The sequence below is a fragment of the Typopeltis vanoorti genome, chromosome 13 (assembly GCF_054136105.1).
Source record: "Typopeltis vanoorti isolate ZY-2024b chromosome 13, IOZ_Tvanoo_1.0, whole genome shotgun sequence".
NCBI lineage: Eukaryota > Metazoa > Arthropoda > Arachnida > Uropygi > Thelyphonidae > Typopeltis > Typopeltis vanoorti.
In genome coordinates this window covers 107,992,208-108,064,296 of record NC_143561.1, presented here as the reverse complement: position 1 = coordinate 108,064,296, position 72,089 = coordinate 107,992,208, and the positions used below count along the sequence as shown (strand labels likewise).

General features: G+C 36.6%; 1 protein-coding gene across 1 annotated transcript; it reads right to left on the bottom strand.

Moving 5' to 3' along the window:
- Window positions 1–37,992: 37,992 nt before the first annotated feature.
- Window positions 37,993–71,843, bottom strand: LOC150100450 (patched domain-containing protein 3-like). Its single transcript, XM_090402960.1, has 3 exons — window positions 70,847–71,843; window positions 41,791–42,123; window positions 37,993–40,209 (listed from the first exon to the last, which is right to left on the bottom strand). Exons 1-3 carry the CDS (start codon window positions 71,841–71,843, stop codon window positions 38,381–38,383), a joined length of 3,159 nt encoding a protein of 1,052 aa, XP_090259086.1. The 3' UTR covers window positions 37,993–38,380.
- Between the last annotated feature and the right edge of the window lie 246 nt (window positions 71,844–72,089).

Below are 72,089 nucleotides of genomic sequence, written 5' to 3'. Positions count from 1 at the left end.
CTGTATACATCAAAAATTATATAAGCCATAACATCTTGACCAACACCCACAAACCAAGAATCTTGAGATAACAGGTATTCAAGTTCATACTAACAATACTGGCAGCATCAAAATCTACGACACATACAACCCACCCAGCATCCCACTGTTGGCATCTGATTTGGATTCCATTTTCAGCTCTACTGACTCCATTATTATGACTGGAGATTTCAATGCCAAACACACAGCTTGGTTCAACGCCACAATCAACAATAAAAGTCGTACACTAAACAATTATTCAGCCCAAAACTCAATAGATATAGCCGGACCTACAGAGCCCACTCATCACAGCCCAGCTGTAAGCTCAGATGTAATTGACATAGTCATCCTCAGCAACATTAGATACCAGTATCAGCTGAAAACACTAAATGAACTATCTTCTGACCAACCACAACCCGATCCTGCTTAAGCTCAGTACGCTCGAACAACTCACTCCACCGCACTCATTTATACCTTGGGACAAACTCTAGAATTTTCCCAGAGCATGTCGGCCCAGCCCCTGTTATTCACATTAAAGAGGAGATAGACTTTGCTGTAAACAACACCTAACCAGTCAAATCCAAAAAGCAATAAATTCAGTTAACCAAACTACAGTCTTTCATTTTTCACCTGATCAGTCGGATCCCTGAGGAAATCATGGATCTAATAAGAGCAAAAAACAAAGCTTGCAAAAGATACCACAACACAAGAGCCCACAAGATAAAACAGTACTGAACAGATTAAATCGCCAAGTCCGTGAATCTCTTCAAAAGCACTGAAACCTATTGGGAAACCAAACTGACTAACCTAAACCCAGAGGATAACTCCATCTGGAAATTCTTGAGATCTCTTCACACTAAAAGGCAACTTATACTCCCAATACAGACCAAGAAAGGAGTGGCCCACACTTACAAAGAAAAAGCAGAAGCTCTAATTGACAACTTGGAAACACAATGTAACCCCTCTTATGAAAATGTAAACATCAACCTTATCTACGAAATTCACCGGTGTGTCAAGCAAGTCTTAAAACAACAAAAGGACAATTCAGAACCTATCGCACCTACTTCTCCAGCAGAAATAACAAATATTATAGCCCATTTGAACAACAAAAAGGCTCCAGGTCCAGATGGCATCACCAACAGAATAATCAAATTACTACCCAGAAAAGCTATAATTCATTTAGTCAACATAATCAATGCTACTCTCAAATTTCAGCACTTTCCCACAACCTGGAAGACTGCCGACATCATCCCTTTCAAAAAGATTGGAAAGAACCCCCAACTCCCAGTAAGCTACAGATTTATCAGCCTTCGACCCTTGGTCTTGGTAAGATCGCTGAAAAAGTTACTCACAAGGCTTCAATCTGAAATGGACAAATAGGAATGATTCCAAATGAGCCATGTGCATTCCGTAAAGACCATAATACTGTAGACTAGTTGAACAAATCACGAAAGGCTACAATTGGAACCTCCATACAGCTGCAGTCTTCATAGATATTGCAAAGGCATTTGACAAGGTGTCAAATTCATCAAGGCCTGCTTTATAAACTCATAGAATTCAACCTACCAATTAAAGTAATAAAAATAATAGATGCATACCTCAAAGACAGATTTATACAAGTCAAAATAAATGAAATCGGATCAACTAGATGCAAAATTCTGGTTGGTGTTCGGCTCTCTCTTGGCCTCCCTTCTATTTTCAATTTACATAGCTGACATTCCCAAAAACTCTATTACAACCATCACTGTATTATATGCAGATGGCACCGCTCTACTAGCAAGATCACTCAATCCCCGACTGGCAATCACTAGACTCCAAAGCAGTATTCATATACTAGAAAAGTGGCTGATGGACTGGAAGATTCAAGTAAACACCTAAAAAAAAGTAGTTATAATGTGTTCCAAAAAGAAGGTCCATAGCAAGAAGGACATACACCTATTAGGAGTTAAGATTCCATGGAAGACCGAAGTTAAATACCTAGGCGTGATACTTGATAAAAACTTAAATTCAACAATCATATAAAGCCCATTGGCTAGAAGACATCTAGAGCAATCGTGCAACTCTACCCCATGACCAACAGCAGAAGCAAGCTGGATATACGTAAAAAAACTACTTATATATGCATATTAACAAACTACTTATATATATGCTATGTGTAATGTATGGGGACTCAATGATCTGTGGTTGGAGGATGTATGAGGACTGTTTGCCAGGAGGAACGATAGAAAGTGTGGCTATGGCAATTAAGGGGGGTGAAAGGGTGGATGAGATGATTGTGATGGTAGGAACATAACTTGAGAGGTAATGTAAATTGGGCAGTGAGAGAGAGATGAGATTCTTGCTTGAGGTTGTACGAAAGAAGACACAGAGAGGAATGATAGTGTGTGTGTTGCCTAGGTATGATAGTGACAAGCTGAGCAGAAGAGCAGTAATATTGAATAATATCATAGCTAGAATTTGTCAGAAGAGAGGATTGGAATATGTTGATGATTGTAGGGTGTTTGAGGATAGAGAGGAATTGTATGCGAGAGACTGCTTGCATTTGAATGAGGCAGTACGTAGGCATCTGGACAGATTGCTGTTCTGAACGAGTTGATGCAGGGACACTAGAATGCCCAAGGTGGATGGTAGCAGGGGTGGCTTCTTGTGAGAATCGGCACATGGGAGAAGGGGGATGACTTCAGGTAACGCTGAGCCCAATGGAGTCTAGAGGGGATAATGCTGGGTATAGAAACGGTGGCATTTTTATGCTTTTATACTAATACCAGGAGTATCTGTAATAAAGGAGAGGAATTGGTGGTTCTGATAGCTTCAGCCTGGCCAAAGATTATTGGGATCACTGAGACGTGGTTGACAGAAGAGGATATAATAACAGGAATAGAAGTAGCAGGATACAGCATTTTTTGGCAGGATAGGAAGGGATAGCATGGTGGTGGAGTACTGCTTTTGATAAGTGACGACTCATGTCCTCTAAGAGTGGAAGCTTTGGAAGACACTGGCACTAATGATGTTGAAAACATATGGTGTGAGGTAGAGAAGAGCAAGACAGGATATTTAGTGGGGTGTTGCTACAAACCAAAGAGCACAAAGGGTGGGACCAGGATATGTTTAGACAGTTGAGCTTGTCAAGTGCAAGAAGAATAATTGTTATGAGAGATTTTAACTACAGCAGTATAAATTGGGGAGAGGAAGATGCATGTAGCAATAAGGGAATGGAATTTCTAGAATTCCTGAGGGACAAATGTTTTAGGCAACATGTAATAGAGGAAACAAGAGTTTTGGATTTGGTCATAGCATCAAAAGAGTTGATAATAACCGAGATGACATCTCTCCCCCGTTGGGGAGAGACATGTGGTTTTGACTTGGAAGATGAGTACACATGCATGAGTTTAAAAAAGACAGGGACATATGTGGAATTATAAGGCAGGTGATTATAATAGTCTTGGACATCAACTTGGGGAAGTTTCGTGGAGGGAAGAATTGGAAGGCCGGGATATCATTAGTGCTTCGGAAATTGCAAAGGAATATTTGTTAGCAGCAATAGTAAGCTGTATTCCACAAGTGAAGAAGAGGACACATTTGGTGTAAAGTGGATGACAAACAATATTAACCCTCTCATGCATGAATTTTTATATTTATTTACAAAAAATTATAATGATGATACAGTGCCACTTAATCTCACGTATTAACATGAATTCATTCATTTTGCTAAATTTGTGCATTGTATATGTTAAAAACGATATTCTCATCTGAGGACATCATTTTTATGTGTCCTCACATGAGGCCCTTATGCATGAGAGGGTTAAACAGGAACTGCATGTGAAAAAGAGGCTATGGAAGGGATATAAGGAGACAGGTGAAGAGCAGATGCATGAAGAATATTTCTCCTGGGACACAGGCCAGGAGAGTAACTAGTATGGTAAGGAAGGTGAAATTGGAATATGAGAAGAGATTGGCCCTAAGATCCAAAGAAAATCCTATGGAATTTTTTAGCTATGTGGCCAGTAGGAGGAGAAATGATTGTGGAAGAATGACATTGTGGGATAAAAATGGGAACAGAGTGACTGATGCAGAGGAAATAGTGGAATTGTTCAATGAACACTTTATTGGTGTATTTCATCCTGGAGGAGTAAATTTTAATACTAGAAGTATAGGGCAGGTTTGAGGTTTAGAGGTGCAGGAGGAGAGCGTGTTCCAAATATTGAGTACTCTGGGCGTTAGCCGAGTGGCTGTGCACTTCACAACCATATGCCTGGGGAAGGAGTGTCCTAGGTTCGATTCCCATTGACAATGTGAGGAGCTTAAGGATCTTCCTCAGCTATAGCCAAGTTAGCTGGTCTTGGACGTGGCCAGCAGGGTTTTTTCCACCAGTTTATCTGGAGTTTTTCATCCCGCAAGCAGGCAAACCAGTCCAGTGAACACACGGATTACAGTCAGGAATACTGACCCAGCCATAGGTCTGATTCGTCAGCTATGCCGGTTCCGGAGCCCAGATAAAATTTGGGGAGACTGAGATGGTGCCATACCTCCCTGTAAAGGGGACTCACAGCCGTGTATCATCATGCGATTATTATTATTATTCTGGATGTCAGTAAAGCTGTGAGACTGGATGGTATTTCATGAGTTTTGAGAGAATGTGCTAAAGAACTGACAGCTCCTTTGACCTGGCTTTTCAATGAACGTCTGGCTAAGGTGCCCAGGGAATGGAAGGAAGGTAAGATAGTGCCATTGCATAATGGCAGTAGCAGACTGGAAATGTGTAATTATAGGCTAGCTTGTCTGGTTTTTTTTTTTTTTCCTTAACATCAATAGTTAAGTTCTTGTAGAAATTAGTTTGGGATCATATACAGCATTGGGCACATGAGGGTAATGTTATCTATGAGAGTCAACATGGATTTGTGAAGGGGCGCTCTTGTTTTAGTAATAGGCTAGCCTTTTATAATAAAGTTACAAGAGCAGTAGATGAGGGAAAGGCATGTGCTGCCATTTTCTTGGATTCAGCAAAGACATTTGACAGGGTGCCACATGATAAGCTGATATTTAAGTTGCAGCACATGGGTTTGGATGTTAGGTTGATCAACTGGATTCAGGATTGGCTGTCAGATATAGATATCAGAGAGTTGTGTATGGTGGGGCAGTTTCAAGGAAGCAGAGCTACAAGTGGGGGTCCTACAGAGCTCGGTACTGGGACCTATATTGTTTAACCTTTATATCAATGACATTGTCAGTGGATTGCAGGCAGGGCTGGATTAAGACCCATAGAGGCCCTAAGCACTTAAAAGATTTTGGTGCCCCATATATATATAATTCAAAATATAAACAATAATAAACCATAAAATAAATTTTTATTTTTCAAAATGAAACAAAACTTATAGTAAGATGGACTTAGATTTGAAAAGTTTTCTCCTACTTTTTTTAATTGCAAAGTCTTTGATCAGATCCTCAAAATTAATCTTACGTAACACATCTGCTTCTATACTTGGTAGAGCTAAGGCATTCAACCTGCCTTGTTGCATAGTTGTTCTGATGGGATTTTTAATATACTGCAACTGAGAAAATGAACTCTCAGCTGAGCAATTTGTGACCATTAATGTTAAAAATATACGAAAGGCACACTCAATATTGTCTTCTACAATTATTTTATAAAGTTCAGCATGACTGAATCTTTTTACATTTTTTGTTGCACTGAACTTATGGTGCACATATAAGTGAAAGTGCTGAAGCTCAGCTGAGAAATTAGTGTTCAAGTCCTCTGGGTAAGCATCAATCAGCTTTTGACAACACTGAGAATACTTTTCAATTTCAGTAGATATTGAAGTCACTGAAGTAGCATTATGTGACACATCACTTAGAAAAGAAAATCTCTCTGATATTTCGTTGTATATCTCTCCTCTTCTTCTCATCTCAGTTTCAAGTTTGTCAACAATTGTGTAAAAGGTGGTGATATGAAATTTATCTCTGGCATTCAGATATACTTCTGGAGAATCTCCGTCATTGGGCACCTTCTTTCTGATATATTTGTGAGTTTGAGCTGCCTTGTAATCAACATCTGGAAGTGCTACAAAGCACTTCCTTTGTAGCTGCTTCATATCTTTCAAATTCATTTCGTGAAGTGCACAATTGGTCAGCTAATGATCCATACAGATCTGCACATGTTTTTAAGTTGGCATCCTCATTCTGTAGAACTTGGCTTACTCTATGAAAATTTTGCAAAATCTCATCCCAAAAATTCAACATAAAAACGAATTCTAGCTCTTACATCTTATTTGCAATATTATCTGCTTCTCTTCTAGTGTCTCCCTTTTGTGACTGGTCTTCAGCTATACAGTCTAATGCTTCTAAAATTTGAAGGAAAAATTCCAAAATTGCTGCTGTTGCCATAGCATGTGCCTTCCATCTGGTATCAGAGAGGGATTTTAAGACATTTTCATTTTCAATACAACCTTTAAGAATTGTCCACTGAATGGTTGAGGCTGAAAAAAAGGTATAGAACAACTGCACTGTAGAGAAGAAATTAACTGCCTCTTGACAGCAGTCAATAGCATTTTGGCCTACCGAATTTAGTGAATGAGCTGCACAGGGCACATATATATAGCAAACTTGTTTGTTTCTAAAATTTTTTGCTGCATCCCCTTATAACGCCCAGACATGATAGAGGCATAAGACTGACCCCTACATTTTGAAAAGTTTAGCTGACAAACTTTACGTAAATACTGCAACACCTGATTTGCCATTTCCTCACTGGTATGGCTTTTCATTTCCAGAAAGGTTAAAAAGCGTTCAATAGGCTGTCCATCTTTTAAGTACCTAAGTACAACACTTAACTGGTCGATATGTGACAGATCTGGTGCTGAATCAACTGACAAACTAAAATAACCAGAAAATTTTACTTCATTACTATTATAATAATGGAATTAACTCGCGTCAGTTATTCTTTATTCGTAGAATTTTCACCTGAGTATCACAGGCATCATCAGTACAGGTACAAGGCTAATTAAACAATAACTGTTATATTCACCAAGTGCCACCTAAGTAGCTAAGGTTAAATTTCCTAAATTTATTTAATTATTATTATTTATTTATTTATTTTTATTTTAATTATTTAAATTTAATTATTTAGTAATTTAATTATTAAATAATAATTATTTAATTATTCAATTATCATTAAAAAAATTTTTCCCCTCCCTTCTTTCCCCTTTTTTTTTAATATATATATATATATATATATAGTGTGTGTGTGTGTGTGTGTACAATTATATGTTAGGAAAGATTTGCTGCTTTATACAGTACTATCTCCCACAAGGGGGAAAGACATAAACCATCGGATCTGTTTAGGTTAGGGGAGTGAAGTAATGTTTCACATGTTTCTTTGTATAGCCGTACTGAATTTTTGTGAATGACTTTTGTCTTGTTCCACTTAACTCTGTCTGGTGTTGATGGCATGTTCTACAATTCCAGACTGTTCGGGTCCAAGGTACTGGATGTATGACTGGTGTTCTTCTAATCGAACCTGAGCAGATTTTCCTGTTTGTCCAAAATATGATAATCCACACGAGCAGGGAATCTGGTAGACACCTGGATAGCTGAGATGTGGGAGCTTGTCCTTTGGAGACATTAAGAAAGTGGAGATTTTTCTGATGGGTTGAAAAGCCACACAGATATTTAGTGGTTTTAGCACCTTAGCTATGCGTTCACTAACCCCTTGTACATAGGGGATAGGTATGCGTGTAGGTTCTTCTGTACTTGAAGACGATGCTGCTGGAGCACGACTGCTTAAAGTTCTTTTTATGAAGGACTTCTTATAGCCATTGGATATGAAGGAGGAATTAATATACTATAATTCTTTTTGTAAAAGCTCTTCTGAAGAACAAAAGGAGTGGGCACTATGAACTAGTGTTTTTATAGTACCTGCCATTTGGCTGGGATGGTGATATGATTCAGCATGGATGTATACTGGCCTGTATGAGTCTCTTTCTTATAGACTGTGAATTGTAGGTAACTATCTGGTTGGCGAAGAATCAAGAGGTCTAGAAATGCTAATTGCTTATTTATTTCTACTTCTAGGGTGAATTGGATCCTTGGATGAATTTAGGAAATTTAACCTTAGCTACTTAGGTGGTGCTTGGTGAATATAACAGTTATTGTTTAATTAGCCTTGTACCTGTACTGATGATGCCTGCGATACTCAGGTGAAAATTCTACGAATAAAGAATAATTGATGCGAGTTAATTCCGTTATTATAATAGTTAGTAATATGTCTACTCACGGTATTTCCTTACTGAAACTTATTTTACTTCATCAACAGTAAGCACGTGGACCTTTTGAGCTATCAGTTGAATGAGTTCCTCACAGGTAGCTTTGGACAGATAAGAAGAATTTCCTTTGCCACAATTTCCATATTTCGCAATGTGACCTGCTAAAAATGGATCAAACTGACTTATGAGCTCAAGCAGCCCTAAAAAGTTCCCATTTTGCAATTATCCAAATCTTTCTTCTGTTTCTTCGAAAAGCCAAGCTACATTCAGTAACGTACAAATAACAGCTATGACATGCCTCAGGACATGTTCCCAGTAATCGCGCTCTTCCTGAATTTGTTTTTCCAACTGTTGTCCCAACCCTACACCTTGTCTGCGAGTTAAGTATGTTAGCATAGAGTCTTGGCTAGTAGTGCTTTTTTCATGTTGATCAATTACAACAGTATTTCGCCAGTCACTGAACACTTCTCTTGTAACAAAATGCAAGAAACTTTTAGGAGCAAACAGTTTACAAACAAAACAATAAACTGATCCCGTTGATGGTGAATACAATAACCACTCTCTTGTATTCCTCACCATTGACTTTTGTCCCAACAAAAAGTTTCTGCGAACAGTATCTTACTGGTTTGCCACTACTGAAATGTTGGTAAGATTTGTCAAATGGCCCATTGTGGTGTTGACAGTCACTGGGTCCACAAGCAGTCCAATAAGCCATGTCATCAGCAGAGAAATCAAGCCACCTGGATCTTTTGCTATATTTACTTCATCTTTTGCAGACTGAATCATTTCACCACCATCACCATGGCCCACTAAACTTTCATTTTCAGCAATTATTTCAACCTCAAAATGTTTTGTAAAGTAACTTGCATCAACATTTGCAGTAGAGATATCAAGAGAATTTTGACACAGTGAGGTCAGTAGTGAGACATGTGCTAGATGAATCTGCTTGTGACACCTTGATGATTCCAACATCATCATTTTGATTTTGAAGTGATCAAAGTGGTAATTGTGTCCACTTCTGATGATGGAGATTGGCTCTGATCAGGAATTGGTATATAATGTTGTGGAACTTGTGTGAAAAAATCAGTCAGCTTTACAGTCTTGGAATCTAATTCCAAAGTTTCCTCTTGTTTCTTTTTTTGATAGTTTTCACTTTTGTGCACCATTTAACTGAACACGTTTCATCTTGGTTCTTGGGATCTGTTATTACCTCATTTGACGCAGTGGTAGTGCCAGAAAGCGCCGTGAGCAATAATACGGTGTAAATGAAGCGTCATGCATGTGGTTAGAGTTTTATTAGGCCTTCTACATGTCACTACTTATTGAAACAAAGCAGATAACAGTAAGAAAAGATAAAAACAATGAAAAACTAATTAAAAATTAATTTAAATTAAATTCGTGTAACTAAAACAGAAATTCTGTGGTGCCTCTCTTTCCATGATGCCCTAAGCACGTGCTTATTTTACTTAATGGTTAATCCAGCCCTGATTGCAAGGGGATATTCAGTTGTTTGTGGATGATATGAAGCTGGGAAGGGTTATTAGTAATAGTGCAGATGTGGTAGCCTTGCAAGAGGAGTTGAATAAGCTAGACAGATGGGCAAATGAATGGGGGTTTTGGTTTCATACAGAAAAATGTAAGGTCTTGAGGTTTGGGACACATCGATGGGACGCTGCATACTCTATTGGAGGAGCTATACTGAACGAAGTAGGGGAGACAAGAGATCTCGGGTTGATGATTGATAGAAACCTAAAATTCAGGGTACATGTTGCAAAGGTGGTGAAGGTAACACAGAGGATTGCTGCAATAATGAGAAGGATGCTGACCTGCAGAGATTCTTCTTCTTCTGCAGAGATAAGAGTTATTATTCCATTGTATAAGACCCTGATCAGACCAGACTTAGACTATTGTTCTCAGATTTGGTCTCCAGGATTTGAAAGGGATAAATTATCTGTGGAAAGGGTACAAAGGCAGATAACAAAGATGGTTTCAGGACTGTACAATGTTAGTTATGAGAATCGGCTAAGGGAATGTGGACTGCAGAGTTTGTTGGATAGAAGACGGAGAGGTGAAAAATAGATTGAGACTTTTAAACTGTTGAGAGGTGGTTACAGGGCTGACACTGGGAAGTTCTTTTGCTTGGTTGAGCAGCGGTAAGGAGTAATGACAAGGGGCCATCCCTGGAAGTTACGAAAGGAAACTGTGAGCAAGAGGGTGAGGAGTGGTTTCTTTGCATGGAAGGTGTTTGAACCATGGAATGCATTGCCTGATGGAGTGGTGAGAGCGAGAATGGGCAATGAGTTTAAGGAGTGGTTTGATAGACTTTGTGTTTCCTAGGTGGGACCTCCCATGATGAGTCTTGATAGGCTTTGTGTTTCCTAGGAAGGACCTCCCGTGATGAGTCTTTTGACTCCTTGGAGGCCTTAATAATAATATAAGATAGTAATATGCCTAGTCATCACTGATGCATCTCCTGCTTGGAGCAACCTCGAATACAAATATTCAAAATCTGCAGAGGATACAGAACAAATGCCTGAGGATGATTCTGGATGCCCCATGGTTTATAAGAAACTCCCAGATTCACAGAGATGTCAACATTCCTTATATTTCCTTCTTTCTCCACGATCTAGCAGAAAAGTTCTTCATCAACCAAGTAGTCATCTAACCCTGCTGATCAAACAAGCTTCGGACTACAATGAAGCAGAATACTACAAATATAAAGACCCAAATCAATCTTATGCGCAGCTGAATGTAGTTAATATCAATGCCTCACAGGGCGAGCCTAGAGGAGTTCAATAACACTTCAATCAAAGAACCGCCCTCATAGACAAAGAGGAATATGAAAAGCATTAGTGCTTCACCCATCAAACCAGCAATGTTCTGAGTTCTGCGTGATTAATATTTTGTTAATATATATGAAGAAATATGTGCAATATTTCGTTCTGATTTTAATATTTTAAACTGTATTTTTTTTTTAACACAATGTTATCTATGAATTAAATTGACAGTTCCATTATATCAAACTGGAGAATATTATGGATCCATCTATATTTTATAGCCAAATGGAGAAAGAATGTGAAGTTTCAAAAATTTACTATGGAACTTATGAGAACAAAACTGGAATAGGAGTTGCCTTGGCTTGCACTATTTTAAACAGCACAAACTATGTCCACACATGTGACAGTTATTATATTTAGGGAAAGCAAAATTTTATTTTCCCTTTTTATCAAAGAAGATTCAAGAAAGTCTTCATTTTGGCAATGCTAAATAAACAGAAATCGCAGATATTAAAGATACGATGCTTGGAAAGAAGTCGACGTATACTCCCATGGGCAAGGGCATCCTGCCATGTCATGAGTCACGTGTTTGTAGCAGGTATAAATTGGAGGAATATGATGCTCCCAAGTCAGTGCCAATGCGTCCGGGGTTGGACTGGCTTCGAGAAGGAAACTGACAGAGTTTGAAAGAGGCATTATGATAGGATGCCATGACGCAGGCCTATGTATTCGGCAAATTGTTGACAAATTGGGCCATCCTAGGTGAACAGTCAGTGATACCATACTAAGATGGAATTGTGCAGGGAGTCAACTGCAAGTGCTACCCATAGCGGACGACCCACCATACTGAACAAATTTTGTTATTTATTTCGTATGTTGATACAACAATATGATGATATGATGACACATTCCATGGGAAAGTTCATGAAACCTCAAGTGGTTACTCTTGATATCTTTAAGCAGACAGAAGACTGACCATACTTGGTCTTTTTTCAGAATACAGTAGTTGGGTTGCCAGTTTCCTCTCTGGACACACGTTATATGTTATGAAGAATGAATCTTTATCCTAAATTTGCAACTGATGCTGGTATTCCACAAGGCTGTTTTTTTTTTTTTTTTTTAACACCTGCTTTCTTTTCTCTTTTATATATCATTGACCTTCTCCATTTGAATACACGGTTTTGATGATAGGAGTGCACTTCCCTCCTCTTTCTCATTTGAGAACCTTTCTTTTCTCTTCTCTTCTACGAGAGGTTGAGCATCTCATGGATGGTGATTTGCCATTATCTTCTGTCTTGCGCAAGATCTTTCATTATTTCCAGGTTTAGAGAATTTTTCTATAATGCCTGTAACCATGTTAGAGATATAGATCTTTTTTATAGATTAATGATCTTCACTTTGAATAGTGATGTGCTGGATGGATTTGTCCATTCGACACCTGGTAGGGTAGTGACTGGATACATTGACTATGTGACCAAACCATTCCTTATCGTTTGATGTTATCCATAATTGTATGGGATCTATAAAGTTCTTGTTTAATTTTTTCATTTGTTTTGAAATCTTTCCAGTGTGTTTTATTAATTTTTCAGAGACATTTCATTTCAACTGCTAGCAATTTTCTTTAAGCATCTTGTCTCAGCACAATGAAGTGTAGTAGGAATAATGACTGAATTATGGAGTTTTATTTTCAGGTAGTTGAATAATTTATTACTTTTTCTCTTTTCTGCTCATTCTTGTTCATCCTATTGAGATTCTCGAAGTTTCATTTAAATTACATGTGCTCAACAAATCAAAGAAATTGCAACTATTTACTCTTTCGTGAAATTATTGTTTAAAATTAATTATTAAAAAAATTAGTATAGTGTGGAACTGGCATGTGCATCCACAGCTCTAGGTCACCTGAAAAAAGAGTATCCTAAGTTTGATTTTAGTTGTCAACTAGAGAAACATTTTCTAATCCTTTTTTCAACCAGTTCCCAAGTTAGTCAATCTATGGCATTGGTAAGTGGGTTTTTTCTCCTGGAAATTTTGGTTTTTCATCCTGTAAACTGAAGAAATTTGACCATACAACCATCACTATTTCAGACAATAAACATACTGGTAGAATTAGGAACCACGAGATGGTGGCACTTGTCAGACATCCCTCTTCACTGGGTGCCATGTATAATGAATGATAGCCTTGGGCCAGGTATCTCTGATTAGCTACTGGTGGAAATTGAACTGAACCCCCTCCCTCAGTCTTCAAAGTTAGATAGTACTAAAATGGCCTCACCTAATTCCCACATGGGAATAAAAGGTGCTCAGTGCTGTAACAAGGGCTTGGCAAAAGAGGCGCCCGCCACAGCCTCAACTAGGTTTGGGGAGCAAAACGTAACAAATGTTAAAAATAAATAAATAGATATAAAAGTCCACTATTTTATATTGTATTTTTAAATTTCGGCAATATGCTGTTTTAGACACACAAATTCTGCAACTCATTTTGATGGGGTTAATAGTAAGTATTTAACATATTGCATTTAGTAAAATTTAACTTGTTACATTTAAATGTTTGTCATTTTTGGGTTGGGGGGGGTGCAAGTTAGACGCTTGCACAGGCACTTCATACCCTCATCACTGTACTGTACGTCACTGTGCTAGCAGAGTTTACTTATGTTTTTTATTTAAAATTATTGTTACTTCCTCTACTGTATTGTCTTCACTGTTTTGTTTTGTTTTGTTGGCATTAAATCAACATCTTATATTTTTTTACAAGTTACTTCAGATTTTGTTATCTGATACTGTAGATTTAGGTTTTAATATCTACAATTATGATAGTCATATGCATAATTTATGAGTGATGCCTTCACTTATTATTAGTTGTTTCCCTTTGTTGCATCATCATCATTATTATTATTGTTGGATGCGCTCTGCTATGAAGTGCAGAGATTCATCATGTGAGACCCAAACTACCCACTCTTCCTTCAGTTGAACCAGACAAAGCACTCACAACTGACCCATTCCAATTATTCGCAACTCTCCAAATGAAAAATCTAAATCACAATCCTACTAACCATGCTTTTGTGGTTGGTAAGGGTGTAATTAGAGGCTAGATTTTTTGTGAGGATTGATTGAGGATGTGAATTACACATCCTCAATCTATCCTTATAGGGCATATTCCACACACACACCCCTCACCATTTTGTTCACTGGCCTCTGAATCCTTTCCACCACTTACTCATCACCAAGAAGCCATGGAGATCAGACCTGAATAACTACTTCCTTATCGCTGCTTGTTGTGTTCTTCAATAGTTAAGTAATAGCAGTATGCCTTCTAAACATCAACTCTCTTCTACAACCACCCACAAATCCCTAGAATCATATATTTCCTGGAGTACAGTTTCATCAGTGTGGTATACTGTTTGCAATCGATTTATCAAAAATACATAACTTTACGTTTCTCCCCATTAAACTATACCCATCATCTTTTACTAATACTGACAGTCTGTTTAAACCATCCTCTATGCTCTCCATTGCTTAATTAACGATTATTCTATTCTACCTAATGTTGCATCATCAGCAAACAACTGAATATTGCCTTTCAGATTATTTCCTATGTCATTTATGTACAAATTAAACAGTAGTGGTTTTTGCAAAGAATCTTGTAGCACATAACTAGTCACCTGCTTTCTCCTAGATTCTGCTCTGCTATATACCACTTTTTGATATCTGTCCATCAGCTACCCTCTTATCCACATAACCAGTGCCATATCCATTCTCATTTGTTCTAATTTGCAAAAAAAAAGAATTCCATGTGGTATTCTGTCAAATGCCTTGGAAAAATACAGCATAATCACTGTGTAGCCATCTCCTTTATCCAACTCAGCTGTCACTCTGTTATAAAAAAGTTAGTAAATTACTAAGGCATGGCCAGCCCTTCACAAAGCCATATTGCCCCCTCATAGAGTATCATATTCTTATCCACCCATCCTTGAATTCTCTTTTTGATCAGCTTTCCAGTACTTTTACCATACTTCTGAGATGATGATTGGTCTATAATTTGCTACTGCAGTCTTAGAACAAGGGAATTATTTTTCTTTCTTTCCACTTCCCTTGGAACTCTACCAGAGCTGACACTTAAAATTAGAGAATGGTCATAGGCATTGCCACTTTCCTTACATATTCCTGCAAAATGCAAGCTGATATCCATGTAATCCCACAGCTGTATTTACATTGAAATTCTGTAATATTCTAAGAACCTCCAATTCATTCTCCTCTGTTCTCACATTAGTCTGTGAATGCCATAACCTCACTTGGATAATATATCCTTGCAAAGTGGTATGATATAACCCGTCTATTTTATCTACTTCTGTCACCCCATCACCATTAAGGTTATTCTTCCATAGTTATTCTTCCTCTTACTTGTCATGTAATTGAAGAACTCTTTGGGATTTCCCTTGTCCTGCTTGGCTAGTTTTCTCTTATAATCTGATTTTGTCTTCTTCACCAGATTGTTCACCTTTCTTGCCTGATCTCTTTACTGTTCATGAGTTTGCTGGTCTCCTTTCTCCTTATATAACCTTCACAATATTTTCTTTTTCTGCAGCTCATAATTAATGATACTACACATCCATCTAGCTCCTATCTGATTAACCTTAGATATACAATTTGATAATGCTTTCTCTAGATGCCCCTTAACTATCTCCCATGCTCCTAACATCCTTCCCTTGCAGATTTTTATGCAATGGTAAGTTTTCAAGCTTCCTCCTAAGCTTATCATAATCACTTGCCTTGTAGTTCCATATATATCCCTTCTTGAAAAAATATTCATCATGATGGAAGCAATGTGGCCACCTTGTTTATGGATAGCTCTTCTGATCCTATGACCAGGTCCAAATACTCTTGCACCCCAAGTCCCCCTTCATCACATGCTGTCTCAAGTAATTATCTTTCAATAGGTGTATAAATTCCATTTCCTTCTTGCCATATGATCTATATTTCCATGGTTGACAGTCCGACACAATAATACTCAACCTGCACTCGCACTGATTTGCTGATGCATGTCTTCCATATCATCCCTGGAAACCCCTGGCTTAAAGCAGTAGCCAACTATAATATTTTGTCTTATTGGACTTGGTCTTACACCAGAATGCTTCAAATGAACAGTCCCCCTCTTGCTTGTCTTCATTCTTTTTGGCTGTAATTCAGCAGTTCCCCCACCCCCCCATCCTATCACTGACTCCTCATTTGTTGGTCATTCTCACTCACTTGCCTAGTGGGCATGTTCACATATTTGGTGAAGTATGTGAAGGCACACTTCAGCATGCTTTGGATCAAACCTCTCTCCAGACACCTAACATCAAAATCATTTAGGTACAGTCCATCAGCATTATACAAATCCTTCTTTCTGTCAAACTCAGATCATAGTTCCACAAATTCTACATCATTCCTTCTGCACAACCTGCATATTGATTTGTTTGCTATCAGTGCCCTCCTTTTCAATTCCCCTCCATCATAAAATGGTAGGAGACTCACAATCTTCACCTTTTCACTCTTCATTTTTTCCATCATCCAACAACTCCTTTATATCTTCCCTCACTGAATACCTCTCACCTCTGATATCATTAGTGCCAAAAAAGACAATTAGTTCTTTCGGCTTATCTTTTTTTTAGTCTGGATTGCATCACTAATATCATTAATTTTTGCACTAGGGCAGGGGTTCTCAACCTTTTCCAGTGGCATATCACTATATTTAATTCAAGATATTAGATGTACCAGTAAGGCAGAGGCTCATGTACCACCAGTGGTATGCGTACCATAGGTTGAGAATCCCTGCACTAGGGGAAACAAGATTTTGTTACATTCATTAAGTACTTCTCTCTGATCATAGTCTCTCTAACAGAAGTTTCTCTCCTTATCTTGTTTCTCTCATTTATTCACATGATCTTGATTCTTACTTCAGACCACCTGCTTCTTTCTTTTCTCAGCACTGTTAATCTCTTGTTTCTGCAAGCTTCCAATTTTGGCACTTTGTTCCTTGAAGGATAACATGCAAGAATGCTATTTCCTTATTAAAGTCAAATTTGTTCTCCTGAACTTCACCTCCACACATTCAACATTTATTCTAACATCAGCATTTCCAGTCTTCCATCAATACTGTCTATTCTACTAACACTTGCTTCATTCTCACCACCCAGCTGGCACTCACTCTCACAACACTTGCTACAATACAGAATCACTTACCAGTTTCACTCTCTTCCATAAATCCTTTAACTTTCATGATGAATACATTTCACAGATGCACTGAACTATTCACTTTGGCATCATCATTATCATTAGTACCATACTGATAATACTGAATTTAAACTAAAATACAAGTTTTTACTTAATAACTAAATAAGTCGATCAATAACACACTTGTATAAAACAAAAACTACATTGAATTAACCTATTATTATTAACTAAATTTTGAAAAAATAACATCTTTCAGCAGCAACAATATCAATATAACACATAATGTGCCACAAGGTGGTTCAGATGTTGCCTTATAAAGGAAAATAATCTCCTTTATCCCTACTTGTCAGCATATTCTTCAGAGCCTCCATAGCTCAGTCAGTGTAGACGAAGCCCTTTGCCGGAAAGACCTGGGTTCGATTCCCATTCATGAATGACACGAGGAACCTTCATCTGGTTTCTTTCAACTAAAGGTGAGTTAGCTGGTCTCATCCAGAGGTAGAGGATTTTTTTACCCAGAAACTCAAGTTTTCTGTCCCTCAGAACAGGAAAACCAGTCCACGCACACATGCACACAGATTTACAGTCATAAAATACATACTTAATCCCCTCATTAGGAGGGCTCAACCAGTCCTAAGGGATGATGGAGGACCCCCCCATAACAAATAAATAAAGTATATTCTTCAACAGCCATATAATCTGGTGGTGTTTTGGCCACTTTTAAAATATGTATTATTCTAAACTTCAACTCTGTGTCCTCAATCAACACCAAATCCCTAACCTCATCAATTTCCCGTGACTTAGATCCATCAGTATAGTACACAGCTCGTGATCTCTTCATCCAAAAGTACATGACCTTACACTTGGCCATGTTAAATTGACAGCCATTGCCTATGCTCACATTGTCAGTCTATTTATGTCATCCTTTAGGATCTTTACATTATCTTTACTGACTATAGCTCCTCCCAATTTTGCATCATCAGCAAGCAAAATGAATATTTTCCCTTCAATAATTTTCTGTATCATTGATGCACAAAATAAACAGCAGAGGATGAAAGTACTGGAGTCCTAGTACTCTACTAGCCACCTACCATCTCCTTGACTCTGCTCCTCCATACAGCCACCCTCTTATTCATATCACCCAGATTCATAACCATTTGCTCCAATTTATGCAATATTTTTCAATTGAAATCCCATCAAATGCCTTTGCAAAGTTTAGCAGTATCAATGAGAAGCCCATTTCCTTTATCCAACTCAACTGGCAATTTATTATAAAAAGTAAGATTATTAACATAATAACATGATTATGGGGTGCTTAAGGGTCAAAGCTATATAACTGAGAGGAGACCTCCACATAGCCTTTAAAGGCATGCAGAGAACCAACCAGGGCTTCTGACCTAATGTCCAATCCTCATCTTCTCGTTGTGCACCCTGTTTGAGTATATACCTGGATACTGAACGAACAAGGATGGGCTGGAAATTTGGGATTTAGCCAATCAAATTGTATTCTTATTGTTTAAAACCAAAATACAAAATGATGGTGCAATATGACAAAATTTCATGAAGGCTGGAGCATCACCTGGTTAAACAAAGGCCACTGTTGATTCGCCAGGGGAACCCAGGCGAACAGCGAAAAAGTCAACTACTGGAACAAATCCTGAAAACACACCCCAACTCAACATTACCAGACTTAAAGATCGTTACTATCAACATAAGAAGCCTGAATAGCAAAGAAATGGAGCTAGCTGAGGAATTAGATAAGTACCAGATCAACATAATAGGGGTGACTGAAACAAAAAAGACAAGAACTAGTGAGATCTTTCTGAGCAATAAATACAAAATGTTATATTCAGGCAATGACATTCGAGGGAAAAGAAGGAATAGCCATAGTATTCAGCACAAAATACGAGGGGAATCCTTCTTGAATGGCAGGCAGTCTCAAGTAGAGTGATGTGGGCAAATATGAGAATGGGGAACTGCAAAATGAGACTTATTTGTGCCTGTGGTCCCACAGAAGGTTCTACTAAGGTAGGAAGTGGAGGAATTTTTTGATGCTTTAGAAAAAGCAACTGACACAATGAAAAAGGAAAAGTTAGTCCTTGTTGGGGATCTAAATAGCAGAGTAGGAAATGATTGTCAGACACAAAATATTTTGGGAAAATTTGGAGAAAAGAGCAAAGCTAATAATAATGGGCAAATAGCTGTTGGATTTCTGCTCATGACATGGACTGGTTATTACTTAATACCATGTTCCAGACATAAAATGTGCAGAAATTCACATGGAGAGAAGAGGCAAGGAATAAGAAAAGTCTCATTGACTATGTTATTGTTGATGAGTGATGTGTTCTCCCTGGTGCCAGATACCAGAGTGTACAGAGAGGATTTGAAATTGGAAGTGATCACTATTTAGTCTTGAGTGGTAAAATTGAATTTCATATTGAAAAGAATAACATGTAAGAAAGTTTTGAAGCGAATAAAAGTTGAGCAGCTCTCAGAGGTGAACTGTAGACTAAAATACACAAAGATTATTGAAGAAAAAAATGAAAGAGTTTGAGAACAGCAACCAAAACCTTGGCGATTCAGTGGCATGTCTTGAAGAAAACACTGATTAATTCAGGCCAGAGAGGCATGTGGTGAGGTTGTCTGCAAGCATAGAAAAATCAGAACTCCAGAAGTTAGAGACAGTGAAGAAAAAGAAGGAAAGCATGTCAAAAGTTCCTGGCAAATAAGTCAGCTTGTGCTCTTTAGAGAATACAGAGACCAATGTAAGAAAGCTAAACACTGTGTAAAAATTAGCTAAACAAAAGTCATGGGAGGACTTTGGCAAGAACATAGAAAATAAATATCAAGAAAGTGGTAAGATATTCTGGAAGTTGTTGAAGAAGCTTAGAAATGGAGGAAAGAGTGCTGTAAAAGGAGTTAGAGATGATAAAGGTGACATGAAAATGGGAGAAAAAAAGATATCCTTGAAGTATGGAGTAAGTACTTTGAACAATTGCTAAATGAAACAAGCAGTGATAGCATAATGGTAAAAAAAAGACACTCAACAGGCATTCAGTCAGGAATACATAGCTTTTTCTACTTCAAATATGGAATATTTGAAGTAGAAAAAGCCATCAAAGGCTTGAAATGTGGAAACGCAGCAGGAGTAAATGATATTTGACCAGAAATGCTGAAGTATGGTGGTATTAAAAGTCTTGTAAGTGGCTGCACTGCATAGTTCATAAAGCCTAAACAGAGGGACGAATTCCCCAATGATTGGAGTAGAGCTCTCATAGTACTCATATAAAAAAGGGGAAATAAAACTGAATGTGAGAATTACAGAGGTATTTCTCTACTGAGTTGTTACAGGGAAGATTTATGCAAGTATACTTGAGAAACGGTTGAGAAGAATTGTGGAAGAAAAGCTTGGTGAAGAACAAGCTGGAATCAGGCCAAATAGAGGCTGTTAGGATCAGACTTTCACTTTACAAACACATAGTTGAGAAAGCATGGGAATATAACATAGATCTGTATTTAATTTTTGTCAATCTGGAAAAGGCATATGACATGATACCAAGAGATAAGCTATTCAATATGCTACAGTTATATGGTGTCAATTCAGGGCATTATATCAAGCAATACTTAGTCCTTTATTTGAGTTGTAAGTCACAGTTAGAATTGAAGGAAGTACAGGAAGATGGCTTAATTTTAAAGTCTGGTGTGAGACAAGGATGTACATTATCCCCTTTGTTATTCATTATCTATATGGATCACATTATGAAGGAAAGTGGTATTAAACATGTTTACCAAACTTAGAGATGTTAATATCAGCTCTTTGCTTTATGTGGGACGATGTTATACTTCTAAAGAAAATCTGCTACAAGTCTGCAAGATTCCCTGACTAAATTGAATGACTGTTGTAATAGATATGATACGAAGGTCATATCATATCAATGCAAAAAAAAAAAGCCAAAGACAATGAAAATAGGCCGAATCGTTTGAAAATGTCAACTGCGTTGTGAACAGAGAACCTGTGGAACAATTAAAACATTTCAGCTACTTCGGCATGATTTTTAGTGAAGATGGTAAATTAAGTATGGAAACAGAATCAACAAAGCTGGGTATGGGTAGGGAAGTCAACCTGAATTAATTTATATGGAATAAGAGGAGAAATTAGTCAAAACACTAATTAAGCTGTATACAAGACGGTGTTCAAACCAGTTTTAACTTATGGATCTGAGAGCTGGGTCATAAGTAAAACACTTGACCAAAGACTAGAGACCGCAGATATCAGAATCCTGAGAAAGATTAGAGGGGCGTGAATAGATTTTTTTCTTTTCAATCCAGCTTGTTCTTTTTCAAAAGGATTTTTCATATATTCTGGTTATTCAGTTTTGCAGAATGCTCATAAAAATGTTAAGCATGATATAGTACGGTTATTTGGTCTGTAATTCTTGCACTTTTATTCTGCTACCTTTCTTATGAAATAGGAATATTTTTTCCAATTTAGGCAGTTATTTCAAGATCACACCAAGATAAAAATCTTGTTAAATAATACCATTTGTCTTCTTTTGTAGGTTTGACCATTTATATTTAAACAGCTCCGAACAGATAGTAACATGGTGTTTTATTGATATCTTTTGTTAACGGAGCTTAATAAGAAAGATTTTATCAGAAAGTGTATGAAATGGTATTCATTACAGACTTTGAAAGATTTGTTCAAGGAAAGGGTAAGACTATGGGGGGGGGGGGGGTGGGGGGGGGGGGGGGTGGGGGGGGGGGGGGGTGGGGGGGGGGGGGGGTGGGGGGGGGGGGGGGTGGGGGGGGGGGGGGGTGGGGGGGGGGGGGGGTGGGGGGGGGGGGGGGTGGGGGGGGGGGGGGGTGGGGGGGGGGGGGGGTGGGGGGGGGGGGGGGTGGGGGGGGGGGGGGGTGGGGGGGGGGGGGGGTGGGGGGGGGGGGGGGTGGGGGGGGGGGGGGGTGGGGGGGGGGGGGGGTGGGGGGGGGGGGGGGTGGGGGGGGGGGGGGGTGGGGGGGGGGGGGGGTGGGGGGGGGGGGGGGTGGGGGGGGGGGGGGGTGGGGGGGGGGGGGGGTGGGGGGGGGGGGGGGTGGGGGGGGGGGGGGGTGGGGGGGGGGGGGGGTGGGGGGGGGGGGGGGTGGGGGGGGGGGGGGGTGGGGGGGGGGGGGGGTGGGGGGGGGGGGGGGTGGGGGGGGGGGGGGGTGGGGGGGGGGGGGGGTGGGGGAGTAATCTATCATTGCAATGATATTTTTGTGTTATTACGGAGAAGGAAAATCAGCCTATTCTTTTTGTTTATGATTCCACGCTATTTTTCGATCATTATTAAAGAAACTGCCACTTGTCATCTTAGATGAATTCAACTTGGCTGCTTATTCGATTCTAGTCACCGACTAGCGGAACTTTTTCTAGGCCTTTCTTCGGTCGGTTCATGAATTCGTCGTTCTTTGACAAAGGCGAGTTGTTTCTCGCCTGGAAAATCGATTTTAATTGCACATCTCAAAAAAATTGACCGTAAAACTCGCACTGTTTCAGGCGTAATACTATCAATTATACAATCAGAAATCATATTTGAGAACAATCTATCGTTGCAATGATTTCTGTCTTATTACTGGAAGAAGAAAAAAAGAAAGAAGAAATTCAGAATATCCGAAATAAATGCACCTTTTTTTTTTTAAGTCCTATCCCACATTTTACTTCATTCTATTTTTTGAACAAAAAAAAAAAAAAAATTATGACTGGAAAAATCTTTAGTGATATGATTCTTACTGATGCGATTTACAACAAACTTCGTTCTTCAGCTGCTGTATTACCCATAGTCAGTGGCGTATCTAGAGCTTTTGCGGTCCCTGAGTTTGCTGCCCCTCTCAATATACACGAAAAATACTACATAAAGTCAAAACGACCTATACGGAAATAAATTAAAACAGTATGCTTACTTTTTTAGGTGAAACTTTAATTTCAACGTTCTAAAATGTTATTTTTCTTGCTTTTCTGTGAGCAAAATCGTCGATGACGTTGGTGAAGTCTATTTCATAGTAATGTAGGTAATTCGTAATCAATTTTATTTAGAAAAACTCCTCTCACAACTAGCAACACTTACAGCAATTCGCAGTAGTATTACAATATTTGGAAATGCGTTCTCGAGACTGTATTTTAGAATTAACTATAAAAGTTCAAAAAGGTTCAACGTGCCCCCCCCCCTCCCAGCTACACCACTGTCATAGTTCCACAGTTTACTACCTGTGCTTTTATCACAATTCTCACATCCTGTAGTTTTTAATATCCAAGTCACAAAAGAAACAAGGCGGATGAAAGGTAAGCAGTATTTAGTGCTCCTTTTATCATATTCATCATTTAGCGAATTTTTAAAATTTTATTTTCACTTTATATACTCATGAGTACAAATTACTCAATTCAGCCAACTTTTGTTTAATAAATTGCAGTCAATTTCCCGTCGTTCTTGTTATTCTACTGATAAGAGTCTAAATAGAATGCTCCTATTAAATTTCAGACCAGCCATTCTTTTTTTTTTTTTTTTTTTTTTTTTTTCGGTAGAATTCTTCATTCTAGGATGAAATTGTGATCACGACTGCTGTGGGTAGTTATTGACTTTTTCTCCTTAAGGCAAAAACCAGACTCGTTAAGCAACACCCATAATTATAAAGAGTCCCCTTCATTTCTACGAAGTGATGAATCATAAATAAATGTCCCATTTAGATATCCACGCAACACCCAATTCTGCGTTGTTGTTGCATGGTTTTGTATGCTTTATTTAGTTCACAGCTCTCTCCCTCGATAACGAAGCCACTAGGAGGGGGGGGGGGGGACAACAAAACGAAGGAGAAATAAGGTTAATGACGCATGAACGCTTTGAGGGAACGGCACGTTTAGGAGATAATGGTTACTATTATTATTTCTTATTGTTCAGGTAAGAAACACACCATCAGAAGAAGGTATTTTTCGGTCAGTTTCTCCTCCGCCCTCCCCACTTTATTTGGAGCATTGCAACGCACTATATAATGGGTACGAGGGCTGGCTCTGCTGATTTGCAGAGCCAGCCCTCGTACCCCACCTTGATTAATATGTAACTGAAGAATATTTACATGTCTCTGTTATAAATTTCCAAAACAAATATTTATAGAAAAGACGTAGTCTCGATGTTGGGGGGGGGGGTCGACAGACTGTTGGTTCAATGCCCACAATGCAGAAATGTTCTCGCTGGTTAGAATCAAAATCAGCGTCAATAGAACAGTATTTAAAGATCCTGAAAAACTTGAAGAATCCATCCATTCATTAAAGATCTCCTACACTCATTCATGAATGGAGATTGGACACATCCGTCCGTAAGCAGCCGACCTTCGTCATCAGTTGCATGATTACCGTACCTTAATGCACTCCGTTACAAGCTATTTTAATCGTATTAAGAACCTTGCTTCGTTCTCCTGACTGCTGTGGATTGTGTGCCCGCACTCAATCATATCATTATTCTTTGATTCATTATTCACGTTGCATCCAAGCATTTAAAGCTATTTTGTCTGGTGCCGCTCTCTCGTAGATAATGAGAATACTTCTCCGTCTTATACTGTGCTGTTTGCAGACACTATTTTGGAATAAGTGACATTATAATTGAGCTAGGAGCGACTGCTTTCTCTTTAACGGATAGAAAAAGTGTCTTTCACATTAATGGCGACATTAAAATAATAATACGATGTACAGGTTTATTTTCGTAAGTCACTCAAGAAGTTTTTAAATTTACACAGAAAAATAAAATAATAAAGTTTTAACATATTTTCATACTTATTACACGCCTTTCTAACGATAAATTAAAAAAAAAACCTTGATAATTATTTATATAATTTTTTGTTAAATTTAATGTACATATTCCACATCTAGAAAGATTTTCGTTTAAGCTTAAGGTCGAAAAATGTTCACTATCTCGTAAAATGTGTCAAATTGCGACGGAAGTAACGGTGTTTCAAACTATACAGAAGCACAGATGCGTTGTGTAAAACACAATTATTATGAAGTATTTTGAAATGTTAGTAGGGGGTCATTCTGATAACTTTCTCAGATTCTAATCACACGTTACTGACGTCACCAAGCTCTTGCAAATTCCAGTTTGCTTTTAAAATTAATACCTTTTGTTTTCTAAGAAATTCTCTTGGGCAAAGGGTGTTTCTAAATTTAGTAGAATCGTGGGTTGTGTTAAGATTGACGAAATGCTAGTAGGCTCGATATTTATATTAAAAAAAAATTAGGTTAGTCTGGTTTGACAGCTTTAATACCTGAAGTTCGTATAATTCTATGAGGAAAATAAAATTGCCAAAAGAAATAAGATACGGGAAACAAAAAAGAAAGGTGGAGGAAATTTCATATAATGCTAGCATGAACACGAACACACACGCACATTGAATAAAGGAAGATAAGTCTCGTTTCCTTAGTAACACGAAGAATATTTGACCTCGTATTAAAGAAGACCAAGGCAATTCGCATCATTAACATACACGCAAACCTCGATAGTTGCAACCTAAAGGAAAAACACGTCACGAAATAACTGTAATACTTTCTTAAATCTGTGTAAAGCATGCCAAAATGCGCAATTATTTAAGGTGACTTAATATTCAGTCAAATACAAACATTTAATATTTACCACATGCTCGCATATATATCAGTAACCTAATTTTTATGTAAATATTTATTTTTAATGGTGTTACAATAAAAATGGTTTCGCAGTGGAAAAACGACTCTGTATTGAGAACAAATGATGCAATTAAACTTTTAATAGAAACCACACCTAAATAAAACATAATTTTAAATAATTAATAACGATAAAGTTAGAAACGAAATAGGAAAACCTTTTATACCCGGAATATTTTTCAGATATATGCAGTTCGACAACAACCTGTCTGATTCATTCTAGAAATATAATTCTCTCCCCTTCTAGTCATTTGTTTGGATCACTCATCACGCAGAACATTATTCATTTGTGCAGTTAGCATTTATAAGTAGCTTCTGCGAAATATCTGAAACCAATTTTCTGTAGCAATATCCAGCCACAGTTCATCTCACCGAAGTGAAGGTTTGCAGTAAAATGAGGACATAAGCAAGTGGACCGCTATACGTGCAGAGGGGATAGTCGGGGGGGAGGGGAGGATTAATGCCTGCGGAGTCTGAGGTTTGGTTGATCCGGCTTCCTACAGAACATGAAGCCGGTTGGGCGACCTCCATTTGATAGCGAACTGAGCTTCCTCGGAACTCCGTTCAGACGCGTGTATATAGAGGTGGCGGGGGGGGGGGGGACTATGGGAACTACTTGTAGAGAGAGTGGCAAAAGAAGGTAGCTGAAGGATCAACGAACTGCCATGTGCAACAGCCGAGGAAGTGTCTTAAGTTTCCTATTTACACTAATTCCTGGATGCTGCTAGGAAGAAGTATTCTATTTGACGGTGCTGTTGCTAAGCAACATAATGGTAACAAAGTAATAATAATCGCAGGTACCAAAAGAAAAAATTGATTTAAGTGAAATCCCGGTCTTTTTCATTTAAACACATTATTACTTTATTTTTACATTCGTTTTTTTATGGATTGTTGATCTGGTGTACTGTTTGATGTTTTTCTGGTGATTTAATGTAACTCTGTAATTTCGAAGGAGTCACGTGGCCTACTTATTTATTCTAAGTAATAAATATTACGTTTAAGGTTTAAGTATAGCTTTCATCAATTACAATGGGGGGGGGTAAGCTTCCCTATTGAATAATTTGTCATGCCCAACTGCAACTTGGAATTTCCATTTCCCTGTACTCGGTTCAAACAGTAAAGCTATGAGATGAGTCTTGAAAATGTATTGTTTCGACGTGTATTATACTTGACAAGAAATACTTTTGTTTGCATCTGTATCTTCATGACAAAGTTACACTATTTGAAATAAGTTATGAAACATTCCCTGTTTTGTAATGGAACATACGGATATTCGGTTCCTGACATGTTTTTAATAGCAGGACAGATAGATAAACTCAAGAATATAAACTGTACATTGGGCTCCTGTTCAATGGCACGTGAAGAAAGAACTTTCGGACTTCGATAAATGGATGTCGTATTAGTGGTCTCTTTGGTTCGCAACAGTGCTTAAATGATTACATCAGCTAATGGGAATGTTAGGATGCCTTTGGTCCAAGAAGACTCCCAGAAAACTACCTAAACTGTAGTATGGAAATCTCTGGGACATCTGATCTGAGATGCTACGAGAAGAGCTTCTCACTCTTGGCTTCAACGAAAAATTACCTGAACTTAAGCTAAAGATCAATCGTAGCATTCAGCACTGAGTGTTGAATGCCTTATGTTCAAGTACATCATCTCCAGTGAAGTCTGTTGATCGAAGTGTAGTAATCTGGAATGTTTTCTATGGACCAAGACGTTGATGATCATGTTGAAGAACGAATAGTAAGAAATACCCGCCGCTTTATTTCCATCTTTCGTAGAGAAGATGATCAGTGCTAAATGAGGATACACGCACACACTTCTGAGACTGTTCTGAATTATAGTTTTGTTTTAATACTTATGTCCGCAGTGTACTTGAGAATTTTTATTTTATGTGGCTCCCACCAACTAAAGGTTGTAACCCTATAGAAAGGTGGTATTAACATTGTGAATGAGGTAAAGGTTCGATAATCTGGTTCCTTTGCTCTATGATTAACCCTGCGGAGGTCGCGGTCAAAAAAATTGCAGCGTAGGTCGCGTGTATCTGAGAGATACATTCATTACTAGTATGTGCTAAAATGCGATAAAACTTGAAAAAAAAATGCATTAACTAAAGAAGAATTAGAAATCAGTCTGAAAGAAACAAGAAATGGAAAATCACCTGGAGAAGATAAGCTAGGTTCAGAACTATATAAATACGCAGGAGTAAGATTAAAAGAAAGACTGTTATTATTTTTAAATAAAATTTACTCAACTGGTATCCCCCCAGTAGAATGGAAAAAAGCAATTGTGATTCCTATCTTTAAAAAAGGGAATAGAGATGACCCTAAAAACTATAGAGGTATCAGTATACTAAATTCCTGTTACAAAATATATAGCAGAATCTTAAATAGCAAACTAATGAAATATTCCGAAAACTTTATTTTAGAAGTACAGAATGGATTTAGAAAAGGACGATCATGTATAGACGCAGCCTTTTGTCTAAAATTAATAATAGAGAAAAGAAGAGAATACAATTTGGAAACACATATTGCATTTATTGACTTTGAAAAAGCATTTGACAAAGTTAAAAGAAACATTATTTAACATATTAAAAGAAAGACAAATACCAAATAATATCCTAAAAGCTATCACAAGTATATATATATATGAAAATAATCAAATACAAATAAGATTAAATCACGAACTATCATATAAGAGAGAGATAAACCAAGGGGTCCGACAGGGATGTCCCCTCTCAGCAACTCTTTTTAATATCTACTTAAATGAAATAATAATAAAATGGAGTAAAAATTTACATCAAGGAATTAAACTTTCACCTACAGTTAACTTAAACACTCTCCTCTTTGCAGACGACCAAATAATAATTACAAATTCTGAAGATAACTTACAGAAAGCTATTTTAAATCTAAATGAGATATCCAAAGATTATGATATGATAATATCAACGGAAAAATCAAAAACTATAGCCTTTAAAGGACAAGATCCAGCAAGAACTAAAATAGTAATAGATAACAAGATCTTAGAACAGGTGAATTCATTTAACTACCTAGGATGTATGATCACATATGAAAATGAAAAAGATATAAATGTAAAAATTCCAAAATATTTAAAAATAACAGGTTTAATTAACTCTATATTTAAACCAAACCTAGTTCAAAAAGAAAGCAGACTAAAAGTATACAGTACAGTCTTAATGTATGGAAGCGAAATCTGGACAATAAAACAAAAAAAAAAGACAAACAAAGATTAACAACAGCAGAAATGAAGTTTATGAGAAAAACTGCGAAGTATACTCTATTCGATCACAAAAGAAACGAAGAAATTATGAAAGAATAAAGCAAAGAATCAGTAATAGAAAAAATTAAAAAATATAAACATAAATGGATGGAACACGTTCAAAGAATGAAAACAGAAAGATTACCAAAACAAGCCTTAAAGTACAAGCCATTAGTTAAAAGAAAACCAGGACGTCCTCTTAAACGAGACTTCTAAGGCCGGAACAGGCCATGTTAGGCCTAAATCTTTGATAGGCATGATGATGATGATATAATATATGATGGTTTATTTATTTTCAGTTACAATCTAGAAATTATTGAACAAAGAAACAACACCTAAACTAATACTATACCGACATCGGAGTTTGCGGTATCTCTCAGATACAATTTACTATCAAATATCACTTTCACATTCGAGTCTATCATTCTCATCATCGGACTCAAGTAACAAAATCGCTGAATTTCTTCAACATCTGATGAATTATCCAATCGATATATTTTTCCAACCATTTTCAACGGTAAATAATAATAAAAAAACAACAATTAAACCAATACTATACTGACATCGGAAGTCGCAGTATCTCTTAGATACAATTTACGAAATATCACACACCTTTACATAACAATGTTAAACCAAACTGACCGCATAAACGCAATATATGCATGCGCAGCTACTCATTACCTCCAAGCTACACATTGGATATGTGTAAGAATATTTATATTAAACAGTTTGTATCTGTCAGATCAGCCGCGACCTCCGTAGGGTTAAACATGAAGTTTTTCCCCTAGCCACTTCCAATAAGCAGGGAAGTCATCTCACACCAAGCAATGAAATTCATCTGCCACTTAAGACATCCACAATCATCCATGCCTACAGCGGGATTCGAACCCACAGCGTATTGATTGGAATGCGGATACACCGTGCAGTCGGCTAACTAAGCTGGTGGATATGTAAAGAGCAGTTGATTTTACCTCAAGTTGCCTTCCCCCCCTATATAATGCATATTTCCACCACATTTCAAGTATAATGGCATGCGTTATAGCGAACATCACTGCCCAGGCTAGTTTCGACCACCATTATTAAGGTCTCATCGGTGGAAACTAGATGAGTGCTGATTGATAGTATTCTCAAACACAGGCGAGAGAGAGTTTATTTATGTAAGTAATAAGACGTCATATTATTCCAGTACTCTGGATAATATAGTTCAATCGTGATGTTTTCATGTTCAATGAAGGAGGACTCCTATTTTTATCTTAGCACAAACTTTTTTTTAAGTCAAAATCACCAAAACAAAATTAATCTTAATTTTTCTATTCTTTCTCTTTCAAAAAAAAAAAATGTTACGTTACTTCAAAGAAACGTAATTCAAAGTAGAAATGTGTTTTAAAATTTTTTACAGATATTTTTTCAGTGATTTTTCTTTTCTTTTTTTTTACGTCAAAATGAATAAACACTGTCAACAGAACAGCAACACTGCATTAATAAAACATTAGTTTTCAGGGACTGTCCACTGACCTTTATACAACTAAACGTATACATTAGAGATAATGTTTCAAGAGGCACGAAGTCATTGTGTGGAAGTTAGTCACAGCTTCATGGTCAGGCGGATTTATTCAGCCTTCTCACCATTGAACTGGCAGCACGGGAAGTTCATTATGAACTTAACGCACGCTCATTAAAGTGATAATGATACAGGAAGGGACATAAAATATCACAGAATAAGGAAGAGAAACACAAGAATTACTCTCTGATGGCAAGATTTGTTTTACATTTCTTTGAAGCCATTACCATCTTCGCAGAACTTGCATTTGCAGATTTAGATTCTTCAAGCAAAAGCGATTTGGTAGGAAGAATCGAAATATTCTTCCTGATCACTAAAATTTACTTTATCGATGCATGAAGTCCACTAAGAGTCGAAAGCAAACTACGGGAATGTTGGTCCGTGTCTTTTATCGTCTCAGAACACTGCGATGGATTCCAGTCGTTCCGCCTTGTTCTGTACTCTGTTGGGTCGATATCAATTGGATGAGCAAGTCAATGTAATATGGTAAAGTACTTCTCGTGCTCATAGAACGATCGGTGCCGTCTTGCTAGAAGTAACTGTTACTAGATGGTAACATCAAGTAGGCTGTGGCATTCAAACATTCACATGTTACTCCACCGGTTTAATTGACCTAATGTATGCCCTATCCCATCATAACCATCAGCCTGTAGTGCTGCCATCTTGCACAATGAGTTCATCGATTCATGTTACCATCGTTGTATTCTGGCCTTGCATGGAACAGGATTAGTCAAACCAGGCGACCTTTTTCCACTCACGCATCTGTTTGCGTATACACAACTGCTTGTTTTAAGTTACGTCTTCTACTGCTGTACCCCTTTTCTTGACAGGCTCAACACACTGTCTATTTTAATGAGATCCTTAACATTCCACTGTTGCACTGAAGTGCCATTCGCTCATATATGACCTTCCATTCGATTTTGCTAACTATACACCAGCAAGATCTTTGTCTACAGGATCACTATTAGCTAGATACTAGTGATCCTCTAGTCGAAGATCTTTTGGAAGAAGGGCGGATCTTTCTAGATATTTTCTGTATTTTTGCCCTTTTTTTAATTTATTTTTTGCCTCGCACAAGATCTGCACTACGATTTCGTCATTTTTGTTGTTAATGAGACACCAAATACATAAATCGCAATTCTTTCTTTGGCTCGTTAATTTGAGGGAAAACAAAAAAATAAAGAAATCAGGAATAACAATACATGTCAGAAGGCACTTCAAAATAATAATAATAATAAAAGCGTACATAGTCCTTGTGCTATAAAAAAAAAATCATAATTTTTTCCCCCAAAATACTTCTAGCGTAAATTTAAAGAGAAACAAACATATGAGAGAATTTATTTTCCAGTATAATAACTGCGCATGCCTTCATACATCACATATTGGCATTGTTATAAAATTCATTTAAAACTAAGTTATTTGGACTTCATTGTTGCGAAATGTGATTGCACATTCAAACATGGTTGACTGTTTCGATATTTAAAATAAATAATAAAATAAAGTTTGAAATAACGAACCTTTTTTTTTTTTTTTTGTAATAGTACATTTTTGCAGTTTAGATACGAGGAGTGTTTATTGTGCAGTATACACGCAATTACAAGATGCTGATATCGAAACATCGCGATAGGAAACAAGACGAGATTGCAAACATGTTGGAATAGTTCCGCGTTTGATTTCTTTCTCTATCCCACCCCCCATTTTTTTTTTTCTTTCAAAGAAACATATAGGCAAGCTAATCTCGTTAAACGACTGTAGACATTACTACATTTTTAAAACGAGGATAAAGATAATTATAAACTTTTGTTTGAAGGAAGAGAGAGAAGAAAAATTGCTACATTCGGATAGCCTGTCACGTTTCTCAATGTTCTCGAAGAGCCTTTGGAATGACTGAATAAATAGCCGTGGGGGTAGTTGGTTTCTTAAGTTCATACTCATAGATGTGAAATTAATGAAACTGGTTTTTCCCTTTTATACGGGATACGTAGGCCGACGGCTGTGTACAAGTGTCTTAAGATATCGAGAGAGTTAAACGGCCAATAGGAGCTTATTTTGTTTAAGAAAATTAATTAATTGAGTAATCATTGTTCATAAAACTGAATAAAATTCCATTTTCAGTGATTTCGAAATTAAATGAGAAATCTATTCGGTACATGTGATCTTGTAGATCATAAAAGACGTGCATGCGCCATTTAAACGAGCGGCGACGCAGAAAACTACGACCCTGAAGCGGAGTGAGACGAAGCGCAGCATACTATATTCTTTTTATATAGTATGCGTAATCGATTTTCAACTTTTATATTTGTATGTTGAAATTGTGTGATTGATTCAGTGTGTGTATGTGGGGGGTTTGGTTTTAGCGTTTATTTAGCTGTGTCGGATGAAGTTATGTAGGTACAGAAAATTTTGATGACCAGAATAATAAAAGGTTAAATTCGGAGTAATGTATAGAAAAGTGAATAAAGAGAATAATAATAAATTTAGTTTAATCCTTTATCCAAGTGTGAGCAAACAAAGTTTGCGCCTGAAAGTATCTTCAGGACTGGGGTAAGATGGTACAATACCAGGTCACTCCTTGCAAAGGCGGAGCAAGCTACTAACACTCCTATCTCAGTATCCCCAAGTGAAAAATAAACTTTCAACATCTTTCTCTAAATCCAGAGTAATTTATTAAAAAAGGGTGGCACACCATTTGGCAACTCCTATAGGTAGAGATGACCTGCTAATGCTTCTGCCTGGTATCTCCACTTGGGCCTGGCTCCCACTGAAGAGACCTCAATAAAGGTCGAAACTAGTCTGGGTAGTGGCCCTTCCCTTAATGCATAATATTAGACATATCCGCAAGGAGATGTGTTTTGCATTATGGGAGATACTGAGGTAGGAGTGTTAGTAGCTTGCTCCACCTTTGCAAGGAGTGCCCTGGTGTTGTATCACCTTGCCCTAGTCCTGAAGATACTTTCAGGCGCAAGCTTTGTTTGCTCACACTTGGATAAAGGATTAAACTAAATTTATTATACTCTAACCAAGTGAAAAATAAACTTTCAGAATAAGGAGAAAAGGTTTAAATTGAAAGAAAAAGGGGGGGGGGGGGGTTGTAGTATACATTGCAGGGAGGGTTATACGGAAGAAGATTTTTTCTTATTCTCGCCAGTTTGGAGTCTCATTTTTATATGGTTTCTCTGTTTTCCGTCATTTTCTTTATATGATCAACAATATTCTTGGAGTGGGTGGTTTATTATTTTGTGCCCACGAAAAACGATATTTGTACGCAATAGAAGGCTCGATATCACACAAATAAAAATCATCATACGTTGAAATACATCTAATCGTAATCTCTTAATCCTCGACGTCAACACTCTCTAGCATTTTGTTTCGCATCCTTGTCCTGTTCTTTTTTAAGGCAGGAATTATTAATTAGTTCTGCATCTGACCGAAAGATGATAATACTGCAGATAGTGATGGCATCGTACAGTTGAAAGTGCAGCTTTATAACAGTGGTCTCAAAACTGGCGTCCCGCAGGCCGTATGCGGTCCCCGAAGCAATTTTACACAGCCCGCGAATACATTTCAGTTATGTATTTGCTGTAATTACGGTGCTTATAGTTTTAGAGACATAGAGATATGGACTAAGCTTATGTGCGCATAAATTCAGTCCATATCTACAATTTACAAACAGTAAATTTAGTTCGCCAGCCGACAGTTGGTGGCGCTTCAGTATTTTGGTGTTTCCGATGCACAGCTGCGCAGTTCATATTGCAATATAGATGGAGACAAACTAACGCACGGCTTATAAAACCTGTTTATTTGTGCTTGTTATCAGATCTACATTATATCAATACCTATCGTTTAGAATTGTACATAACTTTTGAGTGTTGCTTTCATATGAAAATTCATCTCGTTGAATTAAAGTTGTAAATAAAATTATAATAGTGATTTTAATTAAGAGATTAAACTGCAAGCCATGTCTTTAACAAAGAATAAAAGAAAGGTAGACGAAGAAGGACGTGTTTTTCAAGATAAATGGGAAATTATGTACTTTTGTGGTGTTGTGCGCAAAAACATTCTATGTTTTATTTGTAATAAGGGAATATCAGTTCCAAAAGAACACAATTTACGTCGCCATTACGAAACGAATCATGAAGAAAAATTTGAAATGTTGGAAGGCAAATTGAGGGAAGAAAAGTTACAGTTTCTGAAATCTGGCTTACAACGATAACAATTTTTTTTTTACTGAAGCAAATAAATCCCGCGAAGCAACAGTTCACGCAAGTTTTGCTTTCGCGCACATCATTGCAAAACGATCAAAACCATTTACTAATGGCGAATTCCTTAAAGACTTAAAGATTGTTTGATTAAGTCTGCTGAACTTCTTTGTCCTAAGAAACAACAATTATTTTAAAATATCAGCTTGCCAGCCAACACGGTAGCGGAACGTATTAACGAAATCGCTAGTGATTTATGATGTCAGTTAAAAGAAAAAAAGTATAGATTTTGCAGCATTCTCAGTAGCAGTTGATGAGAGTACTGCCATCACAGATATAGCACAACTTGCCGTTTTCGTACGAGGTGTTACTGATGAATTTGAAAGTAATTGAGGAATTATTGAAAATAATTCCTATGAAAGGAAAATCTGGTGCACAGGATATTTTTTCTGAAATAAAAACTGTAATAGATAAATATAAATTAAGTTGGGATAAAATGGTTGGATTTGCAAGTGATGGTGTAGCTGCTATGGTTGGTAAAAAAAATGGAGTAGCGTTAAAATTAAAAAATATAGTGAAAGAAGAAAAATTTCGGAATAAATTTTGCACTATACATTGCATTATTCATCAAGAAGCACTTTTTGCCAAAAGTTTGCAGATGGATAATGTTATGGAAACAGCAAACTATGCTCTGAATCATCGAGAATTTGTTGCATTGCTTGAAGAAATTGAAAGTGAGTACGGAGAAATGATTTATTATAACGAGGTGAGGTGGTTAAGTCGAGGAGCTGTATTAAAACGGCTTTTTGATTTAATAAATGAAATTAAAATTTTCATGACACAAAAAAATAAAACCATCGACGAGCTACGTAATGATTCATGGATAACAGATTTAGCATTTCTTGTTGACTTAACTGGCCATTTAAATATTCTCAATAAAGAGCTGGAAGGAAAGAATAAACTTATCACTGACATGTATGCTTGTATTAAAGCTTTTAAAGTTAAATTGCAATTACGGGAAACACAACTGGAATCAAAAATTTCGTACATTTCCTACATCTTAAATCCTGCCCTATTATTTCAAATGAAAAATCTCATGAATATGCAAGAAAAATAGCATTATTACCACAAGGATTTGAAGAAAGATTTAAAGATTTTAATGATTTGGAGTCCGATTTTACATTATTTTCATTACCATTAAAAACGAACTTGAATAACGCACCAGAAAATCTACAAATGTAGCAAATTAATTTACAGTGCGATAAATCTTATTCAAAGATTTGAAGATACAGATTTGATTGACTTTTATTCGTAAAAAGATTTACGAATGTTACGAATTTTTGCAATAAGAATAATCGCTTTGTTTGGGAGTACATTTATATGCGAACAGTTTTTTTTCGTAATGTTGAAAATTAATAAGTCTAAGAAAAGAATCCAATTGACCTATGAGCATCTACAATCCGTGATGAAGATAGTTTCTAGTAATATTTCTCCAAGGCTACAAACTTTATCAGAATCGAAACGCCATCAAATGTCAAGTTGCAGTAAGAAATGAAGTTTATAATTATTTACATACAAACATATGTATTTTTTCTGTATGTGTCGAAGAAAAATTTAATAAATAAAAAAAGAGAATAGGTTGTCATTATTTATTCTCAAGTTATAAAGGTTATAAAAGGGTTTCATAATTATACAGGTTATAAACGGGTGGTATCCATACATTAGGGGTAAGTAAAAAAAAAAATTCCGGCCCTTCAGCTGCTTTCACATCGTGCATTCGGCCCGCATGCAATTTGAGTTTGAAACCACTGGCTTATAACATCGTTGAAGACTGGTTAGAAACAAGCACTCCTTAACCCCCCCCCCCCACACACACACACAAACGTATTTTGAATCATATTTCAGACTACAGTAAAATAATGCCGCTGGTGACTCCTTACCCCATCCAATTGAAACATTGCCGGTCAAGTTCTCATACATGGGAACTTGACCAATGTATTGGGTGGAGCTATGAATTCAGAAATGCTAGCACCTGATATCTCTAAACCCAATATCGAGCACTGCAGCGCACTCTGTTAGACAGTTTTGATGTTAATGAGGATTTGTGTTTTTCATTGTCAGTTATAAAAGACTCAAATTAAAATTAATTATACAAGATAATTTATGAAATAAATTATGCAAAAGCATATAAAATAAAACGTGGCCTGTCTTGTTACTAAGAGTTTTTTATTTTTTTTTTCTTTGACTAAAGAACTGTATTAGTAAGAAAATTTGGATTATTTTTTTTTGTTTCGTTTTAAATAAATGACGCATTTTTTTTTCATAATAAATGTACATTTTAATTATTGAGCATAATACACAGGTATTAATGTCACTGTTATGTCTAACATCAGGACGATTATGGCAAAAATAGATGTTGATATCATACAATGGCAATTGTTTTGAGTTTTCTTAGTTAAATAATCATTAAAAAAACAGTTTTTGCACTGTTCACAGATTACGAAGTTCAGGCACTTGATCATTTCCAACAGTAGCGAGTAGATTCTTTCTTTGCAATCACCCAACAGCAGACATTTTAAACATAATGTAAAAAGATAAATATTTAAAATGTAATAAGATTTAGAGGAGCACAACTAAAAAGAAAAACTCGCTAGATAGAAACAAATGAAAAAAAAATGGTTTGGGTGCATAATTAATATTTTCATAAATATTCCGAAATCGTGCTGATTTTAAATAAATTCCCTTCCCGAACTTATCCATAATAACAGGTTAATAATGGTTGGAAAATTCTCATTGAACTTATCAAATACTTTGAATTTTTTTATGCCTCTGTTGTTGCACATAAACAAACGAAAACACAGATACGAACACGGATACAGTCCTTTGTTTCCTGCTGTTACATAGAATCCCATAATAATAATAATAATAATAATAATAACGATAATAATTTGACACAGTGAAGCTATCCTCAGCTCTCCTTTCCTAGGAAAATAAAATTTAAAAAAAAAAAATCCTCTAGTCTTTATCAAACATCTCGTGGCTCACATGAGAGCCATTACAGGAAGAATTTGGTAACAGTTTTCCCTCGTCTTGATTTTTTTTTTTTTTTTGGTCTCATCTGCGAACAACCTTCGAGATGGGAATAAAGGGATTTTGACTAGCTGAGAAGTTCGACAATCACTTCGGCTCAACACAGCGCCATCTGATAACGATAATTATAAAATGACGGAAGATCAACCAGCTCCGAATCGAGTTCGTGAAAACATTCCAGCAGCGGAGTTGCTGGATGGATGGATGACATCCGCTAGATGACCGTCAAGTCAGTGGACCATTACTGTTTGCCGTTATTAAAATATTTTTATACAACTACCGTGGCGTCTCTAGGGTCACAAGGGGAGCTGGAATTCTCTGATGTATCCGCTGTTCAGACGAGACATGTATCTGCTCAGCGGGGTTGTCGTGTTCGCGTTTGCGGCCGCTGGTGCCGTGTGCCATTCCCTTTCGGAAACCCCGCCCGTTATCGTGTTGTTGTTGTCATTCGCACTTTCCCATCGTCTCGGCACTCCTCCTCCGTCAGCGTGGTATCCATGCATTCTGCTGGAGGTCCGCGATGCGCTGTTCTCCGTGGATTCGTCGGGAACAAAGGCAGGGTTCACGTGATTTTCGCGCTCACGCAGGTGAGGCGAGTCGTTCGGTTGACCCACAGAGGTCAACTCGGCCGTGCTGGAATTCCTCTGGTCATCGTTGGCCGCCTTCCAGCTTCCGTCGCTGCTCTCTTCGCTCGTTCCTATCCCGAGATCCTTTTCGCCGGTTTCGGGAGTCCAGTTCCTATCCTGCGAAAGCGATCCATAGTTCGGTCTCGGTATGAGGACCGCCACTTTGTTCATGTTGGCAGCCTTCAGGTCTTCGTCTTTTGGTTGGATGTAGAAGGGGTGGGAAAGCACTTCCTTTGGCGGTTCTTTCTCGGGAGCTTTCTTGCAGCAGTTATCCGAGATGGAGAGTAACACGGGAAGCAGCAGGATCCCGTGTAAAGCTCCGAACAGAATGACTAGAAACACTGTCTTGAAAAACACGAGGAAGATGTAAGAAGGGGCGAACGAAAGCACTATGATGCCCAATATGGTAGACACGCTTCCCTGTAGGATGGGCAGCCCGACCGAGTGCAGGGCCGCCTTCATGCGTTCGTTGCTCGTATCTTTCTTCGACGTGATATACGCATACGTGATGTGGGCGGAGTAGTCGACCGAGAAGCCGATACACATGATGAGATTGATCATCGAGATGGAGTCCAGATTGACGTTCCACAAAGTCATGTATCCGACCACGCCGATCTCGATGGAAAGGATGGAGAAAGCCACCCACATGGCGCAGATGGTGCTGGGAATGAAGAGCAACGAGATCACCATCATGACAGCCGCGGCTACGCTCACCGCCTGTATGGAGGTATCCTTGACCAAAATGAATTGATCGAAGAAGATAAAGAACTGATGAAACACGGTCACGTCGACTGGAGCGTTGGATGCAATCAGCCTTAACTCCAGGACCATGTTTTTGTCGGTTGTCGTGTCCGGAATGTTGTTGGCTTGTATGACAAACCGCGACGCCACGATGTCGGAGTAATCTTCGTTGAACTTGATGTCGTCTTTGAACATGGACAAAGCGGGAACCTTGAGGAACATTGTCCGCAGACACCGAATAAACTCTGACTTCTTGGTCAGATCGAATCCTTCGAGAAAAAACTGAGAGCGCTCGTCTTTCAAGAATCTCATGTACATCCGCAGCCACGACTCAGTAAGCGAAGAATCGGCGACATATTTGGAATTCTCGAACTTCGTCAGAATGTCTTCCACCATGTTTTGCACTTCAGGATCGGCATAGTTTAAGGTCTCGTTGATAACCACCTGGATCCGATACGGATACGTGCGGTAATATTTGTCTTCGAGGTGATAATAGTAGACGGAGTAAGAATCCTCTCGAGCAAGCTTCGATTTCTCCAGGCCTTCTTTCACTTGAGTGCATCCCCACAGTCCGACTGCGAGGTAGCCCAGGAATATGACAATAACTGTGATTTTCACCGATCCTTTACTCAGTAGATCTCCTAGTTTGTCCCTCAAGAAAGACATCATCAGATGTTCCTTGTTGTCCTCTGGATTGCTTGGATCTTCGGGATTTCGACCTCCAGTACACATAAGTCGAAAACAGCAAGACCGGTTCTCTAAAAATATTTAAAAAAATTAAATTAAAATACTGCTCACTTTTTTATTATATACAAATTATTAGATGAATATTTACGATATTTAAATATTAATCGATTTAATTCATGTACTGTATTAAAAAAAAAGAGTATGTGCTGCATAATCAAGTAGTTCGACTGATTTTACTGAGGACGTTCTGATTGCTTCAACTACACAGCAAAACTAGTTTAAGAGTAAGTTATCAACAAAAGTCATATTCCAGGTACTTACTTTTATTAGTGTACAGTTAACGGATGTATACATAGATAGATATACAAACAAATAATCAATGTTGAATATTTTTCGTTCTACTATTCTCTTTAAGTCACAATAAATTATTCAGCCTTGTTGCTAAATAAATATTTGTAGACAAAGTTTGATATCTTTTAAGGTTATTATTATTACATGTACGGTGTGCCCGAAGTTCATTCAGCCAGTGTCTGATAAGTAAAATGAATATTTTATGTTTATTATAATATATTGAAATGAAAATGGTATTTTCAGATTTTCTACTACACTCAAAAAAGAAAGAAAAAGAAAAAGCAGTAGCTTCATTTTCAAGGAAGAAAAGAAAGAATTAGCGTTGTGAGCAAAACCAGTTTTTTTTTTTTTTTTTTTCAGACCAGGAAACCTGTCTGCAAATTAAACAGTTGAGAGGTGAACTTTAGTAGGACACCCTTGCTTTTGTCAAGTCGTTTTCCTTACTAGAAGACCTCTTTGTGCTGATGAAAGTTAGATGCTTAACGTATTGAGGATAAGAAAGAAAAATACATGAAAAAAAAAAAAACAAGAAAAACCATATGATGTAATAGTTTTAGGAAAATCCAAATGAAAATATAAAACCAAGAGTGATTTATAAAACACAAGTCCTGACTGAATGTTGTTTTGAGGGAAAGCCTAAAATCTCTAGAAAAGACCAATTTCGACTTATTTTGAAATGTTTATATTGCCGCGGTATTTTTGTGCATAAATACATATAAAATATAAATAATTAACAAATATGAAAATTGAGAAAATAGGCTATGAGTGTTAAGAAAAAACTACACACCAGAGTCGATGGAACAGTCGCGCAGTTGAAAATATCAAGATCTAAAAGAAAGGAGGAAGGAAATACACTGAGAAAATCTGGTTTTTCCCACTGTATTTAATAGTAATTGTTCAAAATTGTATTGCTGGCACCCAAACGCAGTCGCATCTGATAAATTTTTGCTTCATTGTTGGCACGCCTGAGCGCCAACAATACAGCATGTCAAACAAGGCAAATTGTATTTATATTATAATATTTTATCTTCATGCATCACGACAAATATGTATAGTGTACATATTTGGGTAGTTAATTTTCAGATTTGTAGTTATTACAAAAGCAGAGCCGTCTTAACCCACTAAGCAACTAAGGCAACACTTAAGAAAATTGTTCTTAATGTGGCGCCATCTAGTAAATATAAATAAAATAAAATAAAAATATAAAAGATAACAAATGAAAAGGAAGTTGGGAAGCAGGCATTTATGATACGCGTGTGTGAGATTAACATTAAAAAAAGAAGAAAAAAAAAAGCACTTACTTGCCATCGATTTCGGCATAGTCGGAACACACACAATCGAATGCAGATTGCGTTCCTCTGCGTAACCGCAGACAGCCATGCACCCTCCAAAGAAAGTGATGTGATAGACGTACGTAAAGAAAACAGCCATAGAGGTGTAAATACAAAAGATGCGGACGGACGGGAAAGGTGTGATGACCCCTATCCAAAACGAAATAAAGTTGGTCAGCGACGTTATCGTAATGGAAACTCCTGCGTCTCCGTAACACTGAGCTAAGCGTTCAGGAACGCTCCGATTCTGATCCGTACGTCGCCAAGCAGCCAATAACACAAAAGTGTCATCCATGCCGATACCTAGAAAAAATATTGATATCAATTCCTGGTCAGATTCATCAATTCAATTTTTAATTTATTTATTGAATTAACTAAGTTAACGACAACAGTTATGTCATTATTATGTCACCTTCAATGTATTAAATAAAAAAAAAAGCATCGTCATTGCCAACCCCCCCCCCCCCAACCTGAAATTCACTCTTAGGAAAACGTGCACTTCGTCACGAATTTTAATTATGTGGTGACACTTGGTTTATGTTGCGCGTAAGGCGCTTTAAAATCCATTTAGTTGCAATACTGTGTAATCACTAACAATAAAGCTCATGTTGCACGCGTCACTGCTTCCATGGAGTGTTATTTCAGTATGGAGGTTCTCCAATGATTATGGCAACTTTTACGCATGACTAACTGCTACATGAAATACGAGCTAAAATGTTTTAATTAGTTATTTTATTTATCTTTTTAGATAATATTTCAATTTCCTTTGGTTAATTACTCCATCACGCAGGTAAACAAATAAGCCTTTGATAAAATATAAAATACTTAGTGTATTTTTAAAAAATATTGCTGAGTTAAAGATCGACAGACAATTTAAATCTTTGTCATAATTTTTCACAATGAAAGTATTTATTAAAAACAATTATACTTTTAGAAATAAAGACTATTTCGATGGAAAATAAATAAAAATAAATTTACTAGCTTTAGCGCCATCTAGTTTTGTCAGTCAGCAGATAATACGTCTCAGTAACAAACTTTAATTTAAAATAAGCGAAATTATGCCTGGCGAATTTATGCTATTGATTATAACATAACCAGCTAGGAAATTACACTTCAGAATTTAATTTTTATTCGCGTTCCTTTGTTAACAATATCATTATTTTATTTACTAACTTCTTGCCTAAATACCACGGCCACATGCATCGTAATGGCAGCCCGAACTCAATCACACATGCGCAGTGTGACGCATGTCGCAAACGATGTTTTGTATGAGACCAAAGTATTTTATGAAAAGTGAACAAGCTGTTTCCTCCGAAATATTATAGCATGCATTGATATTTATTTATTTTTCTTTACTATGGATTATAACTCAGCATGTGTGAGAAAAGGAGTAAAATGCATTGACTTTTTGTTCTTCTAAAGTCATGTTGTCTTCCGTTTCTAAGGCAACTGCGCACGTGTATTATGGTTATAATCGCGTGCTACTGCAATGGTTTGAAATCATGCACTGTTTTTACTACAAATAGAGCGTATGTACTGAGAATTTTTTTTTCTTATTTTGTTTTTTGAGAATTGCTACCACACATGTACGAGTTTAATGCTAACAAATCATAACATTTTGAAGTATCCATACGTTTATTTTATTTTTATTTATTTTTTGAGGAGGGGATATTCATATCCTGTTAGGTAAAAGTATACTGTCTTACTGGAATGATATTGTCTCATTATATAACTTGACATTTAAAACTTTCATCTATTTCTATATTCACTACTATCTCGTTTGTATTTAATGTATTCTTTTTTTTTTCTTTGTTTCCAATTGCCTTAGTCTTTCTTCGGTTGTATTGTCCAATACACACCTGTCGGTTTACAAGAAGGCGAAATATGAAAGCATGGTTTTTTATTTTGCCATCTAATTACCGTAAATTTCACTCACTACACTGAAAATAGACGCGCGTTGAATCCTCCCAAACAATAAATGATCGTCAATATGAATTCCGTCACTGTCGATCAACTGGAGATCTCCTTGGTTATGCTGCCTATCTCTGGGCAAATGACATGGAAAATTTTAGGGAAGGGAATCGGAAAAGATTGCTCGTAATATCTCTAACGTGTTTGGCCTATTATCTAAGCTTCCGGCATATGGTTTTACTTTCGGATTACAGCAAGCGGGTCGACAACTAATATTGGTATTCCACAAAGATCTACTCTTTCATTTACTCTGTTCCTGCTGTATATGAATGACCATCGTCATTTGACTGTGAATCCAAAATAGTTTTAATGACAACACACTGCACTCCTCTCTCTCTCTCTCTCTCATATTAGACGAGCCTTGCAACACGCATATTACCAGCATTTTCAGAATATCAACGTCTATAATCCTGAATTCGGATTTTCAAACCATTCTGGTAACCTTGTTAATTTCGGTGCTAGTAAAACTCAATCCTGTTTTATTTCAAAAATATATTTCCAATCTTATTTTCGCGAACACCGAAATATATAAGATTTATCCCTCTCTCTCTCTCTCTCTCTCTCTCTCTTTGTCGGCATAAACATATTACAAATATTACTTCCTCGGTATCCAAATTAGGATTTATCTTTCCCTCAAGGTATTAACACTTTTGAAACTATTATTCCTATACAAATTCCAAATCCGTCCAACCATTGAATACTGTGGAAGAATACCCCCCCCGCCCCCAGCAGTTTCCAAACAATATTTGACTCCATACAGAAAAGCAGTTAGATTGATGAATGATCGATCTTTCATGCAGGCGTTCGGTTTTTACTGCTTGCATTTTCTACAAATATTTCAATGGTCTGTTCATCGAAATAGGAGTTGATAATTCCCCTATTATCTAATGTTTAGCACTTCCATCTCTAAACTGACAGAACCAGTGTAATAATAGCTTTCCTTCTTATATATTTCTTAGAGAGTACAACCTACAAGTCTTGAGATCCAATTAACAAGCTCTGTCTTCCTCATTTCTGCTCCTCCATGATACTAATACTCTATAGATTAATAACAACTTCTCAAGGATGACTTTACTATATTAAAAAAAAGCTTTATTTTGTTTCCTGTTGTTTGATTTAAGGAATTTATCTACAAGTTCTCCAATTTTAATGGCTTTTTTTTTGTTTTAATTTCTGTTGGTTCTAAAAAGCCTAGATAAAAAAAAAAGAAACTTGTATTGTAAGCAAGTCAATAATTATACAAATAAATACATGTTAGACCTTCAACTGTAATAGAAAAAAAATATTATCTTGTTGGCCTTGAGAGTAAATAATTACATTTAATTTTGAAAATGTATTACAATATCTACCTGTGGGTTAGAGATTATCAAGGAGAACCAGTTAATAGTAGAAAATTTTGTATTCGGTTTGAGTGTCACCTTCATGTTGGTAAGCATGCCGATTACATATTAAACATTTCTGATAATTTCTTCGAGGTTATTGGTTTTTATGTTGGCTTTTCAGTAATCGTTAAAATGCAATTAGTTAAAGAAATGAACCTGAAAATCGGTTATATACATAAATGTGAATCGATGACTCTTTTGCTTTTTACATTTGTTAATAGCAGTTAATTGAGAAGTACTGTCATTGTTGAACCAAACGACAATTAAATTTTGTGTGTAAATTATATTGTTTAGTAAATGCTGTAAATCTCACGAGATTTTATTTCAATAATGAAAGACTCACAAACTTAATATTTATGAAAAATAAATGATAATGTTTAATAGGCTTTAACACGCATTTCTTGTTATTTGTCACATCGGATCAGTGTTTAATAGGCTTAACACGCATTTCTTAATAGCATTTATCACAGAACTCGAAAATACAATTTGCCATATTCTATCTTCTATTTACATCTATTTTCGCCACTTTTGGTGATATTTGCAAAGGGAATTTCGTAATCTTCGAAAATAATTAATCCTGTTGACAATAATTAAAAAAAAAATTAAAGATGTTAAAGTGCTTAATTATTTTCATAATAGTTGAGAGATTACTTGATTCCCCTTAGCTCAGTAACTTGTTTTTCAGAAGTAATTCTTCTGACTAATCTTCGTGCTAGGCGAAAATTAAGTCGAACCCATTCAAGGTCATTCCTGTACGGATAAACAAACTGAGCGAAGTTACTTTGAAACTTTTTTTCCCCCGTATTTTTACCTACATGCGAATTGATTTAAATCAAGATTCTGATTCCGATTACTAAATTTCATAATAATCTGTCCAGCTCTAGTGGAATTGTGAATCTTATGTTAACATACACAAAACTAATATGATAAGTGCTTAATAATATTGGGAACAAATGTTCAATATACTACACAGAATATAGATTAAAGGGAACTAGGGGGCATAGTATTTTTTCGTTTGTTATTATTGTATTTTTAGTAATTGTGTGCTGCACAAGCGCTTAAACTTGCTCTAGATTGTTGCGACAGCAAAATGACGTAATCGTTCAAGAATATTATTACGTAACACACTTTTTTTTATGATTGTTAGTACTCATTTCCATAATTGTTATCCTCTTTATATACGTCATATTGGAGGGGGGGAGTAAGCTTAAGCATTAAATAAATAATAAGAAGGAAGCATGAGGAAAGTGAATAAATACTAATAGGTAATAGGTAGGGGGGAAAAAAAACTACGTGAAAAAAAAGTAGAAGAAAAAAAATTGAAATAAAAATGGAAGGAAGAGAGAAAGTGGGCGATCAACAAGTGAACAAAAAAAAAAAAAGGAATTATAAAGGATTGATTGATGGCAAAAGAGGCTGACATATTTATGGTATTCACAAAAGAAGTTTTTACTGCATCGAAGGCTCTCTACTCCGGTACACATCCCCGAGGCTAGTGTGTTCTCCGTAAGCCTCTATGATAGTCTTCCCTGCAGCTCGGTTTATGGGAAACTCGTTGTGTAGGTGGGTTCCTGCGCCACCACAACTTGACATTCCCGCAGGGACTTTCCAGTAGGGCGAACACAGCTTCTTGTCACCTAAGCCGACTTGGATTACAAAAGCTTTGTAACTGAGAGAGAATGGATGAGTGATTGCACGTATCGGGATAGATGGTGCTGAGGCACATCCGAAAGCTGCTTGTTGGATAAAATACCTTCGATCAGAGTTGCTGCAGTTCTTTAGTCTGCTCCCTTTAAATTTTTATGTCCTTCGGTCTTGTACTCTTACACTTTTAACACTTCTTTTATTCATTTTAGGGGAAAGCTTTGATTTTTCTTTTCACTCATTTAAAGAACATACGGGTGACAGAGTAAGTAGGTCATGCGCATTGAGTAATTGTCAGTACTTTCGTAGGATATTATGGCACCTTTTGTAATTAGACAGGAGGAAAGACGATCTGCAAAACTTTGCATAAGAGTAAAGAAAGAGAGAGAGAACAATGGGGGAATCTGTCGCTCTCAATTAAGGTCAACAACTAATATCCTTCTCTGTACTTCCTCTACCCGCAAGGACCAGACTGGTGTGGCAAGAGGAAGACCTTCGAATTGACACATGACTGGCTTTCAATATCTGACTTGAGGAATTGAACACGCGCTAACCAAGGACACTATCCGAGTTCAAGCACGTGCTTTTTTTATCAGTTTGGATAGTTAACCCTGATTCCGGACATAATACTGGCTTATTCTGTAAAAAAGGTATTGAGTATGGTTCCTTTTATCCATGACATCTCAACTACCACTTATTTTGGCCTTCAAAATGTTTTCATTCATGATTGCTTGTTGACCTTTCTCAGAATTCTTATCTTGTTTATGATTACCCTGTCCTAGTTTTGGCAAGCTGAGATTTTGAATATAAATTTTCTTTTTGGCTCGTCATCGAGTGCTTCCTTCTCAGTAAAAGGTGTATTTGGCTTTGCAACTGAAGACGAGTTAATCGGTCTCAGATAGCAAATGATATTAGTATGGTATTGACTACATAGCCTTAATTTCAAGTACCAAAAGTAATTCGATGGACATTTCTTGTAGAATATCCAAATCGTTCATGATGACGTCTTTGAATTACTATCATCTTGGATCGATTTTCATCGAAGCAATATCATTAAGTTACTTGCAATGGTACTTCCATTTGAAGTATATCAGAAACTATTTACAATATTGCTTTGGTTACTTAGTCGTAGTGACTGCGAGCATGCGCAGTGAACGTCAAGAGTTGTGTATAGATCACCGTACAACTGTTCCAGATATTTTGTGAAGTGTTTTTTATTATGTTCGATTGGAAGATACTTTTTAAAAATGACCCACAGTCTGGCCTTCGGTGTCGTTTCAGATTAGATCCCAGACCCTTCACTTTCCAATAGAGCAAAAAAAAAAAAAAAAAAAAAATCTCCTCCTGTATACTACTGTTATCTTTTTAGGAGCATGCAGTGGGTTAGACTATGCTTCGTTTACTTCATTTCTAGAGTGTTTCGGGGCAAGTGCTTCGTTCATGAAAGGAGATTTGTTTACGGTTTTTGTTTTGATTGGAGGTGTTGTCGAAGATTTTATCTGCTAATTGTATCATGTGGAGGCGTGAGAGAACAATTTACTGTATTTTTGATGGTTTAGATTGCTTATAGTAGCGACCAATGGCGGCCGGTGAAAATTTTAAGTGGGGGAGCTGCATATACAAAATAAAAATAAAAAATTCTTTTTTTGCTAATCAGTAACCAATATATTAATAAATAAATTTAAATGTTAAAAAATTGCTTTATTAAAAATATTTCACCCTCACCACGAACAGACATCAATGATAAAAGTTTCGTGTCTCACAGAAATAACGCGCGCAAGCATACGATACACTGCCCAAACGAGCAGTGTCGGAATCGCTTGTAACGTGCAATGAGAAGCGCAAAGGAACATCGGCGAGTCTACCTGCAATTGACGATCATTCTCACACTGCGTTAGATCGCAGTGCATTTGTTTCGTGTAACGCTAACGATTGAAAAAATATAATTCTTTCCATATTTTCAAAATGACACTTGTCATAATTCAGCCTTGTATCTTTAATAAATAAATAATTATATGTTATTTTAACAAAATAAAATAAGATTTGCAAAAAATAGTTCACCCTTTCGTATCTCACAGAAATAACGCGCGCGCGCGCATACGATACACTGCCCAAAGAGCAGTGTCAGATTCACTAGTTACGTGCAATGAGAAGCGCAAACGAATATCGGCGAGTCTGGCTGCAATTGGTTGAACGTGATAATTCCGACACTGCGTTAGGTGGCAGTGTATTTGTTTCTTAATCTAAAGCGTTAATCGAACAATTCCAATTATTAACTATTCAATCAATGTCGAAATATGCTGTAACCTTTAACATGTTGTATTGCATTTATATAATGTTGTAAGCATTATTTTTATTTATAAACACAAACAGAATTTAATTTTTTCATTTTTTCCTTAGGGGGGGGGGGCTGCAGTGTCGCAGTGCTTATGTACGAGCCGCCACTGGTAGCGAACAAATTAATCCGAACAAGCCGAATTTTCGTCAAGCTTTTGGTTTGGTTTTTGTTTCATTTCGCAGTAATTTTGGTTTTGATTTCGGTTTTATTTCACTATTTTGGTTGAGTACTGCGTGTTTTAACTATTTTAAATGTCTCTAGAATGTTTATTAATAGTGTAAACAAGTTGACATTCATAGTGTTTTATTCGTTTTGTGTAACTATAAAATCAATACATCTCCAAGAAAGTATTTAAATATCTGTACTCTTTCTCAGCACACATCCACAATTCAAAGACAAATTGCCACTGAGTGGGGTGCTGGGTTGGGTACTGCTAATGCGATTTTAAAGAGGTTTATGGAGACAGTACCTTTTACTCCTGACAGAAAAAGAAAATGTGGGCGAAAGAGGGAAAAATTACACTTACTCAAGATCATTTACTAGTTAGGAAACGCAAAATGAATCCAAGATTGTCTGCCGTAGGCCTAAATAGAGGCTTGGCAGCTAGTGGGATTAATGCTTCTGACATGACAGTTCGTCGAAGATTGTTGCAAGCAGGGAGGACAGCCTACAGACCAAAAACGAAGCAACTGTTGACGAAGGCTATGCAAAAAAAAAGATGCTCCAGGGGAAAAAAGTGTAGAAAGACTAGACTGGTGAGAAGTGGAAGGAAGTCATTCTCAGATGAAAGCCATTTCTTTGTCCAAGGAGAGCGAGTATATGTTCGCAAATCAGCGGCTGAGAAGACTTCTCCTGCCCACCTTCAAGCTCCTAAACACCCAGCTAAAAAGATGTTCTGGGGTTGTTTTACACATGGCCGTCCAGGATCACTTGCGCCTGTTGACGATATGATGAAACGTGACCAGTATATAAAAATATTGCAGAAAGGAGTGGTCCACAGATCCAGAAAGACAAAGAACTCATCTTCCAACACGTTCTCGCTCCATGCAACACTTAAAATAAGTGAAAGAATTCCTCAAAAATCACACCATCCAATTGCTTCAGTCAGAGGCGCAGCTAGGGAGGGGCGAAGGGGCGGCACTTTGATCCTTTTTGAATTTTTGCAGTTACGGTAATTCTAAAATACAGTCTCGAGAACTCATTTCCAAAGATTGTAATACTACTGCGAATTTTCTTCACAATTGCTGTAAGTGTTGCTAGTTGTGAGAGGAGTTTTCTAAATTTGAAATTGATTAAAAATTACCTACATTACTATGAAATAGACTTCGCCAATGTCATCGACGATTTTACTAACAGAAAAGCAAGAAAAATAACATTTTAGAACATTGAAATTAAAGTTTTATTTCAAAAATAAACATAGTGTTTTAATTTATTTCCCTAAAGGTCATTTTGACTTTTTGTATTGAGAGGGGCGGCAAACTCAGGGACCGTCTCGGGCGGCAAAAGGTCTAGCTACACCACTGGCTTCAGTAACTCTCCTGACATTACCCAATGGAAAGTTTGTGGACATAGTGAAAAAGAGACTTGGAAATTTAAATTGTGATACAAAGGATAACTTACTACCATCCATTATAAAAGTATGTTTTGTAGATGCGGAAATAAGAAAAACGTGTTCTACGATGGTAGAGTCCATGCCTAAGCGAATTAATGAACGTATTACGAATATAGGAGCACATATTAAATTATTAGGTGAAGTTGGAGTTTAATTTTTGCATTTATTTTCTTGAGAAATTCAAAATTTTCTTTAAATTGTAAGTGTTCGGATTAATTTGTTCGCTACTGTAGATTCTTATATAGATGGGATTAAGTAAGGAACTCTTAAAATATTTTACAAAGAGCTCAGTAAGTTCAGCCCGACTCGTAAACCAGTGTCATTGGTCTTAAGTAAATTATCAATTCTTCTTCAACTGTCCGTCCGCTAGGACAGGTAGAGTCGACTGGTTATGGGGTCACAGCGAATTATTGCAGCCGGTACGCCATTCCTCTGCTACATTCCCTAAGGGAAAGTATTTATGCCTGTAGATCTGTGAGGACGGTTTTGCCTAGAGAAAGAGAAAAACCCTCTTCTTCCGTATGAGACCGGCTAACTCACCATTTGATTGAAAATACCTGATATAGGTTCCTCAAGTCATGGAGGGGAATCGCATCCTGATCTTTCCAACCAAAGGACTCATCTATACCAACTGAGCTACAGTAGCTCATTCTTATCGTTCCTACAAGGAAGCAAAATATAGATGGGATTAAGTAAGGATAATACAATACATATATATATTGTATACCTATCAAGCCACCCGTGGGAAGGTCAGAACAACACTTGCCACGTGTAGCTAAAGTGTGAGAGTGAAAGATGCATTCCTGGGTGTTTTTTTAAGTCCGGATAAATTTTTCTTGGTAATAAAAGAGTAATGATGGAAAAGAGGTCGCGGCATTGCCACAAAAGTTACCCACTTTGCAAATTTATTGTTAAGAGGTTGTGTTTAAGTGTCCTTGGAAAACTAGTTTGTATTCTGTTGATAAATTCAAGAGAATCGCCTTAATAAGTCGTTGTTAGTGCATGGTTGTATTTAGTGGCTGGACTAGTGTATTTAAACAGCACTTTTATCTTTTTTTTTTCTTGATACCAATTTCCCACCTTGTGCTTTTTTTTTCTTTTTTTTTATCTTAAACAGTGCTTATTAAACGGGTTTTGCAGAGTGCTTGAGAAGTTCTTTTTTTTAGTATAGTTTGAATTTAATGTCGACAAGTATTAAGGCAAATAGGCGAGTATTGATTTCGTAAGCCTTCTTATTCAGTGGTATATATGTATATATTTTTTTTTTCTTTTTTTCTTTTTCTTTTTTTTTTTAAGAATTGAATGACTAGAACCGAGATAAATCTCGGTTCTAGTCATTCAATTCTTTTTAAAAAAATATGTATGTTAACCGAGTTAATGATCATTCTTTCATATATATATATATATATATATATATATATATATATAGTGTATATCTGTTTTTGATAAACATAGTGGTCTCTATTCAGGATTGAATATTTATTTCTAAAGCTGGTAACGACTTCTTTTTATCGTTATTACGTCATTTAGATAGGCCTAATATTCATCTGTCCACCTTGATGTTCTGCAAAATATCTCTGCTCATGAATTTTTAAGTATGGACCCATAGACAAACAATATTATACAGTACACAACGCCTTGAGTAAATAACGTTTTCTTAGAAGGACACGGTAACCTTCTTTTCCAAAGATAGAATAAAGATTCTGGTCACGGACTTGTGAGCCTCTTTGTTGTCAGTACAATTTGCGTACTCCTCTATCCTTGAAGGAAAAAGAGAGAGTGGAAGACAAGTACATTAAAGCCTTCTACTATGAAACTTCCGGTACTTTAGGAAATATTTTTAAACTAAATCTACATTTATATCGAAATGAGATGTAATATTCAAGGTGTACAGCAGTTTTACAAAATCAGTGTTGTAGACCACGTGCACTTTGCCAATCCCTGTGTTTGAACTTTTTCGCATGTGAGATTTTCGGTTTAAGGAAGAAGAATAGCTGACTAACGAAGTATTCTGGTCAGGAATTCTAAATTAAGTTACCTAATAGAACAGGGGGATATTATCATTCTTCCTTATTTCTTAGCCGAATGTATAAAAACTTGCAAAATTTCTAAAATAGACTTGAGAACTTAAGCCATTTAGGCTCTGTCATTACTTCAGTTTTTCACGATTTGTGATTTGGACCCGTGATGAAGGTATCATCTGTAAATAGAGAAAAGGTAAACTAACGAAGGTCTTAATCAGTTTGACATCGTTATAAAAAATTGACTATTTTTTTGTTCTTTCGAGGCATCTGACCTTGACAAATTTATGACGAATCACAGCTTTGCGCTAAAAGAGGTGATATTTCCTCCGAGGGATGATTCGTGAGGGATTTTTGAATATTACGCTCTTGTGTGTGAGAGAGAAGAGAAAGAGAGGAGAGAATTGTTCCTTTCAAGACCTTTATACGTCCTGCCAGTAACTTAGTAACCAAGACCACTTTTTTTTTCCCTCTTATAATCATCCCGGCTCGATTTTATGCTTTTAATTACCAGAGATCTCTGCTTCCTGAAATGCAAAGATCTTACTGTTCCATGAAATGCTAAACACACTAAATTTCATTCACCAGAGGGAGTTTTATTTATCAAGCCACAAGGAAATAAGTTTTGTCACCGAAGAGTACAACTTATTAGTTACGCATATTTAGATAGCGAACTGGAGGTTATGCTTCAGTCAGTTCTGTCGTTCAGGTTCGCAAATACGATATCAGATAATATACATGAGCTTTTTTCGTAAATGAATATCAACGCCAGGTGGTGCTTTTGAGACAGTTAACTTGTTAGATCTGATTAAATATTTCAAGGATTTAAAAACAGTTCCTCGTTTATATCATTCCTTTAAAATTATACTGAGAGATGTTACTAACTGCGGTTTGTGACAGTAGTTAAAATCTCAATTAACATCGAAACTGGGAATTTTTAACTCGCTATTACGAAACAATCAATCGCATGACATCATCAGTAAGTCATAGATTCAGGCTTGGCGATCAATCTGTTTATTCTGTCTACTTCCCTGGAAACTTAGCTGGCGCTGTTTAGTATTGTACCGTCCGTACAATAACACTAGGTGCAACGCTTGACGACAGCGTTCACTGAGAATGAAGGGGAAAGGTTATATGCATCGACCTGTTGTCGTTATTGGTTGGTTACAGTTGGCTGACTTATTTTGGTCAACTCAAGTCGAATATTGATTTCATAGTACAAGTACCAGAAGAGGAAAATATTAGTATGGCGTCTCTATATCACACAAAAACATTGACCCCCTGACGACATCGTAAAATGGATAAATTCTTTTTTTTTTTTTTTTTTAATCGAGTTTAGGATCAGAATTGTAATGAACTTGACTTGCAACTGAAATAGGGAAGGATTGCGCAGATCACACGATTACTATTACTATAGTAAAAACATATTGACTTGAAGCCTTTGGTGGGCTTTCTTTAACATGCTCAGACTATTAACCAAATGGTTACAGGTTATTTATATCTAATACTCGACAAAAATGTATCAATAGAATTTTATTTTCGCTTGATTACAAAGCAAATTATACTTGTCAAGAAATTGCATGTGAAGTATTTTCCAGACTACGCTACTTGTATATAAATGCTTATGATTTCACGAGATTTGTCTTAGCATCCCATAATGCAAAGCACACTTCCTTTCGGATGTGCATTAAGATAGGATCACTATCCAGACCGGTTTCGACCTTTATTGAAGTCTCATCAGTGAGAGCTAGACCCAGCAAGATACCAAGGTAAAGATTAAACCAGAATATAATTTCTTGGCAAGTATAAATCATCATCATCATTATAACACTAATGACGGGTATAGATCATATTGGTTTGTTACAGTCTCATTATCCATCTAATATCCTTTTTTGAGGTCTACTCTGCCTTCTCTTTTCAATTGGCTTATATTTTAGTATTTGTTTAGGATGTCGGGTGTTGGCCATTCGGTTTACATGTTCAATCCATTTTTGTTTAGAATTGTTTAGTTTTTCTTCTGTTGATTTTGTTTTTAGTTCTTTTAAAATGTCTTCGTTCCTTTTTTTTTATCTAATAACGTGTATTTTGCAGTTCTTCTCATAAATCTCATTTCAGCCAAAATTTCACTGCCATATAATAATGTGGATACTGCTAAACTATTGTATATTTTCAAGCGTGTTTCTTTTTGTACTATATTTGGGTTGAGTGTTCTATTTATCAGGCCTATAATCTGTAAAAAGTTTGAAGTTTTAATTTTATGTCTTTTTCTCCTTCATATGATATTTTACATCCAAGATAACTGAAAGTATTTATCTGTTCTAATATTTTATTATTAATAACTATTTTGCTTCTAACTGGAGTTTGTCCACAAGTATAAATCAAAATGTATTAATTTTAGCGTTTGTCAAACAGTGTCACTCTTAACCCCCCCCCCCAACTTTTGGGCAGTACTGGGCTGTTTTAAGTCTTCACGATTCATTATCGCTGCAGCTCGAGTCCGGTAATTACAGCGTGAAAGGTGACTAGAATATGGTGTAGACACTTGTGTGTTTATAATGAAACTAATGCATACATATGACGTAATCGCATGTTTATTTGTTAATCTAAGTTGCGAGGGTTAAAAAAATTCTTCCGGAGAAATAGCCAATTATGTATTTTATAATAATGTAATGTATAAATTTTAAAACTATTGCATAATGCAATTTTTAATTGCATACGATAAATGGAAAACTTAGATTAAGTTTTTTTGCATAATTTGGCTCCGTAAGCAGCTGCCTGTGTCGTCAAGCAAGGATTTTTCACTGATTCAATAGGAAGAATAAAATGCAAAAAGTACGCTGTGAATGGCTTCGCTAAAGACTGGAACGTACTCAAGAGCCTGAAGTGTTGCAACGTCTCTGAAGTCCTCGTCAAGTAGGTCGAATTCCTCCCCCCCCCCCCACTTACCCTATGAAACTGCGTAAGAAGGTTGAGCGAGGGCAACAAAGGATCGTAATATTCAGCAGAAGGGAATTATGAGCATTGTCGAGGATCTGGCCCTGGACGATGCTAACTCCGAGAAGTGTCTTTTGTCGTAGCAGGAATTTCATAAGACAGTTATGTGGTCTCAATGAAAGGTCATGAAAATATGACATATTCAAGGTCGGAAGTTTCGACAGTACCTTACTTCTTTTTTTTTTTAAGCCCTTACTGACACCTGACACTTTAGCCTGAAATTAAAAATTTTTTTTAACTTGATTTTTTTCATGCGGCGTGCTTTTTTTGGAGGGAGATATGTTTTTTGGTTATTATTTGAATTTGTAGTTTTCCATCACCACCTTTAAATGAAAAGTTTAACATTCTGTCACTTAGTTGACAACACTCAAAGGGAAAGAAAAATTACGCGTAAGGTTTTAGCTGATTTTCAAATAATTGTGTTTTAAAGATGGATATTAAGTATTAAATGGATTATATGAACCCATCCATATTTTATAGCCGAATATAGAAATTTTTTTTTTAATGTTTTATCGTTTACAAGACTTATGAGAAACCGCCGGTATTAGAACTATGCTTAGTTTTTGCATTACTTATTTTTTTAAGTTTAAATTTCTTTCTATATTTGGCTATAAAATATAGATGGATCTATAATATCCTCTGTTTTAAATTTTACTTACACCAAATAGAAAGCTTTCGGCTCTATAATGTAAAAATTGATTATGCACTTAGCAAGGGCTTACTTATGATGAATATAAAGTTCTGAGTGGTACTATTATATTCTGGTTTAATCTTTACCTTGGTATCTTGCTGGGTCTAGCTCTCACTGATGAGACTTCAATAAAGGTCGAAACCGGTCTGGATAGTGATCCTATCTTAATGCACATCCGAAAGGAAGTGTGCTTTGCATTATGGGATGCTAAGACAAATCTCGTGAAATCATAAGCCTTTATATACAAGTAGATAAATTAAATATTTAAAATAAAGTATATTTAAGTCCTTAAAAGGACTTAAATATACTTTAATTTAAATTTCATCATTTGGGCAAGTAAGATCTGAACAGAAAAGTGCGTAATTCATATCTGTTAATATTCAGTATCAATTTTTTGGAAGAAAATTTGGTATTGTGGTCTACCGAGAACTTTAAAGCTCCCAACTTCTAATTAGCATAACGTTCTGTTAATTATGCATATAGTAAGTAAGGTTCAGTTTGTTGGAACTATTGTATTAACTTTGTCTTGCCAGTTAAAACAGTTGGACCTTATTGGGGCTAATAGATGAGAATATCACGGTGAAAATCAACTGAAATAAGGTGAGGGTTATCGTACAGGAAGAGATAAACTAATAGACTGCACACGGGCAGATACAAACAGTTACAAATGGAACGCGGAAAGTAGTTCTGTTTAAGATGAAAATATTACTTTTCCTCTTTTTTTGGCATTTCGGACAAGGTTTATGAAGGTTAAGAAATAGGGAAAAGTAGAAATATAAAATTTCGTAAAATTTAGACATATTGAAAATTGCCTTTTCTTGACATTTCGTTGTCTACATTTAGATAGTCTTCAGGTACAAAGTATGCCAAGGACAAAATTGAAAATTTTATCCTAGTGTTTTTTAATTTGCCAAGCAATTTTTGTGCGATCCTTTTCTAGAAAGACCAATATATCTCATTGTTGAATTTAGTATGCCTTTATTTCCACAATAAATAATAAATTATTACACAAGAAATTTGTATAAAAACATTAAACTATCTTTTGCATAAACAACAGCACCATTGCGAGTTACACTTGTTTTAATTTATATAGAGGGAGTTAATATTTAGTCTCGATACCAGGGTAAATATTGTGTCAGTCTATTTTATTTTATTTTTAATATATAATCATGTCAGTTGGCGGCAGGGATATTTTGCTTATACATTGGAACCTTCAGTTCGAAAAATACAAATATCATCTCTTCATTCTGTTTTCTATCTTGAATAATTCACAATATTCAACTGTGTTTATCTCTACAGAAAAACCGTGTTTTTCGTTTCTCTTTATTCAAAGAATTTATTGATGATCAAACACCACTTTTACATGATATTTCGTCAGTGACCATATGGCAGTAGCCATAGCAACTCACGCACTGGTTGTCGTTACAGTATTTAAGCCAAATTCTTCACTTGGGTGGCGCTGCTTCATCCGTATGGAGTGATGTAGGTCAATCAAACTGATTTCCAGGTTGCGAAAGATTTAATTGGGATGTCTGTCATCTAATTTACATCTTTCTTTTGTTTCTGGTTTAAAAAAAAATAAGAACTGTATCAGCTCAACCCCAACCTACGGTGAAGGCCTGCACGCCCCCAATGCAAACAAAAATCAGGCGGCGAGTGACCCAGATCATCCCAACATATGCGACGCTGACTTTATATTCGTTTCACTCCAATGACCTCCCGATTTTCCTTCGTTTTGATTTTTCTCCGCTATTTTCAGCTAATTCGTGGATGTCCTCTGTATGTGAACCGTAACTAGTTGCTCCAGTGAACACCATTGTTCGTAGCACACGTGTTGCTTTTGATCATCATCTTACGAAGTCACATACAGAGATTTTTTTTTTTTTTTAATGAGATTTCTTAGTTTTATTTCTAGAATTTTCTGGCTTCGTGATCAGTAATTCACCCTTGGGTACACCATTTGGAAATTACACAGAACACCCTATTTTATTCCTTTGTTTACATACTTAGGGCTAGGGTTAATTACAGCCGTCATGTTGTGTTAGTAAATAATTATGATGCACCTTGATGTGGTCAGAAGACGTGTCAGTTATCTAACAAGGAATTTTTTTTCTTAAGGAAAAAAAATTCCTTGCGAGCCCCATTGGAGTCTTTATCTTATGTGTCATCAGGAGCTATTTATCGTTGTTATTTCTAATTCTAATTTTTTAAATTTGTCTCATATAGCTTCGAGTTTCTGCAGCAAATTCGACAAGGGATAGACTGTAATTAGCATACTGACAGGACACGGATTTTTTTTTTTTTGGGATATATATATATATATATATATATATATATTGGAAATATAGAGGATGTACTGATGGAATGCATAAATAGGAAAGAGAGAAAACTTGAAAGAAAGAGAGAGAAAGATTATGAAATGAAAAGATCAGGAAATCAGAAAAATAAAAAAATAGGAGAGAGAGAGAGAGAGAATAAAAACACACAAAAAATTAAAAAAGAGAGAAGGAAAGTTAAGTAAATATAAAAGTAGAAGGATGGTATGAAAGAAATAAAATAGAAAAAGAAAAATAGTTTCGATAGTAAAAAGCACGTTTAAAGGTATTGAAACAACCAGGGTATTAAAAGTAAATTGATACCCTGATAAAGTGTTGTGTTTAACGACGTTTGGACATGTTTATCAGGGGGAAAAAATCAGGATTATGAAAGCTTATTCTTGGATTTAAAATTCGCCTGAAATCGTCAGAATAAAGCCGAATAGAATGGCACGTTTTACTGGCACAGATTGCCTGGGGAAGGGTTGGTATCCAGCCACTTTCTAATTAGGCCAAGTAGCGGTTTGCAGGCGTAAACTAGACTCCTCTATTAGTGCACTTTCATGACCTCATATGATATATTTGTCTTGGAAGGAAAAACGTATCAAAATAAGGAAAATAACTTATTTATAGATTTGCTTTTATGTGCGGATTTGGCGTCGTCAAACTAACCCTTTTTCTATGTTAATTCGCTCCGGATTTTAACCATGTAAAATGGCACGTAGCCTTTCGTGTGTGCTCACCGCTTACCAATAACCTTAGCCATTGTTTGTGTTGTTGCCATGAAAACGAAGGATTTAAAGCAGGTGCAATGATTTCTTCCACCATTAAGAGCCAGATGCATAATATTCTGCTTTCCTCGGACGGTAGTCTTAAGGTGATGGGTAACCCTCAAATTAAAGTACGTATTCACTTGCAAAATGAAGTTTGGAATATGGTTTGCTGGGTCAGTTTTTTTCCTTCGAGACCCGTTCTCAATTGAGAACACCAGAACCACCTATTTAAATATATGGTCCATTCGAAAATCGTTCTTGCCAGTTAAAACAGTTGGACCTTATTGGGGCTAATAGATGAGAATATCACGGTGAAAATCAACTGAAATAAGGTGAGGGTTATTTCATAGAGAGAAAGAAATACTAATTGCAACACAATCCTATATCATTGTTCATTGCAATTTTTCCTTGAGACTAGTGCACAGTTTTGGTTGAATCCTCATCCTGATGACTAACATATAATTCTAGTAGGCTCATCTATAAAGATAACTCCACTGACTGACAGGCTTAGTGAGATCTGTTTATCCATGTACTGATATCGTTGCATTCAACGTTTTGCGACTGACCAGCCTTAACCTCACGTAGACGTTGCATTGACAACAAATCCTTGACATGGATGGTTAACTGAATGAATTATTCAGCACTACGTGACCGGTTTTAATCTGTATTTCAAGTCAAAATCCAATTCCTGTTGCCTACGGAATTTCGTTCGTGGTTTATTCACATGAATAGCTTTTGAAATGCGAGATGCTTCGAGGGTGAACGGAATGAAAAAACAGTTAAAAATAGTGGGGGAGGGACGTAGACTATATAGAAAGCATCAGCAGACAGCCTGAATTGCCGTCTAAGATTCCTTCCACACCCATCAAAACGTTCCCAAATGTCCTCAATTCAAGTAGATTTACAAGGATATAGTAGACTTCTATATGAAACTAGCTTATCTTTTAATTCGCGGTATTTATATGTTTCCAACGTTTCATTTATCTGTATTTTAAACTTAATTGTTGGATGCAAATGTATGAAAATTCTTTGATTATAATATTTGAAGGTTAGCAGGGACTAACGACTCAGAATACCAAGCCTAAGCAATTAAAGAGCTATTGAAGGACAGAATGAGAATGAGGTAACTTACATCAGATTACGTGATTCGTGATAGGTAAAGAGGGGGAACGACTAAGAAGTGGGTGAGTCCACTTTCCAACCAATAGATTGTCGGATCGAATAGCTAGAGTTGTATTCAATGGGAAGAATGGATGTAGATGAATGAAAGAGGATTAGACGTTGGTTCAATATGTTTAGTCCTAGACAATGAAACACTGTTCATGAAAGTACCTATAAAAAAGTATAATATAGAAACAAAATACTTAATGAGGTTAAAAAAGTAACTAGAGGTCGCTTTTCTCCACCATCATTAGGTACTTCGTTTCTAGATTGGTTGGATTTTGGATTCCACAGAAGAGAAGTGTTTTGGAGGCTGAAGAAGCTATGGATGTAATATGTGCATACCAGGATAATCTAGATATAAAATGATTTTCACAGCTTATCCTGGTATGTATACCCAAGATGAAAAAACTCATCTCGGTTGGCGAGCGGAATGATATCAAAAGTAAAACTGGATGAAGTTCGATCTGTCTTCGTAATAAAACGGATTTTGTTTTGATAGCACTGAAATTTACTATATTATCTTCACTCACCTAAGAATGACGAGATGATAAGATGAGATTTTGATATCTGTAAGTGGTTGTACATATCAGTGTTTTGATGGGAAGAATTTGTTGAAGTTGGAGGTGGAAACGCTGTTTATTGGACGAAGATTTGGTCACATTCTGTCTTTTTTTTGGGGGGGGGGGTATAATTTTATTTTTTGCCATTTTTGTCCCATATTTTCTGAATTTTGTGTTGCTTTTTTACATCCACAGTGACATTACTATTTGGTTAACTTAGTTGGAGCAGGAAGCTGAGGCGACGGGATTTGCACTTAACTCTCACACAGGGAATGCCGTGGCTCCAATCCGACTTTGGCCTTAACAGTGCATTCGGAAAATCTTCAAAGCATTACCAATATGCTCGGGCCTATTATCTAGCGCTGGGTCCGCAGAAACACTTTACATTCCACCATCGAATGGAAGAATGATACTAGCTCCAAATTTATTAAAAATAGTGTTCATCCTATCCAACAAGGTTATTACAAAAATCTTTTGGCGCCTACTCTGGAAACCAAACATGACAATAACCACTTCACACCTCCAATAAACAGGGAGATAATATTTTCACCAGATGATAAATGTCATCTATCACCTGGAGGTCTAAATGGCATTTCTCGCAACTAGGGAAGATATGCTTATGAGGCAGTAATACTCTCCTCAAAAATCCATGGGCAAATTTCCCTATGGTGTTATCAAGAACGATCTGAAATCAAGAATCATCAGTGTTCCGAGATAAACCATCAGTTTTATCTCGCATTTAGGAAACTGACAATATCGGTCAGCTCTCGATAACAGTAGAAATATCCTTACTAAATGTCTTTGTTGTCCTCCAGACCTCTACTTCTCTCTCTCTCTCCCCATTAAACAACTTGCAGGAAACAATTAATCGAACCCTTCTTCCATTTATCTCCCGTAAGGCGATGGAAGAAAGCCGTTCTTACCAAATTCCTGTCCCTACTTTTATCTCCTTAACATATACTTCCCCCTCTGTTTTCCTCATGTTTTTGTCTATACCTTTCCCCCTTCAATCATTCTTCTAGTTAATGTATAATCCGCTTCTTACCTAGTATCTCCTTTCGTCAGCCAGCATTTAACCGGTAAGATACCTCCTTCCTTGATTCAAAGGAGTTATTGTTGAGGCGTGACGCTTTGAGACATTAGCTGCTGTTAAACTCCAAACAACGCATCGTCCATATATAAAATCACTTAACAACTGTGTTTGTGTTCTAGGACAGTTAAATACATTTATTGATCTTTTATTTCTTCCATTTAGTTATGAGATCAATTTTTCATTAGCCTAGGCTGTATTGCGAATTTATAACTAAATGAAAAAAAATAAAAGATCAGTAAACATGTTTGATTGTATTTTAACACCTGTATGGCATATTAAGCTGTAATTGAATCCGCAGTCCGCGCGGTTAGCCTAGTGGCTGTGCGCTTCGCAACCATATGATTGGGAAGGAGTGTCCCAGGTTCGATTCCCGTCGAAGACGTGAGGAATTTCAGGATCAGCCATAGCCAAGTTAGCCGGTCTTGGGCGCGGGCAGTAGGGTTTTTTTTCTGCCAGTTTATCTGGCGTTTTTCATCCCGCAAGCAGGCAAACCAGCCCCGTGAACACACACACGGATCTACAGCTATAAATATACTTAACTATATGTTAATATAGTTGATATATATTAATATATAAATTGAACTATGCACATGACTAGAGTAATTGCACCAGTCAAGTTCAACTTCTGAACTTTATTTGCACTTCTAAAATTGCTGATAAGTAGAATCAATGTTCTGATAGTTCTCATACACTTAATAATCCCTAAAACTAAGTTCTGTATTTTTTCGAAAATTAAAAATAAAAAAAAAACATTTCGACGAATGATTAAAAAAAGGTTGTTTTATCACATGGATCATGTTAAGAGAAACCTAAGAAGGATGGGAGTTCGGGATAACTAATTTATTAGCCTTATTTATTATGCTCCATCCTTATTTGCTCAAATTTGCATTGGAAATACATAACCTATATTTTGTTCTCGCTAAAGGTCAAAGCTAGTTAACTGGCAGGAGACCTCCACATAAGAAATGTGAGAGCTGACCTGACCTTCTGAACTAATGGCCAATCTTACTTCCTCGTAGTATATCCCGATAACAGGTATCTTCTATATAGATACAAACGAGGGATTTGGAATTTTTTAGCCGCAAAAATTGTATCCTTATTGGCTTAAACCCAAACAAAATGATATAATTGCATAGACTGTGAAGGAAATGCTAATTGATTCAGCCAGAGAGGCACATGCGGTGAAGTTGACTGCAACGATATAAACATACATCAGGACTTCATGGTGGACTCACCACGTCAGGAAGAAAGAGAAAGCATATTGAAAGTTCTTAGCCAGTAAGTCAACTTGTGCTCTGAGAGCATACAGAGAAAAATGTAAGAAAGCAAAGCAGTGTGTAAAAGTAGCTAAACAAAAGTCAGGGGGAACTCTTGCGTTAAAATATAAAAGATAAAGATCAGGAAGATGACGAAATGTTCTGGATGCTATTGAAAATTCTTAGAAATGGAGGGAAGAGGATTTTAAAAATCAGAGAACATAAAGATGATATAAAAATCTGAAGATATTTTGGATGTCTAGAGTAATGACTTCGAAAAAGTATTAAGTAAGATATGCAATAACAGAAATGTGATAGGAAATATTCAACAGAAATGTGATTTGGGAGTACTTGAGATATACAAACGTCCATAAAATGTGTGAAGGCAGCTGGAGTAGATGAAATTCGGCCAGAAATGCTCAAATATGGAAATATCAAAGTCTTACAGTGGCTGCAGTGCATAATTCAGAGGGCCTGGTCAAATACTAGATTACTGGATTAAACCTGTCGTGGTACCTGTCTATAAAAAGAGAAATAAAGTTGAATGTGAGAATCACAGAGGAATTTACCTACCGAGTTACTTCCTGGTAAGATTTATGCAAGTATACTCGAGAATAAGAAACATTGTGAAAGCGAAACTTGGAAAAACACAAACTGGGTTCAGGACAAATAAACGTTGTCAAGATTAGATTTTCACTTTAAGACAAATAGTTGAGAAATCGTAGGGATATGACAAGGATATGTATATTTGGAAAAGACATACGACAAGGTGCCAAGAGAAAAACTTCAAAGCACTACAGTTATGGCACATGATATCCAGAATTGACGGAGGTGCAGGAAGGCGGTCCGATGTAAAATCAGGTGTGAGACAAAGATGCACACTGTTTGCACTTTTCATCTGTATGCTTCACATTATTGGAGGTGTTCAACTCAGCTATTTACTTAAAAAATTAGATTTCTTACTTTACTTCAAATCAGACTTCTATGGACGATATTTTACTTTTCAACAAATCCAGTTGAGGTCTGTAGGATTCCCTAACTGTAGCAAATTTGATATGAAAATCGACAATGAAACGACAGAATGTGATAATAGGTAAGAACACGTTGAAAACATTAACTGCATCCTAAATAGGAAACCTATAGACACAACTACTCGTAAAACATTTCAACTATTTAGGCACTACATTTGTGTTTGATTCCAAGATGGCAGGAAAAAGATCCAGAGGAAGACCAACATGTAGGTGAATTGATGTAGTAAGATATGTCTTAGATGACTGAAATAATAATAAAAAAAAAAACTCACTGTGTTGGAGTCCTGACAGGTAAAATTCATTTAGAGGATTATCGACAGGAAATGAATTTGATGATGTTGCACATAAACCTTTTTGTAAATGTCTGAATTCAAAATTCGTAAGTGAAAAGAGAACCGAGGCATTTGAGATGTACAGAAGTTTCTTTTCAAGATAACTTTAATGCCTAAAAGTGTTTTGTTGACACCCCCCATCTCGGAATGTGCATTTCAAGGTTTTATATGTTAAGTAAGCATTTTCGTTTCCTTTTTTTCGTATTATAGCTGTTTAATGTTTATTAGTTTAGAACATGATTGTTTTTTTGTTACTACGGCTTCCTCAAGTGTCCAAACTGCAGAAGGGGAAAACAGTTTTTCTCTTACCAGATAAGATCGATGCTTCATGCTGTCAAAACATTTCATATTTTGTGTTCTTTCCTTGAAGAAACGAATGCTTTCTAAGATAATACGCTCTTGGATATTTTTGGAATACAGAGAAGTGATTTGGAGAAAAAAAAAATTTTTTTTGGGGGGGGGGGGATCTGCCCTGAATACTGCTGCTTACATTGGTATTCCTACAAGTTTCTTAAGGAACTTAATGAAATCTTTCGGCACTCGATCTATGATGCCACTTAAGAAATGAACTTATATTTCACAGATAACTTACTGTGGGTATCAACGGATGAACTCAGCAACACATCTGGCTTAAAAAAACGGTTCTCAAAACCAAATACTTTTAGAATTAAAACTATTCCGCAAAACACGCCATAAAGCTACAATAATTTTTCTATTTTGCATTATAATATTGATCAGTTAAAAAAAAAAAAGGCGGGGCGGGGTTCGGATATGAGGTTCTACATTTGATATAGGAGACTAATCGGAAATTAAGGCTCCCTATCCCCCCCCCTCAAAAGTGCAGGGATGTCCCGACACGTTCTATTCAGGAACTTTGAATCAAAGCCTTGTCACTTCCGGTATTACAATCCCTTCGAATTGTATGAAGTCTGTCGGCGACTTCCAGTTTACAAGGGAAGTTGTGTTTTCTGGAGGTTAACACCCCCCAGATTTACAATAAGGATCAGATACGAGGAATGATTATTCATTTCTAAGTTTGTGCATCACCATGTGTCACTTCCTCTCCAGCCCTCTGTGAATAAACACAAGGGTTCTCTCTGTCTTTACAGGAAACAAGAGGTTACTGACGCAAGTGTAGATGGTCTCTTTGTGTATCTAGTTGCGCGTTACTGACTGCCGACACTGAATAAAACACTTCATAGAGATGTTAGTTTCCGGTTCGTCACACCATTTCACTTCAGGGAAACAGTGGGGAAAAACACTCAGTGAGTAACAAGGTTTATTGTTCACCAGGTGGCGTTACAAAATCCTTAGTTGCTCGCATAATAGCGTTTTGTTCAATGGGTTTTGACTTGTGTGTATAAACAGAGCTACGACAGACTTTTTTTTGTCGTCCAAATTTGCGCCTATCATATCTAGATTATTTTCTTACTAGCTTATCAAAAACAATATGTTGTGCATATTAGTTAATTAATAATTGTTGTGCGTATTAGCGATATGCTGTGATGTAACAATATCTACAAGTATATCTGTTTGTTGATATATTGACTAACGGAACTGTTACAATAGTGAGTTGGCAGAAGGAATGATTTCGGTAATGTAATGGATGATCCAGACAATCTATTATTAATTCAGGATTGTTTCCATTAGTCGGGAGCGGAGAATCTGATGTTCTCATTTTCTTGTGAATATCTATATCATCACATTACATAATGTTATATAAAATTTCTGCCTGAAAATAAGGAAAAGAATAATAAATTGATCCCGCACCTTTCTTTGTTTTAATGTATCGTAGATCCACCGTCATAGAATCACTATAAATGTCGGTACAATTATAAAAATTTCAGTTCAAGGTAACTTTTATCCCTGACCTCGTTTCCTACAACACATTGAAAGTTTATCTACAGAATAATTTTCAAGAAAGGCTGAATTACAAATTATAAATACAATTGACCTCTGACATTAAAATATTCTACAAAGTTGTCTAAGTTCATGAAATTCTGGGAGGGGGGATGAAACATTCTTGTTGCTTCATGTGCAGAAGCATTGAGATGATGTTTGCAATCCTTGTCATTTAGGTGAACACTTCGAGCATCAACAGAAGCAACCGACTATAATTATTTGTGAAACAAACGGTAATCGATCGGGAAATGGGATCTGTGTTGGCAGACAGGAGAGCAACAGCGTCCTATATGATCACCACGTCAAACAGTGCTGTTTTATCATTAAGGATTTGATTAAAGGCCCATATGGAACGCTTGCGATTAGAAGAGGAAATTAGGTTATCTCTCCGCTCCTGTGATTTTGTCGAACGTCCACGTGCGCTTCTCTCCACCTTCTTGAATGGACTCAGAACTATGTGAGAGTTATGAGCTGTATACCACATCACTTATACATTGTTTGGGCGCTCTTTCTTTTTTTCTCCTTAGGATTTCTTGAATAACCCTAAAACAAGTTCGTCATCTTGCAAGAGAAGGGGGAGAGAAAGAATTAAAAAAACGAAAACATAACGAATTACTGTTGGATGCACATCCGGTTAGCATAAAATCAACTTGGGTACCTGCGCATCCCTGTGACGTCACAAATTAAATGATTACGTCATTCTATAAATTGCACTACAACTACGGATTAAGTATACATATGCTTTTTATCTGTCATTTTATTTTTTATATTTTTTATCTAAATGTATTAAAATGAATTATTTTTAAGGTTACGATTGCATTTATATTATGTAAAGATGTCACATTTTATAAAATACGATTGCTGTATAAAAAAAGTACGTCTCAAGTAATATTTTTACAACTAGCAATTTCTGATACTTAATTTATGCACATATAGTTTGGGAATTAACATTTTGGATTTCGCTTTTGCATTTCAAATGGCATTTAATTTACGTGACATACTTGAATAAAAAGTATTTGACATCGTATTGCGACAAACGGCATATATAATACTGAAATACAAATTGTGATTAAATTTTAAAATAATTTCGTGTCCCTTTAACACCTCCCCCTTCTTGGAAAGGTGAAAAACTCATAGTTTGGAAAAACAGTCTTAGCCAGCCTGGTTGACCGAGTGGTTTACGTTCACTCTATCCAACAAGTCGCGGATTCGAATCCTGTTTGGGATGTTTGGGATTATCTTTAGATGGGAATGCATTTCATTGTCTTAATGTACTATAAGTGTACAATTGTTTTGTGGATGGGAGTCATAAAAAAACAATTCAGACTTATGCAATATTTGAGACTTGGCATGCAGTCGACAAATGGATTTTTTTTTTTTTTTCATAAATCCAGCCATCAACATTCTGTCGATTATTGACAGAGCTGACTACCGGATGACAGCTGATGTAACAGTGTAGCGGTTTTTCTCCGCCAAGATTTCTTTAGCATGTTTTTGTCTCCGTAAGCTACTAAGACGATTCCTTTACTTTCTATGGCAAAAAGGTGACCCGAAACTTTTTCTCCAGAACGTATGAGTTCGACCTATAAAGCAGGAACAGCAAGACACCTGGTTCTTGTACTACCTGCCTTACAGCTAAAAACTATTGAAATCGACTTGGAACACGTCCTGATCATTCACTACTCGCTCACGAGCAAGAACCTGTGGACGAGAAAACCAGAAGTTGTAAAACAGCCAATAGAAACGTCAGACCTGTGTAGTGACCTATATATCCCAGCCTTGGTAACATCATTAAATGTGGCCACTGCTGTTCAAGAAAGAAGGAAAGTAGACAAAATAAAACAGGAATAATAAAGGGGGGATGAGAAGGAGAAATATCTTGAATATTTACCGTGAATTCTGGAAATACTGTGGTCCTTAGGAGGAAAGTAACTTTAAATGGAATTTTAGAAAACTGTTGTGTGTGCGATGCGATATTTTATTGTTAAATATATGTAGCTTAGTACTATAGAAAATGTTTTAACCTACTGTATAAGAAAATACGCAAAATAGAAATACATAACATTTATAAAAACTACATTTAAAATATGTGCTGCATACATAAATTTTCTTTAAATAAACTGAACCTAGAAAAGAGCTTCAGATCTCTTTACAGGTAGGTACGCTCAGCTTGGAATATCGCAATAGCACTTGAGATACAATTCATCTTGAATAAAAGTTAAAAATGAAATGACTGTTATTGGAAAGTTTCGCTGAGAGTTCAGAAACTTGAATAAGCCTTGATGATGTAAAACAACACCATTGTATGGATCAAAGAAAGAGACCAAATACTTGTCATGACCACGCGTTTAAGATGCTAATCTCTTGTGTTCAATGCTTGGCCTCACGAAGTGTATGAACAGACAGAACGTGCCCTAATTCATCCAAGCGTTGTCTACAATTGGCCTCTTTCCTTTGGCAAACTTTCTTGAAAAGTATGAAATGTCAAAAAAGTAGGCATCAGAGAAATTAGAAATAAGTCGTTTACTTTTTATGTCTGCAGTTAGATAACTTAAGTGGTTTGTTGTATTAGTTGAGTATTCTCGAGTGGAACATAACATACAGTTATATCAGCGTGCTGTGATTATTTATGTAATTATTGAGCGAATTATGAGGACTTAGCTCTGATACAGTTTGATATTTTAATCGATCTGGAATCAATTTAGCACGTCCATCCATATTGGAAAATAATCTCACTAAAAATCGATCTTCAATGTTTTATTGTTAATAACATTCAAACTTTAATCCGATTATTCTCATAGAGCTAATTTACTTGCAAAGAGTATAAGTGTGTATTTTCAAATGAAATCCGGACGGCATTACTTAATCAAAAAATAAATACAACTATTTGTTCATATGTCCACACTGAGGAACATTTTGATTCACTTCATATACTGGGAGTGTGACTCTTCAGGAAACTGACTACAAATGACTTACGCAAAACATTCATTACTTAATACTTGTATTAACTAAGCAATAGTTTTACTTTGAACTCTATGAAGTTTTATGCTTCCATTTATGTGAACAAATGACGTAGAATGCATATTTTGCAATGCAGTAAAATATTACAAGTTGATTTATTAAAATCTGAAAACGTGTTGAAAAAAAAAAATAGAATCTTTAAAACGTGTTATAAAAAGAGAAGATTAAAAAAATAGAACTTCAGTTTATTTTAAAAAAATATGCTTAGACCAACAATTTTTTTAAAAAGAAATAGTCTGTCGTCTAAAACACCATTTTTCTTTTTATATTTCTAATTGTTATTTTAAAAATCAACTGCATATCCATGAATGGCTAGAGAATAGTCTCCCTCCATCGTTAAATTTGAAATAAACAATGATACAACTTATTCAAATGGCAGAAATTTACTAGATGTTTCCCTTCCCCGTTCGTTCGTTCTCCATAGAAAATTAATAAGTGAACCTGCTATTTTAACATTATCTTCTCGGTTTTCCCAACTAAGATGAGACACAATACAAGAAAAGGAGATCACATAAACCGTGACCAATTTCGAATTATATTTTCAAATGAACAATCTTGTTCGCAAACAGGTATATCCAGTTTCTAAGGTTTTCGCAATTCATCTCGTTCTTTAGCCGACATCCAGTAAACAAAATTAGGAAGAGGTTTTTTTGATTCGCAAGATAATAGCTTTAGCAATACCGTTTCAGAAAATATAGGACATTAGTATTATAGATCGGTGCAAAAACGTCACAAAAAAATCGAGTAAGAAGTAGATTATGTAATCCACCTATGTATAATTCAAACGTTTTTTAGTTTTGGTATTAAAAAAGAAAGTAATATCATCAAAAATTAAAGGGAAAAACAAAATTGAAGAGATGGAGAAAAAGAAAACCTAATTAGTAAACGTTGTTATGAAACTGTTTATAACGCTAATAGCTACTTACCAAGCATTAGAAATGGGGCCGCCATATTGATTCCAATGAACTCCATTCCTGAATAAACCATCAGACCAAATGCTGCTCCCACAGCCATTGTTGACGATATACATCCAATAATTCCTAACCAGGGCTTGCTCCGGACCCAGTCCACCATCATGCAAGTTGCAATGGAGAACGTTAGCATGATGATAATGGTCAAACTGAAGAATGGGACGACACTCTGGGTGTTTCTCTCGAGCTCTTGAGGTAGAGTAAAAGAAGTGAATACGGCAACGGTGAAATTTTCAAAGTCGTGGTCGTTAATAAAGTCAACGAAGGTATTTTCCCACTTCAAAGAAGTTGCTTTTCTCTTGGGAGTGGAGTTGTCAAGAAAATAGTACAGCGTCACGGCTTTGGCTGATTCAATTATTCCTAATTCGTCCGTTTTGACACCTCCCAGAAAAGCCCCCACGAAGAAAAATTTGAAATTGGCTTCGTCCATCATTAAGGGGTATTTGAGAAGGTACGCCCCCTTCTCGATCTCCGGTATTCGATCCAATAATTGGAGCACTTCGTTGTTGAAGCACTTCCCGCGTTTCTTGGCACAAAGGTCCCCGTAGGTCCACTTACGGTCATCGTATTCGACCGTGATGTTGTCCACCATCTGGCTGAGACGCACCACCTCTTGAAACACTCCGCGTTCCAGCACCGACCGATCGTCTTTCGCTTCAATGATGAGTCTGCCAAAAGGAAGAATTTTCGTGATACGGCCGGGGTCAAAGTTGAAAGACAGATTTAGAGGGAATAAATTTTCGATGAGTTTTCGCTCCTCTTTTGCGGGTCCGGTGGTCGGACTAAATAAATACTCGGGGTCTTCCTCGTACACCATCCTCTGAAGTCCACTAGCTAGCAAGCCAGAAAGTAACAACGGAACGATGATAAAATATCCCGGATATCGACCAACTACGTAGCCTAACTTCCGAAACATCCACGTGAAGGCTCGGTCGATGCAGTCGCACTTCATGTCGAAAGAAAAAATAAAGCGATCAGACAGAAGGATGAGTTATAGTTCTTCGGATGAGGATGTACGGTCGCTTTCGAAGTGATAAAGACCAAAGGTGTCGAAGAAATGAAGCGTTCTTTTCACCTACGAGATGGATATTCCATGATGTGCACTAGAAAACCAGGCGGCGATGTCGTAGGACAGCTGCGCATACACCAAAGTGAAAACGAACTGTGTGTTATCTAGCAGGCTCTTTGGTTGTACAGG

Coding starts and splice junctions, on each gene's coding strand:
- LOC150100450 (XM_090402960.1), bottom strand. CDS start 71,843: ATGAAGTGCGACTGCATCGACCGAGCCTTCACGTGGATGTTTCGGAAG. Junction 42,124..70,846: donor GGCCCCATTTCTAATGCTTG/GTAAGTAGCTAT, acceptor TATTTTTTCTAG/GTATCGGCATGGATGACACT. Junction 40,210..41,790: donor TATGCCGAAATCGATGGCAA/GTAAGTGCTTTT, acceptor AAATATTTTTAG/AGAACCGGTCTTGCTGTTTT.